Source organism: Nomascus leucogenys, chromosome 2 (assembly GCF_006542625.1).
Source record: "Nomascus leucogenys isolate Asia chromosome 2, Asia_NLE_v1, whole genome shotgun sequence".
NCBI lineage: Eukaryota > Metazoa > Chordata > Mammalia > Primates > Hylobatidae > Nomascus > Nomascus leucogenys.
In genome coordinates this window covers 7,192,546-7,262,666 of record NC_044382.1, presented here as the reverse complement: position 1 = coordinate 7,262,666, position 70,121 = coordinate 7,192,546, and the positions used below count along the sequence as shown (strand labels likewise).

Below are 70,121 nucleotides of genomic sequence, written 5' to 3'. Positions count from 1 at the left end.
GTCTCGGCTTACTGCAACCTTCACTTCCCGGGTTCAAGCGATTCTCCTGCCTCAGCTTCCCAAGTAGCTGGGACTACATGCGCGCCACCAGGCCCAGCTTATTTTTGTATTTTTGAGTAGGGATGGGGTTTCACTACATACGTTGGCCAGGCTGGTCTCAAACCCCTGACTGCAGGTGATCCGCCCTCCTAGGCCTCTCAAAGTGCTGAGATTACAGGTGTGAGCCACCATGCCTGGCCTGAATTTTTTTATTGTGAAGTCAATAGTTGTTTCCCGTAAGGAATCTTTGTTGAAAGGCATGTCTGCATAGAGTAGAGGTTCTCAACCTTGGCTGCATGTTAGATTGAAGTAGAACATTTGGGCCTAGACAGGGTGTGTTGATCTCATTCCCGGCCCTACCCACTTCCCTGCAGAAAATGGAATTTAAAGGAAAAAAAGTTTAAAAGAACCCCAGTACTTGTGCTCTACTTACGGAGATTGTCATAAACATGGTCTGGGGTGGGTCCCAGGCATCAGACTACAGTGACTTTCTTGCTTTATTCTTAGGGATTTTCGATTTCCTTTTTTGACCTTAGTATTGTGCATAAAAGCAAACTCCCAAGTTACTCTTTTTATTTAAAGAGATGGGTGTCCTACTCTTGCCCAGGTTGGAGTACAGTGGTATAATCATAGCCCACTACAGCCTCCAGCTGCTGGGCTTAAGCAATCCTCCTGCCTTAGCCTCCTGAGTAGCTGGGATTACAGGCATGCACCACCATGCCTAGCTAATCATCTTATTCCTTCCTTAAAGGAAAGATTTTATGAAGAAAATTATATGGCGTGAATTTATTGATGATAATTCCAGTTGTATAATTAGCTTTATAAGCGAGTTTTGTGAGAATATTTGAGGAAATCCAGATAGAATGGGTTTTAATTAGGAATTGTATTTGTTCTTATGACCTTTTGGAAATTCATTTCTTTTTCAGGGACAAGAATCCTTCAAAAAACAGGAAAAAACTCCTAAAACACCAAAAGGACCGAGTTCTGTAGAAGACATTAAAGCAAAAATGCAAGCAAGTATAGAAAAAGTGAGTAGTTACCTTAAAAAAAAAAAACTTTGTCTCCTCCCTCAAATTGTATGTGTCTGGTTTGCATAGACTTGAATGTTTCTTGTTTTTTTGTTTGTTTTGGTTTAATATACTTGCCCTGTTCGTGGTGTGAATTTTTTTCAAAAATTTATTATAAAACATTTATAATTGTGTCTGTGGTGGTTTTTGCATATGCAAAATTAAATATGCCTTATTTTCCATTATGAAAGGAATGTAGTGCACTGCTTGCAAGATAACATTCTGACCTTCCATGTTAAAATAGATCAGTGAGAACCCTTTGCTTATTCTGGTTGTAAGATATGCTGGAGAACCAACAGAGGGCGTATGAGACTTCATTAAAATTACAAACAGCTGGAAAAGTAGACGCTGGCTGTTGCTTGGTATTATAGTTAAATATTCATGATTGACCCTAGTCAGAAGTAATTTTCAGCAGATTGAGACATTGCTGTTTGTCCTTTACACCAAGTTGTCACCAGTTAATACATGTAGTAGTAGCTAGATTTTGTGAATGACTAATAGGCTTAAATCTAGTTTCCTTTTGTCTTAAATAATGGAAATGCGGGAAGAGGATTAGGTCTCTTGTCTGCTTGACTGGGGGATTTGAGTAGGTTATGGAATAAATGGTTTAAATGCCCTGGAAGCACATTTGAGAGAAGCTTTAATTCTGTGAATAATACTTTTTAGACTCCAACTATTGAGAGCAAATGTGGGGTGGTGAGGAAAAATTGCCAACTCATTTCCCCATGTTTTTCTTGTGCTCTATAGATTTTTCGTGGCTTCAGTAGATACCTTGTACAGTGATAAGTCCACTGGAAAAAAAATTTTAGAACTGGAACATATTTCTTGTTTTAGTCACACTGTAAACCCTTTAGCCTTCCTGGTTATCACTGATTTTTGTCCCTTGGATACAATGCTAAAATGACATCTTTTAGATGCCCCTCCCCTCCATTTTAATATGGTCCTATCTCCTTGGTTTAATTGCAGGCGCATTGAACAGTCCTGGGCACTACATGTAAATTAAGCCCAAAGATGGGGAGAAAGGAAAAGGAGAGACAAATATAGTCCATACTGAGTGTCATCAACAATCCAGACTGAAGTCTTCTATTTTAATGTCAATCCCCTTTTCTGATTTGCCACCCATGCCTCTTCAGGCTGGAAACAATCTCTTGGTTCCCTAAAGCACTTTCTTCTGACTGCTGTGATTCAGTGAACCTTGCCCTCTGCTTTCTATTACTTGTGCATTTGCCTCACCTGACAATGTTTTAAATCGCCTTTGTATCTCCTTAGCTGCTCAATAAATATTTGAATGAATCAATTAAGAATGTATGTGACAATAATTTTGAAATGAAAATTGTGAGGTTTATTTTACTAGGTTATTGGAGGCAGTTGTTTCTTAATGCTATACCTGATTCTGCCAAAGTCCCTTGGACATTTGAAAACCTTTTCAATCTTTTAAAAATGCATAAAAGATACTTACAGGGAAAGATACGAATTAAATTTAATAAAAAATACATTCATTGCTTTAAAGTAATTCCAAAGTGATAAATAAAAACATTTGAAGATATTTGCAATAGTAAATGTTTTGAAATTTTGGTGACAAAGTCACAGGTCTTGCCAATACTGTTGTAGTTTCTTGCCTATATCCATAATTTGAAGGAAATGGTAAGAGTGATTAGTGAAGTGTAATTACTGTAATTTTTTCCCCTATTGTAGTTTCTTGCCTATATCCATGATTTGAAGGAAATGGTAAGAGTGATTAGTGAAATGTAATTACTGTAATTTTTTTCCCCATTCAACTTTATATGTTTTTAACTGATGACCAGATCATTGTTGTTCTGAACCAGTTTGTGGTCAAAAGTGTTTGGTGGGGTTTTGTTTGTTTTTTTTTTTTTTTGAGATGGGAGTCTCGCTCTGTCACCCAGGCTGGAGTGCAGTGGCGCAATCTCGGCTCACTGCAAGCTCCGCCTCCCGGGTTCACGCCATTCTCCTGCCTCAGCCTCTCCGAGTAGCTGGGACTACAGGCGCCCGCCACCATGCCCGGCTAAATTTTTGTATTTTTTTTTTTTTTTTTTTTTTTTAGTAGAGACGGGGTTCCACCGTGGTCTCGATCTCCTGACCTCGTGATCCGCCCGCCTCGGCCTCCCAAAGTGCTGGGATTACAAGCGTGAGCCACCGCGCCCGGCCTTTGTTTGTTTGTTTTTAAAGAACAGTTTGGGTCACTTGACATGGTTCTCCAAAGGGGTGTTATGGGTTGTATTAGGTTCTGGGTGATAACCGACTTGTTAGATAATACAGATAAGCAACCGAGTTGCCATGTTTGTCTGTATAATCTCAAGTGTAGCTTATATTTATGTTCTTAGAGAGGTTGTCAGGGAAGATTTGACCCTTTGGCAAATCTGTTTGAATAGAGATACTAGCCATGCTGCCCAATAGGGCTTTCTGGCCCTGAAAAAGACATTGAGTGTTCTTGGAAAGTTGAAGGGAAAAAGAATAAACTGATCCATGTAGTAGCATGCAGATTATTGAGGAATTTTCTAAAGGTGTCTCTCTCAGTGTATTTCTCTACTTACCTGTAATAATGCTTTTGTCTCAATAGGGTGGTTCTCTTCCCAAAGTGGAAGCCAAGTTCATCAATTATGTGAAGAATTGCTTCCGGATGACTGACCAAGAGGTAACTGGATTTTCTGGGGACATGATTAAATCCAAGTTTTTTGTGATTTATTATGATTCTGCCTTTACCCTTTTTAAGTGTTGGCTCTTTTTAAAAAGTTCCTAACCACAGATAATATTTCATTTAATGAAATACCTGAAAACTCATGTGTTAATGAAATACATGAAGAATACAGTTGGCAGTCTGAGATGACAACTTCAGTATATTTTTCCCAGATTTCCTATAGTAAATTATTTCTTGGTTATTGAATTCAGTTTTACTTTTTTGGTACTATGTTGGTTAAGGAAATTGCTGTGGTTTTCCTTGCTGCTCCATTTGACTGCTTGGGGCAGTCTGGTCTTTGCTTTTTTGGGAGTTGGTAGAGATCATTTTCTTTTTTTTTTTTTTCATAGATCTTATGGGAAATACATTTTGCCAAAATCATCCTAACATGAAATCTGGAAGCAAGACACTAAATTGTGGCTACTACCAGATACATAAGCTTGAGTTAGCTGTTAGATTTTACAGTTAGTACATGTGAAAGTCTTAGTTAACATAAAGATTATGCATTTATTTTTGCTCTTATTTACACTTGACTCATAAGTGTAAGGAAAATGTAAAAGTGGTTAAATAGGGACGTTAGGGTATTGTGTAGAGAACCGATGCTGCATTTAATGGTCTTTAGGTTTCCTGTGGTCAGCTTTTTAAAAAAAATTAGGAAAATTTGGCAATTAGCTGTTTTTTTTTTTCAGCCATAGTATTTAGCACTTCAATTATTACACTTTAATTTTTAGTTTTCGGGTTCGTAAAACCCTGATAATGGTTAATTTTGAGTTTAGCTTTGTGAAAGTTGTAGTAATGGGCTGTGATGATCAGATTCAGTCTTTTGGTTGCTGTTCTGTCTTTTCTCTACATTTGAATCCCAAAGTTTAAAGTGTGAGTTTTGGGAGTTTATTTGGAATACTAAACATTGATTGAGCATAAGTTATTTTGAAACTCCGCATTATGCAACTGTTTATTTAATATTGAAAGTAGTGGAAAGTCAGACATAAATAACCAGCATGTACTAACAGCTAAGCATAAGAGATGCATTCTTCAACTACTGCCAAGGAAAGTGATGATAAATTTAATGATTAAGTTGCAGTAGTCTTCTGTACATTATAACAAAGGCTTGTAGCTACAAAGTCTTGTAGCTATTAAATTACTGAACCAGCACTTCTACCAGAAGTATTTTCTTTTTAAAAAAAAGTATTTTTGGCCAGGTTGGTCTTGAACTCCTGGCCTCAAGCGGTCCTCCCATCTTTTCCTCCCAAAGTGCTAGGATTACAGGCACGAGCCACCTTGCCCAGCCTACCAGAAGTATTTTCTTGCTCTAGAATTGAAAGTGTTTCAAGTGTCAGAATGATATTTCTGGAATAGTAAATGTTTAATAACTTGAACTTGAATTACTATTACAGAGATTATCAAAACTAAATGCTTCCTGTTTTTGACATAGAGATGCAAAATGCAAGCAATGACAATGTATATTTGTTTGAACCTGATGATAAGAAGATCTCTGCCTGGGCGTGGTAGTTCATGCCTATAATCCCAGCACTTTGGGAGGCAACATGGCAAAACTCCATCTCTACTAAAAATACTAAATTTAGCTGGGCATGGTGGCATGTACCTGTAATCCCACCTACTCAAGAGGCGGAGGCAGGAGGATCGCTTGAACCTGGGAGGCAGAGATTGCAGTGAGCACCACTGCACTCCAGCCTCGGTGGCAGAGTGAGAGTCCATCTCAGAAAAAAATATTTCTATGATATTTAATACTGGCATTCAGTATTCAGTTACCTTGTACTTGAGAACCCATTGGCTGTGAAACAGTGACAGCTGAGAGAATCTTGAGTCATCTTATTTCTAGTTCTTGGTGAACTTCTGGACTTTTCTTCAGAACCACCTTGCCATGTTGGCCAGGCTGGCCTTGAACTCCTGACCTCTCAGGTGATCCAACACCTTGGCCTCTTAAAGTGCTGGGATTACAGGCGTGAGCCACCATGCCTGGCCAGCTGTTTTTTTTGTTTGTTTTTTGTTTTGGTCACCCATCTGTAGTGTGATCTTGGCTTACTGCAACCTCTGCCTCTTGGGCTCAGGCAGTCCTCCCACTGCAGCCTCCTGAGTAGCTGGGCCTCCTGTAGTTGCACACCACCAAGCCTGGCTAATTTTGGAATTTTTAGTAGACAGGGTTTCACCATGTTGCCCAGGCTGGTCTCAAATTCCTGAGCTGAAGTGATCTGCCCGCCTCAGTCTCCCAAAGTGTAGGGATTACAGGCGTGAGCCAGCATGCCTAGCCTCAGCATATAGTTTTTTCTAAATGTACACATGCCCAGGCACACGTGCACAGGCAATTCAGAATCAGTTTTTGGTGTTTATGTAACTTTATTTGCCAAATCTGGCCGACTCTAAAGCTGGTCTCAGGGGAGATGAAGTTGGAAGTAACATTGGCCAAATGGGTCTCTGTTCTTTCTCTTGATTTCCTTAAGTAAATAATGCTAAACTATTAAATAATTATTAGTATATTGTTCACATTTTTATGACTGATCAAAGTGTTTGGAATTAAATTACATCTGAGTATAAGTTTTCTTGGAGTCATTTCTTCAGAGTTAACTTCTCTGGTGGTAGAATGAAAAATAGATGTTGAACTATGCAAAGAGACATTTAATTTATTGATGTCTATGAAGTGTTGTGGTTCCTTAACCACATTTCTTTTTTTTTTCCAGGCTATTCAAGATCTCTGGCAGTGGAGGAAGTCTCTTTAAGAAAATAGTTTAAACAATTTGTTAAAAATTTTCCGTCTTATTTCATTTCTGTAACAGTTGATATCTGGCTGTCCTTTTTATAATGCAGAGTGAGAACTTTCCCTACCGTGTTTGATAAATGTTGTCCAGGTTCTATTGCCAAGAATGTGTTGTCCAAAATGCCTGTTTAGTTTTTAAAGATGGAACTCCACCCTTTGCTTGGTTTTAAGTATGTATGGAATGTTATGATAGGACATAGTAGTAGCGGTGGTCAGACATGGAAATGGTGGGGAGACAAAAATATACATGTGAAATAAAACTCAGTATTTTAATAAAGTAGCACAGTTTCTATTGACTTATTTAACTGCTGTATACTTTGTCAAAGAAATAATTAATGTAGTTAGGAATGGCAAATAGTATTGTAAAATCCGTTAGAATGTCCCTGCCCTCCCCTTCAATAGTTCTCCCTGGAGCTGACCACTTTTTCATTATAAGGATTTAGTGCTGTATTCCCACCTCCTGATGATAGTTAACAATTATAACTATGCAACATGTTTCCAAATGTTCCATTAGACCTCCTGTCCGCCTATTCTAGCCTCACTCACAAAGAAAATCTGGCATGTTAGAACAGCTTAAAAGCAGCCTTTCAACCTGTATTTTTTTTTTTCCCTAGGCTGGAGTGCAGTGGCACAATCTTAGCTACTGCAGCTTCTGCTTCTTGGGTTCAAGCAACTCTCCTGCCTCAGCCTCCCAAGTAGCTGGGATTACAGGTGTGAGCCACCAGCCCGGCTAATTTTTGTATTTTTAGTAGAGATGGGGGTTTCACTATGTTGGCCAGGCTGGTCTCGAATTCCTGACCTCAAGTGATCTGCCCACCTCAGCTTCCTTAAAGTGCTAGGATTGTAGGTGTGAGCAACCGCACCTGACCTCAACCTGGATTCCTTATCTGAATCAAAGCAATTATTTCAGTGACTTATTTGCTCAAGTTGCCTAGTACTTCTTACAGATGTATAGGAGAAAATTTATTACATAGATAACAAGGATATTCAGACTAATTAGCACCTTTATATGTTCTGCCTTAAGCTGATCACATGATCTGAGTCAGATACACTGATTTGATTTCTATTGTTTTGTTGTGCTTTATACTCCAGTAGTTTGAGTAGATGAGGGAATGTTCTCCAGTTCTGTGCCGTTTTCTTTGGGAGATTTTCATCTCCCACTTCTATCCATTCTTAGACTTGTTTGATTGTCTTGGATGGTTTTTCTCATTCCTTTCTGTTTAAACTTGGGAAAGAGACTTTGATTTTGTCTTTAAATTTTTGTGTTGATTTTAATATACCAACTGCTTGCTTCTTTGGGCGTGTATCTGAAATCTAAAAAACATTACTCAACATTTTATTTATTCCAACATTTTGAAGTGATCTTGAATTTTTTTTTCTTTCTTTCTTGTTTTGAGACCTATTCTCATCTGTCGCCTAGGTTGGAGTGCAGTGATGCGATCTGAGCTCACTGCAGTCTCCCGTCTCAGCCTCCCAAGTAGTTGGGATTACAAGTGTGTGCCACCACACCTGGCTAAGTTTGTATATACATATAAATATATATATAGTATATAGATATACTAAAATATATATATATATATTTTAGTAGAGATAGGGTTTCACCATGTTGGCCAGTCTCGAACTCCTGACCTCAAGTGATCTGCCCGCCTTAGCCTCCCAAAGTGCTGGCATTAGGTGTGAGCCAGTGTGCCCAGACAGGTTTTCATCCTGTGTGTTTTTGCCTTTACTTTCTAGCAGCCTGTTTTATTTAGCAGGTTGGCATTTGTTAACTAGGCTGATAGTTGTGAATATTTTGAATCGGATCTGTAGATGTTAACCCTTTTCACTTCTAGGATAGTTCTCCACTTTGGAGAGTGGAGAAAAGTTGGGGCACAGTACTATCTTGTCTCATAATCAGTTTCTGGGTGTCATATATGTGTTCTAATTGTTTACCGTGGGTTGTGGTTTCCTTCATTAATTCAGTATCCTCTATCCATATCTGTCCACATTTCTCTATACCTTTATTTTAATGAAGAGAGGATGGTATGTTGATTGCCACACTGGAAAGCACCTTTTTTTGGTGCCACCATGCCCAACAAACTTTTTTGTCAAGACGTTTTGCCATGTTGCCCAGACTGGTCTTGGACTCTTGGGCTCAAGTGATCTCCCACCTCAGCTTCCCAAAGTGCTAGGATTACAGGTGTGAGCCATCACATCTGGCTGGAAATGATTTTAATGTGATTTCTTTTTCTTTTTGCCAATTTTTAGTGTGATGGATTGATACCTAGCAGCCTGTGAAAAGGAATCAGTGGGTGAATTTATCCTTAATTCAGATTTTCATGTATTTGTATATATATCAACCCCACTGTATTTTTTTGATGCTGATATTTTCTTTTTGACCAAGGGAATCCCCTTCAAGCTTGCTCCTACCATAGCAGGTCTCAGTAATCTGATCACTCTTCGATTTCTTGTGTGACAGGGTGTTTCATCTTGCTCATTTTCTTCCTCAGACCTGGAGGGGCCATTTCCCCCAAAGAACCTTGGCTCCCCCTTAGAAATAATGGTATTTGTAGACCACTGTCTGGGTGGGAACATTGCTTGTTAATACTGGGTTCTAGGTTAGCCGGTTGATTAGATCAGACCAGACCCTTTGGAAAAACAAGGGAATGAACAAATCTAAGTGCTGAGGAGGGCATCCATGCACAGGTTGGCTGACAAGCTTTTCATAAGTCAACAGTCAATGTAACTACAGAGCTGCCCTCAGTTTCAACCAGAGAACAGGTAAAATATAGGTTACAGTAGTAAAAAGGCCATGCAGGGAAAGCCGATGAGCTTAAAAATATGCTAATACAGAATGGTAGGTTTATAGTGGTGTATCAATGCAGAAAATACGTGGTTTTGACTTTAATATGTAGTCACAGATAACTTGATGGGGATACATGCTGAGAAACACCATTAGGCGATTTTGTCATGTGAACATCAGAGTGTACTTCCATGAATTTAGGTGGTATAGCCTACCATACGCTTAAGCTGTAAGGTACAGCCCACGCCTCCAAGGCTGCAAACCTGTACAGTATAGTTGTACTGAATACTATAGGCACTTGTATCTCAATAGTATTTGTGTCTCTAAATAGAAGAGGTACAGTAAAAATAAGATACCAGCGATAAAATGGCATACCTGTGTAGGGCACTGGAATGAATACAGCTTGCAGAAGTGGAAGTTGCTGAGAATGAAAAGCCTGGGACATTACTGTAAACTATAAACAGTATAATTATGTTAAATATAAAAATGTTTCCATCAGTCTTAGCTTACTGAACTTTATAAAACTTTTAAAATTTTGACTCATAATACTTAAACTACACAAATACACTTATTTCTTGAGACAGTCTCACTCTTTCGCTCAGGCTGGAGTGCAATGGTGTGATCTTGGCTCACTGCAACTTCTGCCTCCTGGGTTCAGGCAATTCTCCCGCCTCAGCTTCCCAAGTAGCTGGGATTACAGGCACCCGCCATCATGCCTGGCTAATTTTTTTTTTTTTTTTTTTTTTTTTTGTATTTTTGTAGAGGTTTCACCAGGTTGGCCAGGCTGGTCTTGAACTCCTGACCTCATGTGATCTACCCGCTGGGTAGTGCTGGGATTATAGGCGTGAGCCACTGTTCCCAGCCTCAAAAATACGTTCTTATTCTGTACACTTTTATTAAGTTTTTTCAACTTTTTTGTTAACTAGGCCTAGGCCTACCATAGGGTCAGGATCATCCACGTCACTTATCCACCATATATTGTCCCACTGGAAGGTCTTCAGGGGCAATAAGATGATGCTGTCATCTATAACATTGCCATATAACTGCCTGAGGCTTTTTTTTTTAAAGGATCACACTGATAAAAAGTGCAATAAATATGCAAATTAGTAACATTGATTTTCATAATATCAAGTATGTGCTGTACATAATTGCATGTACAGGTTTCTTTACACCAGCATCATGAACATGAGTAATGCATCGTACTCTGCTGTTAAAATTGCTACAATGGCCAGCTCCCTTATAGTCTGGGCCCATCGTACAGGTGGTCTCTTGTTAACCGAACCATCGTTTTGTAGCTTTTATTTTTGTTCTGTTTTTTGAGACAGTCTCGCTCTGTTGCCCAGGCTGGAGTACAGTGGTACAGTTTTGGCTCACTGTAACCTCCACCTCTCGGGTTACAGTGAGTAACCTTCTGCCTCAGCCTCCCAAGTAGCTGGAATTACAGGCATATGCTACCACGCCTGGCTAATTTTTATATTTTTAGTAGAGATGGGGTCTCACCATGTTGGCCAGGCTGATCTCGAACTCCTGACCTCAGATGATCTGCCCGCCTCAGCCTCCCAAAGTCCTGGGATTACAGGTGTGAGCCACTGTTCCCAGCCAGCGTTTTTTTTTTCCTTGACGGATAAATTTTTTTTTTTTTGAGACAGTCTCACTCTTGCCCAGGCTGGAGTGCAGTGGTGTGATCTTGGCTCACTGCAACCTCCACCTCCCCGGTTCCAGCGATTCTCCCATCTCAGCCTCCCGAGTAGCTGGGACTACAGGTGCACGCCACCTCGCTCGGCCAATTTTTGTATTTTTTATAGAGATAGAGTTTCACCATATTGGCCAGGCTGGTCTCAAACTCCTGAAGTCAAGTGATCCATTTGCCTCAGCTTCCCAAAGGGCTGGGATTATAGGCATGAGCCACCACGACCCGCTATGTAGCTCTTGACAGTACTAACTAGCTTAATGAGCAAGGAGAGATGAGCATTGTATAGGGTGTGGGTCTTTTCTTGGAAATTGTCCAAGAAAAAAGTTGAGGGTTACAAGTATATACTGAGCCTATTAAAGGTGGCCTGGACTCTGGAAATACAGGGTTAAAGTTATTTGAGAAAGTCTGAGGCTACTTTCCAGCCAGTTCCTTAATGAAAAGCCAGTTACTCCCTGACTCATGGACTTGGCAGTAGAGGTCCCAAGTTTTAATGCTGTGCGCATTCTAGGAGCTGGCTTTGAGAAAACTTAGAGCCTCATTTGTGCTAAGGGTCTACTTTTCTTATTATCTGATACTGTTGAAGACAGTGCTACTTGAGGCTGTCTTTTTTTTTTTTTTGAGATGGAGTCTCGCTCTGTCCCCTAAGCTGGAGTGCAGTGACATGATCTCGGCTCATTGCAACCTCTGCCTCCCAGGTTCAAGCGATTCTCCTGTCTCGGCCTCCTGAGTAGCTGGGAATACAGGCACGTGCCACCACACCTAATTTTTGTATCTTTAGTAGAGACAGGGTTTCATTGTGTTGGTTAGGCTTGTCTCGAACTCCTGACCTCGTGATCCGCCCGCCTTGGCCTCCCGAAGCGCTGGGATTACAGACTTGAGCCACCGCCGCCTGGCCTGTCCTGTGTTCTTAGGCTGGATGTTTTCCATCTTTGTCTCCACAATATTTGTATTCCACAGATTCCCTGAATCTTAGGAGTCTTCTCAGTCAAGACTGGGGAGAAGTGGAAAACAAGTGGAAGGATTGCAGTACTCAGTTTACTTGCACACTTGAACAAAGGGACTTAAATATATAATCTGTCTCAGACAAAAGTTCTAGGTGCGTAGGGTTAGTCAGCAGGCAAGGCAGCGAGATGCTCTGCAGGGCTTACATTTCATTGTGTTACCTGTCAACATACATTCTTAACTCCCCTCAGAAAATTGCCTGAGTTTATTAGCTTAGAGCTGGGAATTTAATGCAGGTGTGTCTGATTCCGACCCCAAAATAGCACATGGCTGCGTAGCCCAAACTACAGTACCCTTACCTGGACTGGTAACAGCTAGCTTAGCGTCCTCCTTACTCCAGCTACTAAGAATGAAGTGGAATGGTGTAACAGCATTCCACTTCATTCTTAGCCAGGTAAAGCTTTTTTAACAAACTGAATTTTGACTCGGTTTCAAAGCCCTTAATTGACAAATTGTGGCATATCTATACTATTAAGTACTATCCCACAATGAAAAAGAATTGACTACTGCAAAATGCAACAACGGATCAATCTCAAACATGCTCAGCCAGACAAAAGCACATACTAGGTTGTTCCGTTTATGTGAAATCGAAAATAAACCAGTGCCAGATAAATGATTGCTTGAGACCAGCAATTGGGGGCCGGAAGATTGCCTGAGAAGAGGTGGTGTTTGTACCTAGATACATTTGTCAGAACTGAACTGTACACTTAAAACTGATGCATTGCAAAACTGGTACCCTTAAGCCATTGATGGCTACTTAATTTCCTGTGAAGGCCTGGTTGAGCACATTGCCTGTTTTCACCCTCATCTCTTGCCACACTCTCCCTGGCTAACCCTGCCAGTCACCTAGCCTTTTTCCACTGAAGGCACTTTGCATCTTTACCTGGAATATTCCTTTGCATGGCTATTTACTGTCCTTGGGTCTTGGCCTAAATGTTACCAAGAGGTCTTCTGGCTTCTCTATCTCCTGTACTGTTCATCTCATCCCACTGGTTTCTCTCAAAACAGTGGTAACAAGTCAGCATTTATCTCTTGGTGTATTTGCTTATTGCCCATCTTCCCTAGTGGAAACGAAGTGCTTTTTTAGTGCAGGGACCTTGCCTGTCTTTCAGTGAGGGCTCGACACTGTAGGATCTCAATAAATTGTGATTGAATTAGTAAGAAGTGACTACTAAAATAGTGGTATACATTAAGTGTTGTATGGACATGCCAAATCCAGATATAACCCATTTAAGATTCAGGCATATGGTAAATAGGTCATGTTGGTAAATAGGCGCATGAAACTAGTGGGTGTGAGTGGTGGGGAAAAGAATGTGTAGTATAAAATGGATTTGGAGTCAAAAGACATTCTGACTAGAGATGCCTCTTCAACTGTAAGTTGGAAATGATCCTGCCTCCCTACTTCATGAAATTGTTCAGAAAGAAATGTGAAAATAACCTGAAAACCATAATTAGGATTATTAGTTAACAGTTAAAACGTTTGGAGTTTTCATTGTGTGCCAGACACTCATTGAGTACTCACAACTCTGTGAGAGTTGTTACTGTTCTTAGCCATATTTTGTAGAGGAGGAAGCAGAGTCTCAAACCGTTGCTTGCTGGAATTTATAAGTAAATGTTTGTGGCAGTATTCAAATGCAGTACCTCTGACTCCTGAGTTTATGCTCTTACTCAGAATTGTTCTCTTGGCTGGACTTTTTGGTCAGTCTGATTTGTTTGGTAGGCGAGATTGGCAAATATACTTTGAGCATTGAAAAATACTGCAAGCATTTTAGATAGGATACAAATAATTATATACCCATTCCATTCACAAGTAATAAAAAATAGTAACAATATAGAAAATTGGAAGCATGATTCTTAGCCAGGAGATACTTCAAACTAGCAGATGGTAAGCCAAAAACTCCTCTTAACTGGGTTTGTCAATCTTCCTATAAAGCAAGATCAAAGATGGCGGCAATGACTCAGGTCATCGGTGGGAGCATTTCTGTCCATTTCTATTTATGGTTGGTCATTGCATCCTATCTTGGGATCGATTCATTTTCTGCAGAACTTGGGAAGTTACGAGTAGCTTTGCAAGTCCAACTCTGGCAATCAGAATGTCTAAGTAAATTCAGCTTAAAAGTTTCATGCAGGAATTTTCCCCTCAGCACCTGGTTTTGAAAAGGTTTTCTGCACTGTGTCCGATGTTGAAACAGAGGCTGTTTAAAATAGCCTCAGCTTTGAAAGGGAACTTAAAATAGCTTGCAAGGAGGCCTGATATTTGGAACAATTACTAATGTTTTATATTCGTGGCTTCAGGAAATAGCACCGTTCGACAGTCCTACCTCACTTTATGCTCTAGTGGACCATCAACCATTGCCAACACAAGGAGGCTTTAACCAAATAGTCCAGATTCCTGAGTTTCGCTTGAGCCTGTACTCCAGCGTCTTTCTCACTGTGACCTATTTTCCTTAGCATCAGGCCCAAGCAGTGCTTGGCTGACACCAGCTCTAGACAGTGAGGCAGGTGCGTGACAAGAACACCTACGTTTTGGGGTTGGTGGGAAGGACAGGAGTTATGCCTCTGGAAGGGGCGGAGGCGGTAAGAACCAGTGTCCTAAATGGGGCCCTGGTTAAAGGAACGAAGCTGCCTAGTATGCAAACGGAGGCAAGTCTTGGCCCGGTTTTGGGAGGAGGCCGGAAGAGGGCCTCAGCGTGGTCGCTGACCAGAGTCCTGCTGGCTGCTCCCCGGCGTGCAGCCGTCCGTGCTGGGGTTGCAGTGACGTCTCGGGGCCGCTTGGTGGTAGCCGTGTGTTTCCAAAGCTGGCTCGCCTACGGGAGAGTCCAGCTGGGATCCCGTGAACCGACCCCAGAGCCCCGGAGGGGGCGAGGGGTGGGAAGGAGAGACGCCCCAGAGCCCCCTTCGCAGCGGCAGGGACGTAAGAAGAGGAAGGCGGCTCACTTAAGTGGGTAGCCAGTCAAGAGGGTGGCTGGGAAACTCCACGATCACAGGGCGGGTAAAAGCGACCCCCATTCAGTGGAGCCGCCCCGGGGCTGGGTTTGACCCGCCCCTCTCGGCTCTCCACTAGAGCGCTGGTGAGTGAGTGCGAGTAGCGAATGTGGGCAGGTGAGGACGTTCCGTACCTAACTGCGTTGTTGGGGAGCGTCGCCTGCCCAATTTGGGCAACGTTTGCGCGGAGGAACGGGTCACTGCGCTCGGGCGCAGAGCTCCGACGGCTTCCAGCGCTCACCAGCTTCAGTCTCGCGGGTCCTGCCCCTTCGGAGCTGCCGGTCCCGTCGCCGAGAGTCTGAGCGCCTCCCCTCCAACCCCGAGCCGCCAGGAGAAGGAGGAGGAGGCAGCGAGAGGCCGCGGCAGGCAGGCGAGCAGGCAGGGCCGCCTTTGATGTGGGCTGGGCGCACCCAGGCGAGCTGAACGCCCGTCCGGCCGCGCCCCGAGGGGGGAGCCCCCAGGCCCCGCATCCTCATTGTGCCGGCTCGGGCCCGGGCCCGCCCCCGGCCCCCCGCCCCCTTGCCGCCCGCGCGTAGAAAACGCCCCGGCCGCCGCCAGTGGTGGGAGGCGGCGATGCGCACGGCCGGAGAGACGCGGAGGAGGAGACATGAGCCGGCGGGCGCCCAGACGGAGCGGCCGTGACGCTTTCGCGCTGCAGCCGCGCGCCCCGACCCCGGAGCGCTGACCCCTGGCCCCACGCAGCTCCGCGCCCGGGCCGGAGAGCGCAACTCGGCTTCCAGACCTGCCGCGCATGCTGTCCCCGGACTAAGCCGGGCAGCCAGCCTCCCACGGACGCCCGGACGGCCGGCCGGCCAGCAGTGAGCAAGCTTCCCCGCACCGGCCAGGCGCCTCCTGCACAGCGGCTGCCGCCCCGCAGCCCCTGCGCCAGCCCGGAGGGCGCAGCGCTCGGGAGGAGCCGCGCGGGGCGCTGATGCCGCAGGGCGCGCCGCGGAGCGCCCCGGAGCAGCAGAGTCTGCAGCAGCAGCAGCCGGCGAGGAGGGAGCAGCAGCAGCAGCGGCGGCGGCGGCGGCGGCGGCGGCGGAGGCGCCCGGTCCCGGCCGCGCGGAGCGGACATGTGCAGGCTGGGCTAGGAGCCGCCGCCTCCCTCCCGCCCAGCGATGTATTCAGCGCCCTCCGCCTGCACTTGCCTGTAAGCGTCCGCGCGCGGGGCTGCCCACCTTGCCTGGCTGTCTGTCCGTGTGCCTGTGCCCTGTACCTCTGTCTGCCCGCCCGTCGGTTCGCCTGACTCTTCGACTGCGTGTCTGTCCGTGCGCCCCCTTCCTCAGGTCCCACTGACCGCTTCTCCATCTGTTTCCCGCAGGTGTTTACACTTCCTGCTGCTGTGCTTCCAGGTACAGGTACGTGGGCTCCTGACTTTGACCTCCTCCCGCCCCTGCCTCGCGGTACACGCCGACCCCCCTTCCCCGGCCGCGCCCCCTCCCTGTGCCCCACCCCTCCTGGGCGCCGAGCCCAGTGCACCTGTTCCCAGGGCGCGGAAGGGCGGCTCCGCGTGCGCCCTGCGCCGGCGGGGAACCGGCCAAGGGCAAGGGACTCTGCCGCGGGGTCCGAGGCGGCGCTGGCTGTCGCAGCCCCTGTCGGCCTCGGCTGGGAGGAGATCCCGCAGAGACGGCGGGCTCAGCCACAGCAATACACCCAGCTCTAAGACCCCTGCCCGCAGCCAGCGAGGGGTAGGACCTAGGGGTTCTCTGCCAACCTTCCCTTAACATCGCCGCTTCCAAACAAAAAGACTTTCAGCCGAGTGGATTTCGAGTCCAGGGAGAAAGCTTCAGTTGTAAATTACTCTGTGGTTTTGAAGGCGCTTGCAGCATTGAGACACACACACAGACACACACACATGCTCGGGACGAGGGGAAGCTCGAGGGCGCCTAGGCCGAGTGGCCGTTGCCCGCGAGGCCGCTCCCGGACGGGTCGCGCTGCGCACTCCCTCGCCTAAGGTGGTGCAGCCCTCGTTGGTTCCCCGCCTGCTCCCCGTTCGCTCGCTCTCCGTGAATCAGAAGAGGGCTTGGCGCTCAGCCTGGAAAGCACTTGCTAAAATCTGATCTGTTACTTCAGCAGCTTTCAGACTCGGGAAGGTCTTGGCACGCAGACAGTTGGAACGCTCTGGCTTCCAAAGCTGTAGAAATGAAGGAAAAAGGGTTGGGGGGAGGGAGAGAGAAGAGCGAAAAAGGGAGCCGACTTCAGCCCCGATTAGAACCAGACCAGGGCTGCCTCTGCATGGTGGGGGTGGGGGGTCGGCGGGCAAAGGGAATAGGAAGCGTCAGCTCCCCAAGCCCCCACCCACCTAGTGCTGCAAGGGGCCAGGCCAGGAGGAACTGGACACAGGCCAAAAGAGGGTTGTCTGACCCTTCCCCCTCGGTGGAAGGCAGGTGGCTTTCCGGGATTAGAGAAGATTCTTAGACCTTAGCCTTCTGGATTCTGGAGATCCCCAGAGCGAGCCTTAAGCACAGGAAATTGGTGGTTCTCCCGGTTTTCTGGCTCAAGGAGTGTTGTGTGCCTTGAGCACTGCTGCGACTCAACAGACTCTTGCAGTGTTTGGCGGTGGTGGGCCTGCTATCTTCCTTCCACGCCCAGGAGAGTGTTATTACCCTCCTGATAGGCACTGAGCTGGGGGCATCCAGTGGGGCTTGGGGATGGAAGGGTGGACGGACCTGATGGGTTCTTTCCTCCTGTTGGCCAGGCTGGGGTCCCCAGTGACTCCTTGAATCAATATAACTGGAGTCAGTAACTTAAGACTGGCTGTTTGCCAAAGCAGATGTGACCCTGTGTGGTGATGGGGGTGGGGGTGGGGAACGGCTGGTGTCAAAGAGGGAGGCCAGTGCCAGGCATGGCCTGCGTAGTCTGCAGCTGAGTCCCCAAGCAGAGGGCAGGCCCCGGGGTCACTCCAGGGGGTCTGCTTGTCTGACCTGGGCAAGAGCTCTTTTCCAGGGTGCCGTGCCTGGGGGCAGGAGGGATGAAATGGGCATGGAGTAGCAGGGAGGCCTGCGGATGTGTGGCTCAAGCCTCTGGATGCCTGCTGCTGTTGGTTCTTCTTGAAGTGGGGCCCAGGAGGGGCTGCTGAGTGGTCTTTGTGTTCTCCGGGGGAGCTGGAGGGAGGGAGTGTGGACTCTGCATCCCACCTCCACCTCCTGGCCAGAGCTAGAGCCAGCATCTTGGGAAAGAGCTGGGTGGTCTGCCCTGGTTAGGTCAAGAGGCAGCCTTCAAGCAGGTGAGGGATCCTCCTCTCCCCACCACCTCCACCTTCCCCCTTCCTTCACCCCTTTGTCCCCACCGGCCTTTCTGCATCCAAAGTGCCATAGGACTGATGCTTTTAACCCATGGTCCATGTACCCTTGGAGTGTCAAAGGATGGGATTGTGGGAGGGGGAGGCCCCTGAAACATTGCACAAAAATGGTGCTCAAATGTGCTGTGTCTGGAAGAGGGTTGCCTGCTCCCGACAGAGTTTCAAAACATCTATGACCCCTAAAGATAAAGAAATATTATCCTGGGAGTTATGGGCAAGGTTGTCAGGCTTGTGTCCCCATTCACACTACAGGAACAAAGGTGGGGTTGCCTTAATGGTTGAAATGAGGGGTAGGAGCCACATGATGTTAACTGCCAGGAATCTGAGGCGTGCTCCCTGCTGAGGTTTGGGTAGGCTGCACTTAGCGGGTAGCAGTTCAAGCTCCTTTAGGGTGAGCCTGGGCCAGGGAGGCCTCTCTGCATGGTGGGAAGGGCTCAGTGGCCTAGGCCTGCACCCCTGCTCCAGCTCCATCTTTCCCTCTCTGCATCATTTGTGAAATGGTTGGTCATGGAGTTGAACTGGTATATGATGGGGCGTGGGGTCATTTTGCCAGGTCTCATCCACCCAGGAAGGCACATTGTGGCTGCTGGGAAATGGATGCGCCTACGCCCTTCCCTCCCCCCTCAGTGTTTTCCAGGACTGGTCCAGTCTTAGCAGTGGAGTTTCTGGGCCCCTCCTTTCTTCCTGTCCATGGCTACCAGGCTCAGAATGGGTCCCTGCCCCCAGCTACGTTTCCATGAGCACATTCAATGCCAGACACCGTCCTGCCCACCCCCAAAGTGGTGAGCCCCGCCCTCACCCGCTGGCCACCCTGGGAAGTGGGAAGCTGGGAATTTAATAAAATCCCTTCATCCCTTCTCCACACGACTCGGGACACCGTAGATAGCTCAAATTGGAAGAATTTAAAAAATTTCCGTGGGGAGCAAGCGGCGTGACCAGTAAATTGCTTTTCTGCACTTGGCTGAGCTCTGACAATGACACCGGGCTGGGCCTTTCACGCAGCTCGGCCGGCACCTGCCTGACATTGTTCCTGCCGCCAGGCTCGGCTAGGTCCTGGCCTTCCCCAGACAGACCAGGCATGAGGTGGGCCAGCCTGGGCGGGGTGGGGGGGCATCCCCTGGCCTCTTGTCCCTCCTGCCAGCCCCTTAGCCCCTTGTCCCTCCTGCAGCGCCACTTCCTCTCTCACCACAAGAAGTGTTCAAGTTTGAAAGTTTCCTTCCACGCCCCCTCTCGGCCTGACCACCCCCACACCCAGCCTCCTCAGTGAGGTTTAAACCCTTTCTTTAAGCTGGCTAGGATAGGGAAGCTGGAGACAGTGTCCTTTGGCACAAAAAGAGGATGGGATGCTGTGTTAGTGGATGGCACTTTTTTTTTTTTTTTGTGCTCTGTCACCCAGGCTGGAGTGCAGTGGCGTGATCTTGGCTTACTGCAACCTCTGTCTCCTGGGTTCAAGTCACTCTCCTCAGCCTCCCAAGTAGCTGGGATTACAGGTACACACCACCATGCTGGGCTAATTTTTGTATTTTTAGTAGAGACAGGGTTTCACCGTGTTGGACGGGCTGGTCTCGAACTCCTGACCTCAGGTGATCTGCCTGCCTTGGCCTCCCAAAGTGCTGGGATTATAGGCGTGAGCCACTCACCTGGCCTTTTAATTTCCTACAGCAACATCATCCGTCCATCCACAGTCAGGTATTCATTCAGCACATTCTTGCTGGGAGCCTGCTTCTTGCTGCCTTGGGAATAAGGTCTGGTAAGTCCCTGGCCTCCAAGAGCTCCTGGTTTAAAGGGAGAAAGTGCCAGATGAACAGAGGCTTGTCTATTCTGCCTCCTCCTCTCCCAGCACTGTGAAGTGGAGTGAGGCAGGCACATACATCTTCCTCCTGTTTAGCAGGGGAAGAAACAGTCCCAGGAGCAGTGATTTGCGTGAAGGAAAAAGATGGTGCTTGTAGAAATTCTAAAGTGTCCCTTACATTGGGAAGCTGGTTCACTTCTTTCAACCATTCTACAGGGAGGCCAAGAGAGGGTAATAATTCTGTTTCACAGATGGAGAAACCGAGGCACAGAATGAGGAAGGGATTTGTTCAGGGTCATAGCTAAGACCCAAGACGCTGGATTCAAGATCTTGTATTCTTTGTACCATAGCAGATGGAGAAACCGAGGCACAGAATGAGGAAGGGATTTGTTCAGGGTCATAGCTAAGACCCAAGACGCTGGATTCAAGATCTTGTATTCTTTCTACCATAGCAGATGGACCTTCTTCTCAAAGAATCCTGAAATTATTCAGAAAGAATATTGCTGGGCCCATGGAGTCCTTAGGGATATGCTAGGGATCTGCAGTGAGATTCTCTTTGGATTCTGGTGTAGGGGGGATGTTGAGAGCCCAGGTAGGCGTCTCTGGGCTTGAGGGTGTCTGACTTGGAGTCTGCAGGTCCTGATCCTCCTGGAATGTGTTGATCTGAGAGGGTCCCAGAGTTAGAGGGGGGTACTTGGGGGCTGGGGCCTGGAGGATTCAGCACTCCTCTTCCAGCCTTTCCCCAGCAGAGGAGGAGGGGAATGGGGAGGGGTTGGGGAGGGGGCGGGGCTCCCCACCAGCATTCCTGAAGCTCAGGAGTGTCACCCGCTCTGAGATAAGGAGGTGGATTTTTAGAATTTCTTGTGGTTGGCACGGCCAGTGTCAGCAGGCTTGGGGCAGCCCATCAGTCACAGATGCAGCCTCCACCCTGCCCTAGGTAGCTCCAAGGACACACTGGACCCCCAAAGGGAGACTAGAGGGGTACTGGGAAGAGACTAACATTTTCTGCAGGGCCTTTTGGTTCTGACCTAGTCCTCTAGCAGGAGACTTGTGGGTGTGGAAAATTGGGGTGCAGTCTCACATCAAGCCATTAAAAACAACAACAATATTCATAGTGGCCACCAGGTATAGTGCACTCACTACATGCCAAGTGCTTTTTTTGTTACTGTTGTTGAGATGGAGTCTCGCTCTGTTGCCCAGGCTGGAGTGCAACGGTGCGATCTTGGCTAACTGCAACCTCTGCCTCCCAGGTTCAAGCAGTCCTCCTGCCTCAGCCTGCATGCCACCACGTCTGGGTAATTTTTGTGTTTTTAGTAGAGATGGAGTTTCACCGTGTTGGCCAGGCTGGTCTTGAACTCCTGACCTCAGGTGATCCACCCGCCTCGGCCTCCCAAAGTGCTGGGATTGCAGGCATGAGCCGCTGCACCCAGCTGCCATGTGCTTTTTTCTTTTTTTGAGACGGAGTCTCGCCCTGTTGCCCAGGCTGCAGTGCAGTGGCGCGATCTCAGCTCACTGTAAGCTCTGCCTCCCGGGTTCACACCATTCTCCTGCCTCAGCCTCCCGAGTAGCTGGGACTACAGGCGCGAGCCACCACGCCTGGGTAATTTTTTGTATTTTTAGTAGAGACGGGGTTTCACTGTGTTAGCTAGGATGGTCTCGGTCTCCCGACCTCGTGATCTGCTTGCCTTGGCCTCCCAAAGTGCTGGGATTACTGGCGTGAGCCACCGTGCCTGGCCAGCCATATGCTTTTGCACATTATCCAGGTCAAGCCTAACAACCAGCCTGGAACTAGGGAATTCTACAGAGGAAGAAAAAGAGAGGCACCGGTGCATAAAGTAACCTGCTTTTGGTCACATAGCAAGAGAGAGGCAGAGCTGGATTCAGCTCTGGGTCTGTCCAGCTCTAGGACTCAAGCTTACTTGTATGAGGGCTCTGGAGTGTGGCTCTGCCTTCTCTTTGCTGTGTGACCTTGGGCAAGTTACTTAACTTCCCTGAGTCTCAGCTTCTGCGTGTGTACAATGGGAAAAAACAACCAAGGAAATCGTCCCTACTGCCTCAGGTAGTAGTTGTGGAGGGACAGTGCATGACCCAAACTCTTGTTTGTAGTCCAGACCCTGCTCCTATGCCTCTTACTCTAGGAGGGTTCCCTTGCCCCCTGCCCACCCCCATCAGCTATAGTGAGTCCTTCCCCAGGGCTGCTGCCTTGTCACTTGGGAGGGGAGGTGTTGATTTCTCCTTTCTGTGGGTAAGGGCTGCTCTGAGGAACCTCTGTATGCTCCTAGATTTTGCTGTGTTGGCTCTTCTCTAACTCATAAGACCCCATGGCAGTGCATGGAGGGGAGGGCTGCCCTTAGAAGGGGCTTGGGCCTGCTGTCAGCACTGTGGGCCTCAGCGTGGGGATTTGTTCTGAAACCGCAGCAGGTCAGTAGGCCCCGTGGGCTTTGGTCTGGCTTGCTAGCAGTGTGTTTGCTCTGACATCTCAGTGGCAAAAGGCCTCAGGCCATTCAAAACGCTGTTGTGCCAAGGATGGGGCCAAAGGCAAGCCCCCTGTGGGCCATAGAGTGGAATCCCTGAACACCTGGGTTCCAATCCTGGCTCTGTCCTGGGCTCACTGACCTCTCTCTCTAAGCTTTGATTTACCCACCTGGGTATCAGTGAGGTGAGGTCAGTGGCTTCTGTGATGCTTGAATGCATAGGCTTTGGTGTAGGGGAAACCTAGGTTGAATTCTGGCTGTGCTTCTTGGCAGCTGCTCAGCAAATATTCCTTAACCTTCAATTTTCTGCATCTCAGTTTCCCCATCTGTAAAATGGGATCATGAGAAATACCTACTTCTGGCCGAGCGCGGTGGCTCATGCCTATAATCCCAGCACTTTGGGAGGCCGAGACAGGCAGATCACTTGAGGTCAGGAGTTCGAGACCAACCTGGCCAACATGGTGAAACCCCGTCCCTACTAAAAATACGAAAAATTAGCCGGGCGTAGTGGGCGCCTGTGATCCCAGCTACTCAGGAGGCTGAGACAGGAGAATCGCTTGAACCTGGGAGACGGAGGTTGTGGTGAGCCGAGATCACGCCACTGCACTTCATCCTGGGCAAGAGCGAAACTCCATCTGAAAAAAAAAAAAAAAAGAGAGAAATACCTACTTCTTAAGGGTTATTGTGAGAACTAAGTGGGATATTGCACACAGAGTAGCTAGCACAATGGCAAAACATTCAATGAATAATTTAGTAAAAGTAATTGTTCAATCAATTATGTTGTCTGTGTTAGGTACATAACATGCTGTGGGGTGCTAGAGAAAGCTAGAAAGGACGTGTTCCTTGGATCAGTGACATCAGGCCTCCTCCAGTCTGAGTTGGGAGCACAGGCTTTGGACTTAGGTCTGGATCTAATTGCCACTCTACCATTCAAGACTGTGTGGCCTTGGGCGAGGCCCTTAACCTCTCTTAGTCTCCACTTCCTCCCCATGGGCAAAATAAGGATACTAATCCCACTCCCCTGGCCTGTTGGTAGGAGTAATTGATGACCAGATATGTAGTAGGCACTCAAATATAGTGTTGCTCGTCATCAACAATCCGCAAACATTTATGGGACACTTGCTGCATACCTGGCCCTGGACTGGTTTTGAGAGGGAATGAAGAAGGTATCCAAGACTTTTCCTTGCAAGTGTTCCCCATGAAGAGATGGCACGTACTTCGAGCAGCTCTGTTTCCCCCGAGCCCCATCCCACCTTCTGCCTTGGAATCGCATAGTGCTTGGCCACTGTCTTTGATCCAGGGCACTCTGCGGGGCTCACAGGGATGGGTGGGTTCTGGGCCCAGCATGCTTCAGTTGGCCGTGTGATTGAGTGATTGACTGGCCTCTCTGTGGCTTATCATTCCTGTAGGCATCAGGACAGAACCTCCCTCCCGGGGTTGCTGGAAGGGTGAGTTCCCCCTGCCCGGGGGAGGCACTTGGCATAGCGCCTGGCTCATGATAAGTGTTAAGTAAATGTGAGCTGCGTATCTGCATTCAACTCTGGGGTGTCTCAAGGCCGGCTTGTCCACCAGCCCACGGGTTCCTGGAAGTCAAAGAGAGGTCTGACCCCTGCTGCAGGCACCACAGCAGCTGGCACAGACCGGGCATGCTGGAGGAATGTTGGGTCAGTGAGTGGAGGTTTGAGGGAGAGGTTCTCTGGGGGCTGGGATCCAGACTGAATCCCCCCACCCACTCGTCTGTGCCAGGGGCTGGGGCACAGAGAGGGCCAGCACCTATCCCAGCCCTTGGAGACTTGAGAGAAACTGGGAGTATGTGCTGGGGAGCAAGAGCTCAAGGGTGCAGCAGGTACTCTGATGACAGGCCTTGAACCAGACTCTGGGGCAAGAGGGTCTGGCCTGGGTAGATGCCTCATGTAGACCTTGAAATAAGGGCAAACCGGGTGAAGAGGACACTGTGAGCCTCTGCATGCGTGCATGTGTCTATGCGCATTATGGAAAAGCCTTGCGGGCATGTGGAACGGGGCTACTGGAAGCAGGGATCAGCCTGGCGGACTCACAGAGCTCCAAGCTGACTGCGGTGGCTGGCGCATCCGTTCCCAGGAATGGGGGTGATGGAAAAGACTGTGGTGGGCTTTGAATGCTGGAATAAAGGGCTTGTTATCTCATGGGCATGGATGGCTATTCTCCCTACCCAGGGGCTTTAGGGAGCTGGAATTGAAACAGGGATCAGCGGGAAGAGGAAAGGGAGGGAGAGAACAGGGCATGGGTCTTTACGGCTCCAGGGTTGGCTGCCTGCAGCAGCGGCGCCCATATTGATGATCTGTACCATGAAGGCTGATGTATGGGGAGAGGGAGGCCGACCCTCGGGCCCAACCCCCCATCCTGCAGTGCCCCCTCCCCTGCTGATGGCTCAGCCCTGCCAATCAATACATTGATAGCCCTGGGAGCATAATGGACAGGCTGGGGGGCGGGGAAGGGCCCTTTGCAGCGTCGCTGTCTGTCCTGGCTGAGTTGGTATGCGGAGTGTGACAGGAAAGAGGCCAGAAGCCCGGGGTTGAGGAGGTGGGGGCACCCATCAGAGCCACACTCAGATTCAGGGTGGGCCCGGCCTTCCTCCTCCCCTTTCCATCTGTGGGAAACTCATGGGCTTCAGATCCAGAGATGGGTTCAGATCGTGGCTCTGTCAGTTTCTGTTCAATTTGGGCCAGTCCCGTGGCCTCTCTGTGTCTTCCTTTGTCACCTGGAACACAGGGATAGTAATAGTTTCGGCTGCTCAGGTTGTGTGAAGAGCGGACATGGGCCCTGGCATGGGGCAAGTGCCCAGCCAGTGGGAGCCAACGTGAGCTTCACTCTCGATGACAGTAATCCAGAGAGTGCCCCTTGGGCCAGAGTCCAGGAAGAGTTAGGGGAGCTGCGTTTTCAGGTGGAGAGAGTGGCTGACTTTACTGGGAAACCTCACTGGAGAGGAGTGAAGGTCTCCAGTTTGAATCCAGAGTTTGGAGAAGCTCTGAAAGCCTTGGCTGGCCTGATGCTGCTGCTGCTGCTGCTGGAGGAGCCAGGTGGTGTGGAATGTGGCTGGAAGTCTGGGGGCTGCCCCTCCTGGGACCAGAGAGACCCTCCCTTTCTGGGCAGGTTGCCTGGAGACAGGAGCATGGGTTTCATAAAGCCTCAAGGATCAGAGGATGGGGCCTGGGCGGGAGAGGCCGTGGGGCCCATCCCTCTCCCTTGGGTGGGGGCAGAAAGCCCAAGGGCCCCAGCTTTTTGTGGACAATATTCCAACCTCCTTACCCCCAAACTATGGCCTGTGGCCTGAACCAGTTGTCGTCCTGCAAAAGTAGAAAGGAGGTGGGTGAGGAAGAGGAGGGAGAACAGTGGCAGGCGAGGGCGAAGCAGGAGAGAGCCTGGACTGGATTTGAATCTTGATTTCTCACCAATTCTGTGACATAGAACAAGTGATGTAACCTCTCTGAGCCTCAGTTTCCCTCTCTGTAAAACGGGAATAATAATCGTACCAGGTTGGGCACGGTGGCTCACGCCTGTAATCCCAGCACTTTGGGAGGCCGAGGCGGGTGGATCATGAGGTCAGGAGTTCAAGACCAGCCTGGCCAAGATGGTGAAACCCCGTCTCTACTAAAAACTACAAAAATTCACTGGGCGCAGTGGCAGGCGCCTGTAATCCCAGCTACTCCAGAGGCTGAGGCGGGAGAGTCGCATGAACCCAGGTGGCAGAGATTGCGGTGAGCCAAGATCAGCCATTGCACTCCAGCCTGGGCAACAGAGTAAGACTGTGTCTCAAAAAAACAAAAAAATCGTACCAACTCATAGGGTTGTTCTGGGCATTACATAGGAAGACGTCTCTCAAGAGATTCTTAGCACAGAGGAAGTGCTCAACACACAGTGGCTGATTAAGAAACAAAACTCAACTAAAGAAAAAAGAGTAATGATTGTTACTAATATAATCTTTTTCCGAGATAAATATTATAAACAGTCCCCATTTTGCTGATGGGAAAACTGAGAGCTAAAGAAGTCAAATAAGTTGGTTGACTGGGGGTGAAGCCAGGTGACAGCTAAGGTCAGTCAGTGCTGGTTACCCTGTTAGTGTTGCGTGTGTGGTGTGTGTACATAGGTGATGTGTGATGTGATGCACATTTGTGGAAGGTGGAAATGGGGGCCAGGAAGAAAGAGGAAAATCCCAAACGTGCTTTTCAGCCATGAGTGGGCTGGAGAGGCTGAAATCTTCAAGCCAGAGGGAGTGATGGAGGCTGCTAGATGCCCTGGTGTAAGGTGGTACCTTGGTTGATCTCTGGAAGCTGGTACTAGGCTGGGGGCTCACCTCAACCTCTTTTCACCCCATGGAAGGTTCTTACCAAGATGCCTAGGAGGGGAGGCTTGCAAGGTAGACAGGGCTCGATTGCAAGGATGACACTTGGCTGTTGTCCTGGGTAATAGGGAGCCTGGGCAGGGACATGGCATCACATTTTGTGTTAAGAGCTGCACCGGGAGAGGATGAGACCAAAGGCAGAAGGTGGGTGGGCTCTGTGCCACTGAGCCCCGTGATTGTTCCCAGGGCCGGGGGACCTTGGCGGGCTTGGGGGAGGGATTTGAGCCTCTTGGGGCCTTGTTGCCTCTGTGCAGTTGCTGCATTGGAAGGGTGAAGATTTCTACCAGAGCTGAAGCCCTCAAGGCAGGGGAAGCAGGGGCTGGGGGACAGTTGGGATCTTAGGCTGAAGGGGACCCTCGGCCACCATGCTCTGAGAAAAGCTGCTTCCACCCAAAAGATAATCCATGTGCGTGGCATGGCAGGAAAGGTGGAGTGACAAAAGGCACCTTGTTTCCGTAGAAGACTTCCTTTATGCACCAACCCTTCTCTCCTTTCGAGAGTTGCAGCAGGCTAGGCGCAGTGGCTCACGCCTGTAATCCCAGCATTTTGGGAAGCCGAGGTGGGCAGATCACCTGAGGTCAGGAGTTCAAGACCAGCCTGGCCAACATGGTGAAACCCCATCTCTACCAAAAATACAAAAATTAGCCGGTGTGGTGGTGGGCATCTGTAATCCCAGCTACTCGGGGAGGCTGAGGCACGAGAATCACTTGAACCCAGGAGGTGGAGGTTGCAGTGAGCCGAGATCACGCCACTGCACTCCTGTCTGGGTGACAGAGTGAGACTCAGTCTCAAAACAGAAAAAAGAGTTGCAGCAATTTGATTTTGTTCAAACCGCAGCTTTTCTTTTTTTTTTTTTTTTTTTTTTTTTTTTGAGACGGAGTCTCGCTCTGTCGCCCAGGCTGGAGTGCAGTGGCGCAATCTCGGCTCACTGCAAGCTCCGCCTCCCGGGTTCGTGCCATTCTCCTGTCTCAGCCTCCCGAGTAGCTGGGACTACAGGTGCCCGCCACCACACCCGGCTAATTTTTTGTATTTTTAGTAGAGACAGGGTTTCACCGCGGTCTCGATCTCCTGATCTCGTGATCCGCCCGCCTCGGCCTCCCAAAGTGCTGGGATTACAAGCGTGAGCCACCGCGCCCGGCGCAAACCGCAGCTTTTCAACACCCCGATCATTGTATGCCTGGAGGGGTGTTAGCCAGGCCGACAGCAACATTGACTGTTCTGGGAAGACCTTGAAGATAGGCACCCCTTGCAGGGCACCGAGCCAAGTGACCTGCCACCCAGCTAGTAGGACAGGAGAAGTAGATGTTCCCAAGGCAGCCCCGCTATGCATGTGCTCTGGCGGCAGACCTTGAAATGGGCTTTAACAGGTGCTCACCTCCACGGGTCGTTGAGGTGCCATGTCTAGGGGTCATTTTCTTCTTCTTCTTCTTCTTTTTTTTTGATAAAAATTCTATTTATTTATTTATTTATTTCAGACAGATTCTCACTCTGTCACCCAGGCTGGAGTGCAGTGGTGTGATCTTGGCTCACAGCAACCTCTGCCTCCCGGTTTCAAGTGGTTCTCCGGCCTCAGCCTCCTGAGTAGCTGGGATTACAGGCGTGCACCACCACACCTGGCTAATTTTTGTATTTTCAGTAGAAACAGGGTTTCAGTATGTTAAGATGGTCTTGAACTCCTGGCCTCAAGCTGGTCTTGAACTCCTGGCCTCAAGCGATCCGTCCACCTCAGCCTTCCAAAGTGCTGAGCCACTGCGACGGGCCTAGGGGTCTTCTTAGCAGAGTGTCTGGAACAGGGGTATGCTGAGCAGTCAGTTGCCTTAACACATCCCTCTGTGGGGCATTCTGGCTGGTAAGTGGCAGGGCTGATGTTGGCCTCCAGGTTTCCCTCACTTTTGCCCGCAGCCTTTTGGCCTGCGTTTGCTGGTTGCCTTCTGAGGGCAGAGGTGAGATTCAGGGATGAACCAGTCACACTGGACTTGGGACGATAAGCCATTGCAGTAGAGTGTTCGGGGGCCCTCACCCAGCCTGGGAGGTGAGGCTAGGAAAGGCTTCAGGGTAGGGGGTGTCACACCCTCCAGAGGTCTTGCCTGGGAAGCCTGGGGTGCTTCCTGCCTTTCCAGGAGAACAGACCTTGTTTCCGAGCCAGAGGCCACCCCCGCCACCTCCCTGGGGGTTGATCTGGCCACAGAGTGGGGCTTCAATGGTGGGAGCTGGGCAAGATGGATTGTTCCCTCCCACATCCTGGGGAAGTGCCACCCGACAGCCCCTGCTGACCCTGGGTCACCCACGCTGCCTCTGTCCAGTGGGCCAGGGAGAAAATCATTAATGGGAGGCAGGCTTCTGGGGCAGGGCAGCTCCCCTCGGGGACCTGGGGGAAGGAGATTGGTTTGACCTCTGGTCGATAAGGTCTCCTGTGAGCAGGAGGAGGGTTGGAGGACAGGGAGGGGACGCCAGAGGCCTGCCCTTGGGGGAGGGGACAGGGCCAGCCACCTCCGGAAGTCATTCCAGGAAGGTCAAAGGCCACGGGTGGGGAGGTTTCCGGACAAATGCCCACCAGGTGTGGGCCTCAGGAGCACTGGAGTTCTTCTGTCCCTGAGCAGCAGGATGTGGAAGGAGGCGGGCCCAGGTATCAGACCCAGGCTGCGAGTGGTGACGTGTGTGGCTGCTGAGGGGTGGGGGAAGCGAAGAGGAGGCGCACGTGGTGGGCCAGCAGGCCAGGCCCTGCCTCACTGGGCTGTGTGGTTTGGAGCAATGGACTTAACTTTTCTGGGCCTTAGTGTCTCCATCCGTTCAATGAGGATGATAAGCGTTCTCATGGTGCAAGGTTGTCAGGACTATCAAAAGCAATAGCATCTTCCCAAATAATCTGGTTTGCAGGGCTTCACCGAGGGCCCCATAAAGGGTTCCCTTGTGTTCTATCACTAGTTACCCCTACTGAGCCAGGCACTGCTCTGAGCACTCACTATATTGCTTTATATGTTTAATCTTTACAGCCACTCATGAGGAGGGTGCTGTTACCATCACCCTATTTTACAGGCGAGGAAACAGGCACTAGGGTTTAATAACTTGCATAAGGTCCCTTAGCTAGAGAGTGGCACATCCTGGGTTTTGAAACCAGGGCCAGCTCCTGACAGCACTGGTGGGGCAGGCAGGGCCCCGCAAGGCAGTGGCCTGGGGCTGCCTGCAGGGGTGGGGCACAGGAAACACAGTTTTTAGGGTCACAAGGCCTGGGGTTAATTCTGCATTACTGCTCTGGGGCCCTGTCAGTGGAGCTGACAGTTTCCTCATCCATAATGTGGGATGATGCTTCCACCCTGAGGACAATCATGAAGGTTCAACAATGTGGTCATACCTGTGGGCCCAGTCCAGGAGCGGGAGATCCATGCAGGTCAGCTTGGGGACAGAGATCCTGCTGTAGCAAATGAAGGAAGCACATCCCTGCCCTTGGGAGCTCACAGCTGAGAGGTGAGACAGATGTTTGGGCAGCCAGGGTCCCAAGAGCTCTGCCGCGGGCTGAGTGGGGCCGTGCCAGTGTGGGAATGGGGGTCCCTTGTGCCTAGCATTGTGATAGACTTTGTGGGCACACAGGGAACAAACCCAGAATGCTGTCTGGGCTTCAGGAATGGCTCAGCATTGTGGTTGACATGGGACAGGACATGCATACAACCAGCAGGGTGTAGGGGACCCTGCTCCAATGCTAAATGGCACAACAGCACTCCAGGTCTTTTCAACATTTGTTCATGCATCCATTCAAGAAGAGTTTGAGTTTCTACCATGTTAGGTGCTGCGGATATAGTGGCAAATGAGAGACACTGCTCCAGCTTTCTTTCCCTTTTTTTTTTTTTTTTTTTTTTGATGGTGCTGCCAGTCTACTGGGGCCAAAAGACAAAACCCAGATAAGTGCTGGAAAGAAGCACAAAGCAAGTTGGGGGCGGGGAGGGAGAGTGTCAGAGCTGGAGGTGGCTTCAGAAAGGGGTCCACGAAGGCCTGTGTGAGGAGGTGACATTTGAGCAGAGACCCGAGTGAGCTCAAGGGGTTAGAATGTAGAGATCTGAGAAAGAGCATCAAAGCAGAGGGAAGAAGAAGTGCAAAGGCCCTGGGGCAGGAGTGTGTTTTGATTTTGGAATGCCCAGAACCATGCCAAGGTGGCCGGTGGCCAGTGTGGCTGGTCGGTCGGGAGGGAGTGGTGGGAGAGGAAGGTGGCAAAGCAGTCAGGGGCTCGCCTTGCAGGGCCTTGAGGCCTTGGAGGAGTCCTTCACAGAAGTGTGATGGGAAGCCCCAGAGAGTGTGGAGAGGGGATTGGGTTTGGTAGAAGAGAGACTACACGGGGGCGAGAGTGGAAGCAGAAGGCCAGTGAGGAGGCAGGTGCAAGTCGTTCCAATGAGAAGGGAAGGAAGATGAGCGCGATACATGTTGGTGTAACCAGGGAAGGCTTCCTGGAGGATGTGGACAGGCGCAAGCTAAGCCTCAAGGGAGCTGAAATTTTGGGGGCAGATGCAAAACAAAGGCTTCTCCTAGAGGAGCTCAGGATGTGGGCAAATGCTTGGTGTGGGAGCGAGCATGAGGACCCTTGGGGTGTGGGGAGGAGACCCCAGCATCACTGCAGGGGAAGAAGTCACAGCGGACTTGGACTGTTGGTTCCCCGGGTGAGGCTCTCCAGGCCTCCCTCTTTCCCCATGGACCCAGCGTTCCATCCCCTCTCGTTCCTCACCCATCTCCACATGGATTGGAGTACTTTCCTTCCCGTTTGCTCACTTAGTCCTCACAGCTACCCCGGGATGGAATCAGGGTAGGAGCTCTGCCCCACCATTTTACTGAGAATCGTTCTTGCTTTCATTTGTGGCTGTGGTGGAAAGAGAAGCTTTGTTGTCACATAGACCTAGGCCTGATTCTTAGCTTTGCCACTTTCTGTCTGGGCCACCTTGGGCAACTTGCCTCACCTCTTAGAGCCCTGGTTGCCTTGTCTTTGAATGGGGGTAGTGAAGGGGTGGTTATCAGTGTGTGCCATGGCCTGGCTCAGAGCCAGTGTAGAGAAGCCGTTGGTCTTTGTGGTGGATGTGGCTGGCTCCCGCATGCAGTGGGCCTAGGACATCCGGGGTGGCTCATTGTGTCCCCTTCCCTGCTCAGGTGCTGGTTGCCGAGGAGAACGTGGACTTCCGCATCCACGTGGAGAACCAGACGCGGGCTCGGGACGATGTGAGCCGTAAGCAGCTGCGGCTGTACCAGCTCTACAGCCGGACCAGTGGGAAACACATCCAGGTCCTGGGCCGCAGGATCAGTGCCCGCGGCGAGGATGGGGACAAGTATGGTATGTGCCAACCCTCTCCTCCTACCCCGTGTACCCGTGTACATGTCCTTCCTGGCCTCAGAGACCTCAGGTTCAAATGCCAGCTCTGCTGCTCCTGGCTGTGTGATCTTGGACCTGGCACTGACCCTTTCCGGGTCTGTTTCCTGATCTATAAAATGGGGATGCAATAGTGAATCCTTGAGAGCATTGTCAGGAGTACTAACTGAAGATGTGAATGAAAAGTTATTTGGCTGGTAAATGCCCCATAAGTGGCATTTGCTGTGGTATCGGTGGCTTGCCTGGGATGGCCTAAAGCAGGTGGCTGTTCCCATGCCACCACTCAACAGCCCCAGGTTCAGCCACTTCAAGGGGCAGGAGCCTCGAGGTGATGCTTTTTGGAAGCTGCTGGTGGTGGAAATCGGCCTAGTGTGTGTGTTATGTGCACGTGTGCATATGGGCGCTTTGAGCTTGAACCTGTGCACCTGTGATACGTGGCACTCATTAACACCTTGGGCCATGGTCCTGTTGACCTGCCCTTGACCCTGGAACTGCCCACCCATCCTGGAGTACTTGGGAACTCTCCCCGCTCCCCTGCCTACGCTGCTTCTGCAATGGCTGGGAGGAGTGAGACATCTCAAGCCCCTGGTCCACAAAGGTGTTCAGCAGCTAGCGAAAGAGGCAGCACTCCACCTTCCCAGAGCTTGGAGGGCCTCTGGCCTAGACAGACACTGAGCAAATACCATGCAGATTATTTATTTAAAATTGCCAGGCAGGAAAAGCGGAGACTGCTGCAAGGCCTCCTGGTGCTTGCCACTCACCGGGAAAGCACCTGCCCCCACCCATTCCTGCCGTCTCAGGCCCAGGTTCTGGGAGATGGCCCAGGCCCCAGCCTTGGGCCTGGGGATCTGGGGCCGTGGTCCTGTGTGTGGGGCCAAACCTGCCAGCCTGAGCGTTTTTGGGACGATGCCCCACCTGCCTGCCAGCCCTGCCCGTTGCAGTCAGGACGTGACAACAAGACAAATAATTTCTTGGACCTTTTATCTTGGACACCATTTATTTTCCCTCAGCCCCGGGGCAGGACTGACCTCATGGTAGGGCCCAAGCGTGGCAGCTGCACCGTCACTGGGGGCTGGGCCAGGCCAGGCCAGGCTGGGCAGGGCTGGGCCACGCTGGGCTTGTGCACCTCCGGGCCAGCTGCCTCCCTTCTCCCCGGCATCACTCTTTACCGCCTCTGTTCCCCTCCCACTCTCTTTCCCCTTCTTCCTTTCCCGGCTCTTCCCCCTTCCCCGTTTTGTTTCTGTCCACCTCTCTGTCCCCCTCCCCACCAGCTCTGCCTCCCTCCTTCGGACCACAGCTTCCCTCCTCCCCACCTCTCCCAGGCCCTCTGCTGGCCGCCTCTATGGGGCCTCCCATCCCTCGTGCCCCCCTCCACAGACGCCTGGCTGTGCTGGGCTGACCCAGGTGGTGGTTTTCCCTCGGATCTGCTGTCCAGTGGCTGCCAGAAGGGGCAGCTGGCTGGCCGTGGCGGGAGGAGGTGCCCTTCTGGGGAGTCCCCGGAGCTCTCATTGGCCCCTCCAGGCTGGGAGAGTACAGGGGGGTCAGACTCTGGTCTGAACCATCTGTCCACACCCTGAGACAGGAGGCGGGAGCTCGAGAGGGAGGGGAGCCCGGAAATGGCCAGCCCCTCGCCCCAGAAGCCACTCGCCCTCTCGTTCCCTCTGTCTGAACTGGGAACTCAGGGAATCTTTCCTGCTGTGTGACCTCAGACAAGCACTTTGCCGTCTCTGGGCCTTGGTTTTTCCTCTGCACAATGGTTGGGCTAACGCAGTGCTTCTTCTTCTTTTTCTTTTTTTTTTTTTTTTTTTGAGACAGAGTCTTGCTGTGTTGCCCAGGCTGGAGTGCAGTGGCATGATCTCGGCTCACTGCAACCTCTGCCTCCTGGGTTCAAGCGATTCTCCTGCCTCAGCCTCCCTAGAAGCTGGGATTACAGGCGCCCGCCACCACGCCTGGCTAATTTTTGTATTTTTAGTAGAGACAGGGTTTCGCCATATTGGCCAGGGTGGTCTTGAACTCTTAACCTCAGGTGATCCACCCGCCTTGGCCTCCCAAAGTCCTGGGATTACAGGCGTGAGCATGGCTGTGCCTGGCCATGCTTCTTAAGTGTAACATGGGTGTGACCACAGAGGGATCCTGTCCAAATGCCCATGTTGGTTCAGTGGGTCTTAGGGGCGGGGCCTGAGCTGCTGCATCTGACAAGTGCCTGGGCAGGGCCAGTGGGCAGCACTTCCAGTACCTGGAGACTAGGCCTTCTTGGCTTCTCTGCCAGCACCATGCTTTCTAAGATTTTATGATCCTCTCTCAAGGAATATGTTTCTGTACTCCTCCGAACCCCCCAACACCCAGGGCAGTGCAGGGCCTTGCTGGCTGCTGCTGCTCCATTTAAATGCCACATTAGAAATGCAGATGAGGCCAAGGGACCCCATCTGTGAGCCCTGGGAGAGGAAGTGAGACAATGGAGCCAATTGAGGCTTCCAATCTAGATAATCAATACAAATATTATTGGGAGGGTGATTTATGTGGCCAAGCCAGGGCAGGAGGGTGGGCCTGCTCTGCCGATCTGCATTAGGGGCCTGCCTTGTCTCAGGGTGAGGGGTGGCCAGAATGCCCAGGACAGTTCAGGAACCTGCTCCCACTGAGAATGATGCAATCTGAGATGTACCACATGCTTTGTCAGAATCGTATGATTTTATAACATGCAGTCTCGGAGTCTCAGCAAATACCACGGATACATCCCTGTAAACACCTGGAATCTGGAATCCCCACAGACACTCAGAACCTCAGATTTGCCTCTGTAAAGGCCAGAATCCTGAGGTGCTGGCTCTGTGGGCGGGCATGAGGGGCTGGGTGCCCGTCCAGGGCTCTTGGCCTGCTGCACAGTAGTGGGTGGTCCCTTAGTGAAATCTGCTTGGATGTCAGTGGGGCTTCCGCAGCTTGGTATTCTGCAAGAGGGTCTCCCTGTGGTCCCCTAAAGCTCTCCCAGTGCCGAAAACCTTTAAGGGCTCTGAGAATGGGCCGCTCCAGGAATAAGGGACTTTCTTAGCCTTGCCTTGGGTTCTGGAGGGAGAGCACAGATGGCCAGAAGGCTGGAGGCTTAGGTAGTTGAATACCTGGCAGGTGCGAGGTTGTGGGGGAGGGGCACCCTGCCCACCTGGGATAATATCAGCCTCCCCTCTTCTTGCTGTTGGTGCTGGACACTCTGTCCTGCAGGCAGTTGCCATGTCAAAGAACAGCACTGGAACAGGAAGCAGGACACTGAGTTCCAGCTGCAGCTCTGCCACTGAGCATCCTGCAGAGCTGGGGAAGAGCCTCCATGTCTGGGCTTAGCTTCTTTATCTGCCAAGCGGGGAGGAGAAGGCCTCGTGCACCTGCCCTGGAGGTAGATGTCCCTAAGCCTGGGATGTGACAAGAGGGGGAGGCACCAGCTCCTCAGAAGGAGGGGGCCAGCTGAGCCCACGTGCAGGGAGACTCCAGCATCGGGGGGTTTCCGGGGCAACTCTGCTTTTAAAGTTTATGAAACCTTATGATTGGATATTCCTGCCTGATTTTATTTGAAAAAAGATTTCTCTGTTTGAGAAAAAAAAATAATTAAAAAACCCCATTTTGCAGTGGGCCAGCCTCCAGACTGACAGTGCCCAGAATAACCCTGGGCAGGCCAGCTAGAGCGGCCCTGCTAGCCAGGGAGATGGTATTTGGAGGATTGAGCTTGTCAGCTCGGGAATCTAATGGGATTTGAATCTCGGCTCCAGCACTTTCGAGTGGGAGACCGTGGATCTGAGTTAGCCTTTCTGATCCTGTTTCCTCTTTTACAAACAGGGAAATTGAAATGAGAGAATCTTATGCCCAAAGATTATATGATCATTAAACCAGTATTAATAATCACCACTTGACCTCCTTACTATGGGTGTGGGGGGGGGTGGTGCCATCGTGGGCTCAGGTGAGGAACTGCCATCAGGTACTGGCTCCAGAGGCTTCTAGAAAGGACCTGAGGGAAGAAGCGGGACTCCTGTCTGCTGTCAGTGGGACCTGGCAGGTTAGATGCAGGTAGAAGAGGCGTCCACCCATGATTCCCAGCAGCAAGGTCTCTGCCCCAATGAGGGAGGAGGGCCCTTGGCTCCCCTGATTGCGTGTGTCTCCCCTCAGTCCCTTATTCATTCAACATAAATTACCAAGCCCAAGCACCAGGGGAGGGGGGCTGCTGTGGTGAGTGAGATGCCTCGTCCCAGCCATCAAGGAGCCTTCGGTCTAGGGCCCCCTGTTCCTTACTAGAGGCTGACTTTGAGTAGGAAGAACCTAGGCTATGAACTTTCCACGTGACCGTGAGCCCACTCGTTCTCTCCCTGAGCCTCGGTTTTCCCACCTGTAATGTGGGTGGGGTAAAGGGTGTGCAGCTGGTACTCTGCAGCTGCCTCCAGCTCAGGCATGGGGCGAGTCTGTGATTCCAGCTTTACAGGGAGTCAGCGCGCCCCAGTGCAGATGCTTCTCTGAGCCCCCAGGCTGGGTACAGAGCACCAGAGCTCCTGTGCTTGCCCTTATCCCAACAAGGGTCCTGCTGCGGTGGAACCATCTGTTGACGTGGCTGGTGCCCCTGTGAGGGTGTGAGCTCCTTGGAGGGAGTGACCTTGTCTTGCTCTTTGCCATGTCTCCATGTCCAGCACAAGGCCTGGCAGAGAGCAGGGCCCCTTTAAATGTGGCCAGAAGGATGCATAAAATATGTATGGGGCAACTCAAAGTGTAACTGGGGGCTGCCGTCAGTGGCTCACACAGGGAGGAAGGTCAGGGGGCTTCAGGGCTATTGCTGAGTTGGTGGTGGGGCTGGGAGGGAGTCTTCTCATCCCCATTTCCCTCATTCTGGTAGTTGCCAGAGGTCCTTTGGGCTGGTTGAGTGGCTGACGTAGCAGGGACCCCTGGTCTCAGAGTTGAGCCCCCATGGCCCATTTTCCACACGCATCCCAAAGTGTGAGCGTGGGCCTCCGCAGCTCAGAGGTGCTCATCTCACTTAGAGTAAAACCCATGTCCTTGAATCAGCCTGCAGGCCTGGTGTGCCTGGCTTCTGATCCTGCTGTGGCCTCAGGCTCTGCCTCTGCTCCTTGCTTACATGGCTGTAGCCACAGCAGCCTTCTGGGCATCCCGTGAACACCCAAGCACTGTCCGTCTGCGGGCCTTTGCATTTGCTGTCCTGAGAATGCTCTTTTCCCAGATATCCCCATGGCCCACTCTCTCACCCACTCAGGCTTCTGTACGATTGTCCCCTTATCAGAGAGTCCCCAGCTCTGTCCCCCCTTCCTAGCACTTGTCACTATGCGACCTTCTGTTATATATTTAGTTACCCACTATCTGTCTCCTGTGTTAGAGTTTGAACTCCTGGAGGGTGGAGGTTTTGTCTGTTTTGCTCACTGCTGCATCTCCGGTACACAGGGCCAACCACGAAGACGCTGTCAGTATATGCTTGAGCAAGTGGATGTATGAGTGATGCCCTGCGTGTGTCGGGGTGTGTGGCAGGTGTCCTTTCCCCTGGCACATTGAGGCAAAGAGGCTTCCTTCTGTTTGGCAGAGATCTCAGTGCATAGTAGGTACTTGGCAAATCAGTGCTTCTTCCCTCCTTTCCCACCACCCTTCCTTTCTATCCGGCCAGCCTTGCACTGTGCAGTGGGGATAGGGTGATCGTCAGACCCAGCTTCCGCCCGGAGGTCTCCCAGCTGGGAATGGAACTTCCTATCTCCACCTAAACCCCTGCCCCTCTGAGCTCATGTCCCACAACTTCTGTCCCCAGGGAGGAGTGACCACCCACGCCTCACCAACCCCTTGACTGACATGGGTACGCTAGAGCTACAGCTAGGGTTAAACAGAGCTCCCGATGAACCCTATTGATTTTTCCCCCCGACTTTCTGGTGTGTCCCTATGGAGAAAGGGAACTGTGGGCACCTTTGAGAAAAGACCGTATACAGCAGAGTGTGTGTATGTGCATGGGTGTGTGTGTTACAGTGACAACTCCTCCATCCCCGCCTCTCTCTCCCTCTCTCAAGATCTGGTCCGCCTTCGGTGGGGAAGGAGGGAGGGCTGACTCGGTGTGACCTCTCAGTGCTGTCTGTAGTGAGGATGGTTCTTCACTGGGGGAAGATGCCTGGAGAGCAGCCAGCAGGTCTGTCAGCACTGGGATCTTTGCAGCTGGCCAGCTACCGTCCAGCCCTCGCAGGGCCCCAGACCGGGGGCCCAGTCCCTCCCTGGCTCCCAGCTCCCTTGCTGCTCTTGCGGGTCTTGGGGACTTTACCCCAGGCTTGGGGAAAACAAACCCACCCTCCAGCTGTGTTCTCTTGGGTTCCGTCTCTTTGGGTCTTGTCCCCTGCGTCTGTGGGATTCAACTCTGTATCTGTGCTGTGTCTCTCTCCAGGCCTCTGGCTGCCTCTCTGAGTCTTTTCCTGCTGTTTCCCACCCAAAGTCTTCACAGCGAGGCCCCAGATCACTCTCTGGGAAACCCAGCTGGGGAAGCACACTGGGATTAGTCAACCAATCAATCATTCAATGCCACTTCCCTTTTCTGTCATCACCAGGCTGTGTAATGTCTGTCCCCTCTCTGCCTGCATACCTCAGTCTGAATCTCCATCTGTTTCAAACTGGCTCTGGCCTTGCTCTGCCTGTGTTCAAATCCTGGTCCTACTGTGAGACTCTGGTCAAGCAATTTAACTGCTCTGTTAACTTAACACTGATTTAGTTTCTTCATCTGTAAAATGGCATAATAGTTCTTATCTCATAGGGCTGTTGTGATGATCAAATGAGATATTCCACATTCATACTCTTTTTTTTTTTTTTTTTTTTTAAATGGAGTCTCGCCCTATAGCTCAGGCTGGAGTGCAGTGGTGCAATCTCGGCTCATTGCAGCCTCCGCCTCCAAGATTCAAGTGATTCTCCACCTTAGCCTCCCAAGTAGCTGGGATTACAGGCACATGCCACCATGCCCAGCTAATTTTTTTATTTTTATTACAGACAGGGTTTCATCATGTTGGTCAGGCTGGTCTCGAACTCCTGACCTCAGGTGATGTGCCCACCTTGGCCTCCCAAAGTGCTGGGGTTACAGGCATGAGTGCCTGGCCCCCCATTCACACTCTTAACATCTTAACATTGCTTGACACATGGTATATGCTCAGATAAGTGTTCACTGTTATCATCATTCTTTTTTTTTTTTTTTTTTTTTTTTTAGCAGAGACGGGGTTTCACTGTGTTAGCCAGGATGGTCTCGATCTCCTGACTTCGTGATCCACCCGCCTCAGCCTCCCAAAGTGCTGGGATTACAGGCGTGAGCCACCGCGCCCGGCCTGTTATCATCATTCTTTAGTCATTTTTGCTGCAGGCATTAAAGTGGGGAGAGACAACATGAGTTTTTTGTAGAAAGAGTTTTCTCTCCAGCTCCCTTCGTGCACTCTTTCCCCCTTTGCTGCTCTCCTCTCTGGATGCTGGAGAAGGGAGCAGATCCTTTGAGCCCTTTTTCTTTCTGCCACTCTCCTTGGCCCCAGCCCTGTGTGGCCTCTGGGCTCCTGCTCTGTGCGGAGCCCTGGGGAAAGAGGCTCTGTGGGGCCTTCCTTCCGGGGCAGCTGCGGCCTGGAGCTTCCCATTTTGTATTCCTCCTTTTGTTTCATGCAGCCTTTTCTCCTCTTCATCAGATCTGAAACCTTCCTTGCCTCTCTCTGGCTGTGGTCGCAGCCCAGCCCTGGGTAGTCCTAAGGGTTTCCTCATCTCCCAATATCAAAGGTATCTTTCTCAGGGTGACCCTGGGGACTCCCTCCTTCCTCAAAGTCATTTGGAAGTGGAGCTGAGGGAAGGTGGACATCCCCATCCACTAACTTCTGCCCAAAGAAAATGGGGCCAAAGAGAAGACCTCCCCTGCCTCCTTCGCTGTTCACTCACTCGCTCCCCAGGAAAGGGACTGGGGCCTCTGAGAAGTGAGGGGTTGGGTAGACGGGCAAAGCCCAAGACTTCTGGGTCAGACTGCCTGGGCTTGGATCTCAGCTGCATCACTGTGTGACTGTGGGACTTGGGTTTCTCACCCGTAAATTGGGGATAATAATAGTTCTAACCACCTGGGATGGTGGTAAGAATTAAATGAGATAATGCATGTAAGGTAGTTAGGACAATGCCCAGCACATCATAAGCTCTAAAGAAATGTCAGTTACTGATACTTTCCAGAGGGGCAGAACTGAAAGAGGCCTCAGAGGTTACCTAGATCTGGCCCAGAGAGGGAAAAGGTTTTTCGCTGTGTCACTGAGGCTGGGGAATGGGTGGGTGGGAGCCCATGGTTCTTGCAAGTGGCACTGAGAGTCGCACCAGGAAGGTGCACAGTGGTGAAGGGCATTGCCCGTGGAATCAGACACTGGACTCAGACCTTACCCTGCTCTTCCCAGCCATGTGACTCAGGCAAGCCACTTCACCTCCCTGAATTTCGTTGTCATTAGCCAATGAATGGTGTTAGTCATCCCCACACCACGAGGCTGTTGATGAGCTTATTAAAACTGGCTTACTGGTCACTCACTCTGAGCCAGGCGTGGGATAGGCGCTGGAAGTCAGAGTGGTGATAAGACAGATAGCTTCTTGTCCTCGTGGAGCTTACTTTCTGCTGGGTGGAGACCAGCAATAAAAATAAGAGTTTCAGAGAAGAACTCTCAGGAAAATGGAGCAGGGGAATGGGGTAGGGCTGGACTGGGGAGGGTGCTGCCAGCGTTAGACATCATGGTCTGTGAAGGCCCCTCTGAGGGGCAATATTTGCGCCACAACCTAGGAGATGAGGAGCCACTCTGGAAGCTCTGGGCAAAGCAGCCTCCAGGCAGAGGAACAACATTTGCAAAAGCCCTGTGGCAGGAGCATACTTGGCGTGCTAGAGGGGAGAGGCAAGGAAGGGAGGCAGGGCTGGTCCACAGGGGCCAGGCTGTGTGCCCTTTGCGGGTCCCAGTGAAGAGTTTACATGTTCTTTTATGTGGGTTGGGGATCCCTAGGAGGTCTTTAGCAGAGAAGGGACACAATTAAATTTATATATTTTTTATTTTATGTTTCGAGATGGAGTCTCACTCTGTCGCCCAGGCTGGAGTGCAGTGGCATGATCTCGGCTCACTGCAACCTCTGCCTCCCGGGTTCAAGTGATTCTCCTGCCTCAGCCTCCCGAGTAGCTGGGACTACAGGTGTGCGCCACCATGCCTGGCTAATTTTTGTATTTTTTAAAGTAGAGATGGGGTTTCATCACATTGGCCAGGCTGGTGTGGAACTCCTGACCTCAGGTGATCCACCTGCCTCGGCCTCCCAAAGTGCTAGGATTACAGGCATGAGCCATAGCACCTGACAAATTTATATTTTTAAAGGATTCCTCTGGCTGTGGTGTGGAGGAGAGATGGATTGGGGTGAGAGTGGCAAGGGGAGGGGGCTGTTGAGTTGTGCAGGCTGGAGGGGACAGTGGCCTGGCCGGGGCAGTGAGGAAGTCCAATGAGCAGGGTGAGATAATGTCATCAACTCCTCTGCCTGGCCTGGTGCAGGCCCCGCGAATGGAGCTGTGCCTCAGCCGGGATGAGGTTTCCAGCTCTTGAGAGCAGCATCTTGGGGGCTTGGGTCATGGGAATGGATGCTTGACGCTGAGGATCTGGCCTGGGTGGTGTCTCTCTCTTCTCGTTCTCCTGTCTCTCTCTGTCTCATTTTCTCTCTCCCTCCCTCTCTCTGTCTCTGAGAACTGCTGCTGCTATTACTCCCCAAAGACTTTACATAATTCTGGCCCGGCTCCCTCCTCATGATGTCATGTGCTGAGTGGAGTCTAGGTCACTCCATCGCATGCTGCGGTCGGGGAGAGAACAGACTTCTGGCTCCCCTGGCGTGACGGCCAGGCGCAGACCCTCCCCATGCTGGGGTGGGGGTGGCTAGGCTTGTGGTGGGTGGAGGTGCAACCTCTGCCCCAGGCCATTTGGACAGCTCAGGCAAAGGCCAGGGCTTCCTGCGGTGGCCCTGGCTGGTGAGGGGTGGGGGTTGTGCTGGGAGGCCTGTCCCTCCAGACCTGGGGGCCTCTCCCCTGAGCCCAGGCCCCAGTAGAAAGAGGCAGGCAGTCCTGAGGTCAGCCCCTGTTTACTGGGTGCTGCTCTGAACCTGTTTCCTACACTGTAAAATGGGGACAGAGACACCCAATCTCGGGATGGATGGCTTCAGTGCACTGTAAGGGGAGCATAGCAGGAACTGTTCCGAGGACAGAGGTCCAGGCATGTGCTGGGAAGGGCCGAGAGGGAGTCTCTCCCTGGGGCCTACTTGGGGTTGTCTGGGCCCCAGCTCAGTGGCTTTACCTACTTCCTGCATCTCCCATCCCTGCCCCTCTGCTAGACCCCACTTCCTAATCCCAAGGAGAAAGAGAATAGGGTCGAGCCCCTCCCCCTTGCACAGGTAGGGAAACTGAGGCTTAGAGTGGGGTATGGCTTCCTCAAGGTCACAAAGCCTAGGATGGCAATGCCAGAACGAAACTAGACCCGGTGAGCCCCAGCCCCAGGCATTTTCTGATGCATTTTGCAGTGTGGGATGCCTGCAGCCCTGAAGGATGCTGGGAAGTTCAGGTCATAGCTCAAGACCTGGGGAGGGAAGCTCCTCTACCCTTGCAGACACATCCGATTTCCTTCCACTATATTTTTGTTTTTCTTTTCTTTTGGGAAAACAGTTTGGTTTTTGCAGTTTGTGGGAAACTTAAACAGCATTTATTGAGTTTTCCCTCCCTGACCTCTGAGAAGAGAGTGCTAAGCTCTTCACAACATCATTTTGTATAATCCTCACAATAACTATTGAAGATTATACCCCCATTTTACAGGAGAAGAAACTGAGGCCCACGGTCATACAGTTGGGGCCAGGGATTCATATCCAGATTTGTGCACCCCAAAGCTCTCATCTTTTCTCCTCATCAGAAGCGCCTGAAATTGTCCTGATGCCCCCATAACTCCTCACCCGCTGTGGGGCCTGAGCTTTACAAAGAGATGGAGAAAGCAAGTTTCAGAGCTGCTGTGATGTTTGGCCCTGGGGAGGGAGCTCACAGAGGAAATGACAGGGAATTTGACTTAAGGGGAACAGGGAAGATCAAGGGCTTGCACCCACCCCCATCTCAGGGTTGGTTAATATCCCTGAGTCAGTGTTGACTAGGGCTGGGGGGAGGTGGAGAGAAGAATGTGCCTCCCCTTGTTTCTAGAGTTACTAAATTCTTTTTAGATCTTTAAATTTTATGTAAATTCTTCTTTTTTTCCCTCTTGGAAAGGTGGGTATCGTATTTTAATTAGTAGTGGTGTCAAAGGAGGGCTAGATTAATTATTGGAAATCTCAAGTTCCAGATGGTTTTAATTTTCACAGCAGGGCACCAGGGTCTATATTTGTAAATTTTTTTATTAAAATCATACCTAGTGTATTTTAGGGGCACTGAGGTATACTCTTTGTGGCTCCAAGGATACTGTACTCAGGAATTTGGGGCTATGATTTTTGTTATGGAGAAGCAAGTCCCTTGTCACTGAAATTAAACTTTTGTGGGTGAGGGAGGGGCAGGGGCTAGGAAGCAAGGGGTCAGGGAAAAGAGCACAACGAATTGGGAGTGGGGTGGTCACAGGCAGAGAAAGCAGTTGGTATTGGGGAGTCAGGCACAGGGGTTTAAGACCAGAGAGGAGAGAGAGCTAAGAGAGGGCACGTGGCCTACCCAAAGTCACACAGCAGCCTACTGGGGAGAAAAATGTGGGCTGCTGGAGTGAGAGGAAAAGATTTGGACACAGCACACGTAATCAAGGGACAGTCACTCTTTGCCTGCTTGATGTCCTTGTTCAGGCAGGGCTTCGGGGGATCAGCTCTGGACCCCTCATCCTGAGGGAGGCTTTGTGGAGCATGGATGGTGTAGCATGGGGTCTCCCACCCTGGGGGATTCCAGGGGGGATCTGGTCCTGATTGGGATTTCTGGGCTCCTGGGAGTTAGTTACCCTTCAGCTTTGGTGGCCTCCATGGAGGGCAGTGGAATATCCTGCATACCCTTTCCCAGGGAGCTCGCACCTCACTCCCTGTGCCCTTCCTGCTATGAATAGCCAGGGTAAAGGTGCCAGGGGACAGTAGCAGGGGCTCCAGATGTTTGTCCTGCAGGAAGGGGCCACAGACCTAACTTTTGTAGGAAATAGCTTGATGTCCTGAAAGGCAGGGGAGGTGTGCGTGCACGTGCCTGCATCTGTGTCTATCTGTCCCCTTAGCTACTTCTCTGTGGTTATTTGTATGGCATCTGTCCTGATTTGGGGAATGGGGTTATTTTTATGATTGTCTGTCTTGCTTTGGGTTTGGGGGATGGGGTTATTTGCATGGCCACCTGTCCTACTTGGGAGAATGGCCTTTTTGTATGGCTGTCTGTCCTGCTTTGGGAAATGGTTTTTTTGCACGGCTCTTTTTGCTGTTTGGTGGAGTAGCGTTGAGGGGCTAGGGAAGGTGGGTGACGATGGGGAGAAGGGCACACTGGTGTTTAGCCACAGGGGGCAGAACTCCCTTCTGGCTGGAGCCATCTGGATCCCAAGTGGAGCCAAGAGAGCCTGGAGGGAAGGGAACAGGTGATAGGCAGCTTCCATCTCCCTGCCTGAGGGACCAGGGACTGCTACTTCTCTGACTTCTCTGTAGTTATTTAGGCATCTGTCCTGTGGGACTTGTTAGGCCTCCCCATGCCTGATTTTGGCGGAGTGAGGGACCAAAGATAGGACCAGGGACCATGTCACTGAGCCTTTAGAGCAAGCCATTGCCCCTGGTAATAAAATGTGTCTTGTTCTCCTTCTGCCTTTCGAAGCCCAGCTCCTAGTGGAGACAGACACCTTCGGTAGTCAAGTCCGGATCAAGGGCAAGGAGACGGAATTCTACCTGTGCATGAACCGCAAAGGCAAGCTCGTGGGGAAGGTGAGTGATGGTTTGGTATTCCTGGGAACTTGGGGTTCCCCTCTGGCAGCTCTGGGAGCTGGAACAATGTGTCCAGGGCACTGTCAGTCCCAAATGGAAAACAGGCCGTGTGTGTGTGTGTGTGTGTGTGTGTGTGTGTGTGGTGTGAGAGAGAGAGAGAGACAGGAGAGAGAGAGAGACAGGAGAGAGAGAGAGAGAGACTGTAATCTCTTCCTTTCACCCCACCCCATCCCCCACTTCTCTTCCCCGGGCACTTGAGCTCACCAGGCTGAGGTATCCATGGCTGTGACTTATGGGGCACACAGGGCCCTGGTCTCTCCTGCTGGGTGTGGAGCTCTGGCTTGCTTGGTAGTGGGAGAATCCCTGAGGGACTCTGGGGCACCCCGGCTATGTGTCCCTGACGTCTGGGAGCAAGGAACCAGCAGGCCAAGGGCTGTGGCTTCAGCGATCGTTTTAACAATCGCCAGGGGCTTACCGTCCTGCAGCAGTGGCCTCTGGAACCTGGCCGCCTTGTCAGCGCTGGGCCTCATGGTTCTAGCATTTCAGGAAGATTTTATTACTTTGAAACTGGCAAGAGAGCTGCATGTAACAAATTAGGGCGGGGGCAGGGGTGGGGGTGCAGGTTTGGGGGACCCTCGGGTTGGGGAGACCCACGTGTGTGGGGATCTGAGTCTCCAATGATGCTGCTTCTCAGCACCCCTGTTAGTTTCCTGGGTGCACTTGTTTGCAAAAGTGATGAACTGTTTCCTCTGGGTGTTGGAATGGAAGGTGTTATCCACAGGAGCTCTATGGTAGGGTCAGGTTCTCTGTCCCCTTCTCTCTGCAGGGACTGACTCCCATATGCAGCTTGTATAACCAGGGTTGAGGGGGTTTTGCCTGGACAGGTGGAGTGGGGTGGAGGGTAGGCCTGGATTCCAAGGGGATGGGCTTGTGCTTGGGGGCAATGCCCTGGCTGATTATTTGTGGTTCATTCCATCTTGTTGGGGATAGGGGAGATGACTTCAGTCTTGCTGAAGCCATGTTTTTGATTTTTTGAATCCCCCAAGTCTTATCCCTCTCCCTCTCCCCCATACCCAAGAGGCTGGGGAGGATGTAACAGGCCAGGGATCCCAGCCAGGGCATTGTGGCATTCTTTTGTTAATAATTACTGTCATAAAGCTTCCGCTAATTGAGCACTGACTTTCTGCCTGGCACTGAACTGAAACGCCCCCAATGAATCCCAGGAGGCTGCCACCGCTACCATCCCCGTTCCACAGATGAGGAAGCCGAGGCTCGGCCACGCCCGGGCACTTGTCCCAGGTCCCACACTAGAGCTCGGCGGGATGCAAAGCCCGGTTTGGAAGGAAAAGATTCCAGCCGCACTGCCCACACCAACTGAGGCTTCTCAAAGAGCAAAATAATAGTAATCCGCAGAGCGCAGCTCCGGGATGCCGAGGAGTGGTTTTAATTAGTGATTCACTTTCCGCCGTTGCGAGGCCGGCCGGCCGGCCGGCGAGGGGGGTCGGGGCCGGGGCCGCGGACTGGGGCGCGGGCGCCGGGTCCCCCTGGCCTGGCCGGTCCCCCTGGCCTGGCCGGTCGTTTCCTGTGGCGGCGCGGCCCAGCCCCGCGTCAGGCGCTTTGTTCTCCTGCCCGCCTGGGCCGCCTCCCAGGCCCAACCTGCTTTGAGTTTTCGGCTCGTTTTTCTTTCTCCCCCAGCAGGGGCCAGCGGCACCCGCCAGTGCCCGTGCCCACGCCGCGGCCCGCCCTCGCCGTCTGCGCGCTGTTCCCGGCATCTTGACCCCAGGAGGGCCGCGCGGGGGTCAAAAGAGCAGCCCCGTCCCCTCGGGCCGCCCCCCCCACCCCGCCGCCGGCCGCCTCCCGCCCGCGGGCTAGCCGCTGAGTCACCGCTTCCACAGGAGCCGGCTCCGATTTCCTGCCCCCTCGCCCTCTCTCCCGTCATTAATATTGGTGACGGTTCAGCTGGCGCGGCGCGCCCTGGCGCAGCGGAGGGAGGCCCGGCCCTGGCCCCCGACGCCTCCCCTGCTCCCGCCGGGGTCTCCATGCCCGCCCCCATCCCTTGCCAGCCTCCTGTCTTCTGGGCCCACCCGGGGGACTCGAGGACGCCCCCAAATCCACCTGTCCAGGCTTGACCTCTGCCCCGCCCAGCGCCCCCTCGCTCTCTGGCCCCCGAGGCGGGAATCTGGCTCCTGGGCTGCGGTCTTCGCTACAGCCTCCCTGCCCAGTCGGGCCTCAGGTCCTGGGAGTCCCCTCCTGTCCTAACCCCTGCCACCGCCTCTGTTCTGGCCTCCTACCATCCCGGAAATCGTTGCCCCAGCCGCCTGGTGTGTGGCTTCTGCACCTCCAGGCCTTTCCCTGCTGCCCACCTTCGGCTTTCTACAGCACATACAGCATTGGAGGGCAGCACATGACCTGCCCTCCACCCCCACCCAGCTCCAAACCCATTCATGGGTCCTCCCACCTTGCTATGGGACACCAAAGGCCCTGAGGAGCCTCCCCGGGCACATGGATTCCTTATGCTCCAGATGCGTGGCACTGAGCACCGCTGTTCCATGGACGGGGCCTTCGGGCACTGTCCATGCTGTGCCCTCTGCCAGGACTGCCCTTCCCTCTGTCCACTTGCCCTGAGTCCTGGCTGGTCATTCGCTGACCCCTCTGTCAGCCCACCCACCCCGGAGCCCCACAGTCCCTCACACAGCCCTCTGTTGCCTGTCTGCTGACCTGGGTTGTCACTGTTTGTCTTTGTGCCTGCATCCTCTGTCACACTGGGAGCTCCCTGAGGGCCGATTCTGCATCCGTTCATTTGAGTTCTGTGTACCTGGCCAAAGGGCTCCGGGGGCACCAAAGAAATAGAAACATGGTTCCTGCTGTCTGTGGATTGACTCTTAAGCTACAGCCTGAATTATCCACATCAACCCAACGGAATCTAAGCGCCCTGGCCTTGCTGAGCCTCAGCGTCCTCATCTGTAAAATGGGAATGATAATCTGGGCACTTAGTAGGCAGGTAGGCACTTGGTAAGTGTTAGTCCCTTTCCCCTTTGGAGCCAGGTCACGAGGTCACTTCTTCACGTGTGGGAACGCCTGGTCTCAGCTCCAGTGCCGACTCCTTTGGAGTGGCTCAATGGGGCAGCTTCCTTGGGCCATCTGTGTGCCAACCCTGCACATCTCTGGCCACAGCAAGGGTACCTGCATCGAGCCCTTGACAGAGCTTTCCAGAGGTTGCAGGCCCTTGCTGGAGTTACTCTTTCTGCTGCATTGTACCAATCAGATGCCAAAGCTCTGTCCCCAGCCCCTGCATGCTCAGATGGCCCCCCTTCTCCTGGCTACCCCTCTGGAACCCATGTCACCTGGCCCAGGAGGTGGTGCTTCCTTTCATTTTGTAAACAGTTGTTGAGTGTCTACCATGATGTGCTGGGCATTTTTTTTCCCATCTCTGGAGATGCAACCCAGATTGTATTTTTCTCATCTGCCGCCACCTGTTGTGATCACTGATGAGTCCTTTTTGGGGCAACATAGAGCCACAGACCTTTTCAGGGCAGGGGAGCGCTCTGCCCACCAGCACATCTTTGTTAAGATGGCTTTGGTTGCAAATGGCTGAAACTTAACCTAAAATGCCTTAAGCAAAAAGGGAATATGGGGCTTATATAGCAAACAACAACAACAACAACAAAAACCAACAGTCCAGGGGGTAATTCTAGTTTCAGGTAAGACTGGATCTAGGGACCAGATGAGGTCATCAGGATTCCATCTTCACAGATCAAATAGAAGGACTAGGGCTCCAGTTTGGGAAGCAAGAGGTTGGAGGTGGTAGTAGGAAAGAGATCAAATTCTGCTACATCATCAGGGTTCTGGGATGGAATATTCACTTACTCTCTACATACTGATGCTTCTGCCTTGCCTGAACCAATTAAGTCAGACTTTCCGGGGGTCGGGCCCAAGCACAGGTGTTTTTGTTTTTGGAATCTCTGCTGTGGTGAGCAGGGTCATAGAGGTAGCCAGGAGCAGAGCAAGTGTCAAGCCGGGGTGTAGCCTGCTGTTAGCTTCTTATCCATTTTTGCCTGAGGTCATGGAGGGGAACTTGTGATCATCATAGCCCCAGGGCTGGTTCCCAAGATTCGTGAATTTCAGCCCAAAGCTCAGCTCTTCAACCCTTTTAAGTAAACCCAGACGTGCATTGAGCCCGTGTGCCTGGCACTGGGTAGCTCCTTGTACATCCAAAACCTTGCTTCGTGCCAGTGGTGGCTATGTGGGCCTGAGGGACGTGAGATGTTTTGATGGGCAGCACCTGCTCCTCCTCACCTTTTTCCCTTGCGGACCTCTCTGGAACTGGGCAGAGGGGAAGTGAGCTGCAGTGGCTAGGGCAAGTTCAAATCCCAGCTCTGCCACTTACAAGCTCCATGACCTCAGGCAAGCCGATTTGCTTCTGAGCTCTGCTTTCTTCTACCAAGCAGAGTCGAAGAAGAGGGTGAAATGCAGTAATGGAAGTAGCAATGTTTGGTCTGTAGTTGGCAATCAATAAATGGTTAATGAATGAGTAGGGAGTCCAAGTGGGCTAGACAATTTCTAGGGCTCAGCTTGCTTTGTCTCCCTAATCAGTGTGTCTCAGGAGGGAACTCTCATAGCTTATGATTGTCTCTGGGACATTTATAACAGATCCAGGAGGGAGAGTCTATTTTCTTCAGGAGGAAACCGCTTTAATGTGTCTTCCCACCGTTTCCATCCTGATGAAAATGCATTCAACCCCAAATGCTCGGGGCACCCCTGTCTTGAGCTAAGGCCTGTGCTCAGCAACAAGAGAACTGAGAAGCAGCCCTGACCTCAGCAGGCACTTGGGCTAATGCGGAGGCAGGCAGATATGGAATTTCTCTGTTGGGGCATGGGGAGGAGGAATGGGGTTCAGAAGATGGAGTATGTGAGCCCAGTAAGGCTTGATACTTGGAGTCTTGAATGAGGAAGAAGAATTGTCCAGGGAGATAAAGGGCAGTCCTGGAAGGCTTCCCAGAGGAGGCAGTTTTTGAGCTGAGCCTGGAGGGATGAAAGCCATTTTCCAGGCAGTGGCAGGTATTCTGGGATGGGGGAGCATCATGGTGTAGCCTTTGTTCTGTTTGCTCCGACTGTTTGGTTAAGACCCGGCAAAGAACCTGGATTCAGGTTGGACACGCAGCTTCCAGAATTTTCCATGGGGTACCCAGAGCCCAGGGACCACTCCTCTCCACCTGCCTTGCACACTTACCCTGGCTTTCCTTACAGTAGACCTTCGCTGCTCACGCCACCCATACTGTCCTCTGGGTCCCACATGTGTGTCCCAGGTCTGCCCATGCCTGTTCTGCAGCCTCCTCGAAAGATCTCATCTTCCAGAGAGTGTTTTCTTACCCTGCCTGTCCCTTTCTGCAAAGTTCAGCACTTTGTCTGGAGGGCCCAAGCTTGCCCTCCGCTCAAAGGTGAACGTTCCTGGAAGCTCCAGCCTGTTTTCCACTTCAAACAAAAGGCTGGAACTCGCACCTCAGTCTCCACACACAGCCAGACCGCTGGGCTTCCAGCTTGGCTGGGCATCCGTCCGTAACGAGGAGTGGGCCCGGCCTAAATTTGGAGATGTTACTTGGAAACTCGAGTGCTGCTAATTCAGGCCTTCCAACTTTGTGTGTTTCCCACTCTTCCCCATCGAGCAATTCGGCTGTCTCAGAGAGGAGACTAACACCCTGCCTCCTCACCACCCCCTGTCCAGACCAGATCCAAGGGAGGCACGCCAGCCCTATCGGGAACAGCTGCCGTTCAGGAATAATCTAGCAAGCTCCTACTGTGTGTCAGATTCATTTATAAACATCACTCCCACAGTGTCTCTATGATGCAGAAGTCATTGTTCCCATTAGGTAGGTGAGGAATTTGAGGTTTACAGAGTGGGACTGACTGGCCTGAGGTTACACAGGAGAAGTGTTAGAGGTCATTTGTTTTCTGACTCCAAATCTAGTGCTCCTTGCCCAGCATATTCAGGCTCCCAAGGGAGTTCACACGTCGGCCCAGGAGCCTGAGATCCCACAACCGACGGCACAGTTTGGAGTTTGGCCATGCAAAATCTCTTATTTTTGGAGGCCCCCACCTTACTTCATACCAAGTATTAAAATGCACCACATCCCACATGACATGTAATTTATATTTAACTAGATCACAGTGGAGTTGAGTTACAGCTGAGTAGCTGATTTAATGTCAGGTTTTATGCAAATCTATCAGGACTCATTTCTGTTGTAAGCGATAGAACACAGTATCACCTGTTTTAAAGGAAACGAGCCATTATTGGCCCACATAACCGTGAGGTGACTTGAGCTTCAGATATGGCTGGATCTAGAGCCCAAATGATGTGACCAAGACGTAGTTTCTCTCCTTCTCTCCTCCTTGGCTTTGCTTCATCTATGCTGGCTTCACTGTCAGACAGGATCTCCCCTCATGGTGATAAAGTGGCTGCCTCTGCTTCAGCCTTGCAAACTCCTCCAGTTTAAATCCACCTATGTTTGGGGTTGCCTAGAAAAGGTCTCAAGGAACACTCTGATTGGATGGCTTGGGTCACTTGCTCACCTGTGAGCCAATCACTGAGGCCAAAGGGAAAATATTGTCTGAATGTCTTGCTCTGGTAGGGATGAGGTGGAGCCCCTGGGCTATGAGGGTGGAGAGTGGGGAAGGAATAGATTTCTGAATGACGTTGGGAGTCTGTTACCTAATTGGAGGGTGGGGGAAAGATGCAGGGGCCGGTAACAAAAGTTTACTCCACAGATCCAGGAAGTGAAGCCTCTCTCTCCTGTGCTGCCCCAGCCACAGCCTCCTGCGCATGCCCCTTGTACCTGCTGTCCCCTTTCTTTCCTCCTAACAAAGAGTCTCCGCTTGGCCAAACTAGAGTCAGGCTCCTGAACCTTCTGTTATGCCCCATCTGTGCACTTCTTTGTAAAATCCAGTTTTAGCAAGAGCCCTGCTAAGTCAGGTTAGTAAGAACCCCCCACTCTTGATATATGATCAGGGTCCTCATCCTCCTCCATCCCCCAGGTGATGTCTGGTCACCCTGGCCTGTCCTCAGCAAAATCTCTGTTAGGTGGCTTTAGCCAGAATCCCCCACACCCTTGATGTTTCCTCTTAGTCATTTTCCACTCTGCTCCTTGGCTATAAACCCCCACCTGCCTGTGCTGTATTCAGAGTTTAGCTCAATCTCTCTCCCCCACTGCAAAACCTCATTACAGCTGTCCCTACAACAATCGCAATGGTCCTGAATAAAACCTTCCTCACTGTGCTTTAGCAAGCATCACTGAGTCATTATTTTCTTGAACACTCCCCCTCTCTCCCCTGCAGCCCGATGGCACCAGCAAGGAGTGTGTGTTCATCGAGAAGGTTCTGGAGAACAACTACACGGCCCTGATGTCGGCTAAGTACTCCGGCTGGTACGTGGGCTTCACCAAGAAGGGGCGGCCGCGGAAGGGCCCCAAGACCCGGGAGAACCAGCAGGACGTGCATTTCATGAAGCGCTACCCCAAGGGGCAGCCGGAGCTTCAGAAGCCCTTCAAGTACACGACGGTGACCAAGAGGTCCCGTCGGATCCGGCCCACACACCCCGCCTAGGCCACTCCGCCGCGGCCCCTCAGGTCGCCCTGGCCACACTCACCCTCCCAGAGAACTGCATCAGAGGAATATTTTTACATGAAAAATAAGGAAGAAGCTCTATTTTTGTACATTGTGTTTAAAAGAAGACAAAAACTGAACCAAAACTCTTGGGGGGAGGGGTGATAAGGATTTTATTGTTGACTTGAAACCCCCGATGACAAAAGACTCACGCAAAGGGACTGTAGTCAACCCACAGGTGCTTGTCTCTCTAGGAACAGACAACTCTAAACTCGTCCCCAGAGGAGGACTTGAATGAGGAAACCAACACTTCGAGAAACCAAAGTCCTTTTTCCCAAAGGTTCTGAAAGGAAAAAAAAAAAAAAAAAAAAAAGAAAAACAAAGAGAAAGTAGTACTCCGCCCACCAACAAACTCCCCCTAACTTTCCCAATCCTCTATCCCTGCCCCAAACTCCAACAAAAATCGCTCTCTGGTTTGCAGTCATTTATTTATTGTCCGCTGCAAGCTGCCCCGAGACACCGCGCAGGGAAGGCGTGCCCCTGGGAATTCTCCGCGCCTCGACCTCCCGACGACAGACGCCTCGTCCAATCATGGTGACCCTGCCTTGCTCGCAGTTCTGGAGGATGCTGCTATCGACCTTCCGTGACTCACGTGGCCTAGTACACCAATGATAAGGGAATATTTTAAAACCAGCTATATTATATATATTATATATATATATAAGCTATTTATTTCACCTCTCTGTATATTGCAGTTTCATGAACCAAGTATTACTGCCTCAACAATTAAAAACAACAGACAAATTATTTAAAAAACCATGAGGCGAGTGGTGGCTGGTGGCAGGGCGGGGGCCGGGTGGCCTCTGTGTCTTATGCTTTCTGGTTGGTCTGTGGTCTTTGCACTGAGAGCTAGGGCCTTGCACATTCATTCATTCATTCTTTGAATTCAACATTACTATGCACCAGGCGCTGAGAAGGCAGCCTTAGAACCGATGGAAATCCTTGCTTTCAGGGCGATTCCATTCTAATGGGTCATTGGTTCAGTGGCCTCTTCAGTCATTTGTTCATATGCATTTACTCATACCTCTTGTGCCAAGGCTCGATTCTAGACCCTGGGGATTTATCAAAGAACATGGAAGAAAATCCCAGCCCTCAGGGAACTTCACTTCTAGTAATTCATTGATTCATTGCTTCATTTGCTCATTTATTGATGGATTTATCCATTCAATAAATATTTCTTAGGCACTTCCTAAGCGCCATGCACTCTTCTAGGTACTGGAAATTCATCAAAGAATAAAACAGACAAGAAATCATGCCTCTCAGAGCTTGCAGTCTAGGGATTAATTGAGTCACTTGTGTCTTCCACGTCAGTGTTTTGCCAGGCACAGGTTGAACAAGGGAATATGGTGGGAGGATCTAGATCCGTTTGGGACCTGGTGTGTCTGTCCTCAAACTCCCATGGGCTGGAGCTTGAGGAATCTGGTGATGTTACCTTCCAAGAACCCATCCTTCAAGGTCTTATTTCCCAGGGCCTGTCCCAGGATGTCAGGGAGAGGCCAGGTTAGTCTCGGGCTTGAGGCAGATTGAAGGTTAATGAGTCCTCTGCCCTGAGATTTGGGCTGTGTGAGCAGTCAGGCTTAGAGTGGGGTACTGTTTCTGTTTTTTCCCCTCCCCATGGCCTCCAACCTAAGTGTCTTCGTGGGGCAAACCATATATTCCTGGTGGGGCAGGAGGTAGCCTGAGGCAGAAGGCACCTCTGCTGCTGGGGTCCTGTGGCTGTCACCTGCCTCCCTTGAAAACTCCCCCCACCGCCAGGGCTGGTCAGGAGAGGTCCCCATGAGACCCTAAGGAGAGGTGGGGGCAGAGGCAGTGGGGAGGGATAGGAGTGCCTTCTCTGCAGGTTCCTGGCTGGAGTTGGCATTCCACTTCTTCCGAGCACAGCTCTTGGTCTTGCCCTCGCTCTCTGCGTCATGAAGCCTTATCCCTTCATCCCTGGGCCCTGTCCCGCATGTCTGTGGCTCATCCTTCTGTCCATCACAGCACACTTCTGTAGAGTTTTGTGAAGCTCTTTAGCTGCACATCTCATGGTGTTCTCAGGATGCCTTTATTACCCCCATTTTATAGATGAGGAGGCTGAGTCTCAATAACATTACGCCACTTCTCCAAGATCACAGAATAAGAAAGTGGTTGAGCCTGTGTCCATATCTCAGCCTCTCCAGGATGGCGACGGCTGCCACTTGGAGAGTGCCTACCATTGTCGGAACCCCTGCTGGGGGCTTCAGTAGGTGCACTGCCTGGGTATCCATCAGACAACTCTGCGTGGGAGGTGGGCATCCCTGCATGGGAGGTGGGCACCCCTGCTTCCACACTGGACAGAGACTCCAAGAGAGTATCAGCTTGCCCCAGGCCTCACAGTGAACAGGTGACAGCCTGAGACTCTGGCTGATAATTACAGTGATTCAGGTTGTCATCGATGGAGCACCTGTTCCGTGTCAGCTGCGTTCACTCTTCTATGTTATTTTATTTAATGGAAACAGTAACCCTAAGAGATGGGTGTTTGCTAGAAAATTGTGGAGTCAGAATGCAATCAGTCATCTGCTCATTCATCCAAAAAATATTTATTGACTTTACTCTGTGCCTGACACTGTCCCAGGGGCTGGAGATACAGCAGTGAACTGCACAGAGCCCTGGTCCTCATGGGGCTTCCATTCTATTAGGGAAGGTCAGTAGTAAAACAGATACAAAATATAACACCAGGGAGTGGCAAATCATAAGAAAAAAATAAAACGTGGTGAGGGGATAGAGGATGCTATTTTAGACGGAGTAGTCAGGGGAGGCTTCGGACGGGGGATTTTTGAGCAGGAAGGAAGCAAGGGAAGGGTGTTCCACAGAGAGTACCACAGCCTGGAGGGCTGTCGTGGGATGAAGGGGGCCAGAACATCTGGAACAGAGTGGGTAGGGTTGGGGGGAGAATTGGAGGGAGCAGATCATGACCTGAGCTTTTACTTGCAGTGAGGTGAGGAGCCGCATGTGATGTGCCTTACACCTAAAGGGATTGCTCTGGCTACCGTGTGGAGGAGGATGGGCAGCACCTAGCCCAGCTGCCCAGCACCATAGCCTGGGCTCTCCCTCTGACCCAGTGCTGCCTCCTGCCGCTGGCTTTGATGCACCCCGGCCCCCAGCACAGCCCAGGCCTCTGTCCTGGGTCTGCAGGCTGCTTGCACATCCTGTACCAAAGACCTTGCCTTTCCTCCATCCCTGGGGGCAGTGGGACCAGCGTTCTTTCCTTGTCCTGGCTTTTAGCGTCCCTGATATTGGAAGATGTGGGCCCAGCTTTTGTTTACTCTAGACAGAACTTTCTGGACATTTCCTGAGCTATGAGTATGTTGATGATAAGCACAGTGGGCTGGGGGGGCACGTTTCCCAGCCACGGATGCTGCTCCTTAGGCACGCTTGCTTGAGGCAGGAGGCTAGCGAGGGTTGCCATAGTCCAGCTGGGTAGGAACCCCAGGGATAACAGCTATGACTTTTGGAACACCTACTGTGTACCAAGCACAATCCTACTGGGCCCACTCCACCAGCATTTGAGTTGGGCAGTTTTAACCCTACTTTATAGAGCAGGCTCAGAGAGGTAGAGTCACTTGCTCTACCTAGTCCTCTAATAAATAGAGGAGCTGGGGTTTGAACCCAGGCCCTTCTGTCTCTAGAGCTATAACGTGACCCAAGTCCAGATGCTTGGAGCTCTTGGCATCTGTCCAGGTTCCAGTCTTTTTCCCTTGACCCCCTGATTCTGCCTTGGCATCCATCATTTCCCAACCCACCAGAGGGCGGAGGCAGGCGTAGACCACATTCCCAGGTGCCGATGGCAGCCCTTCTCCCACCCTCCACACCCTCCCCAGGATGTTTCTGTCATGGGGACCACAGAGACATGGGACCTGGAGCGCTTCAGTTTGCCTTTGACGTGGCCACTCTGCCAGCCGCGTGACCTTGGGTAAGGCACGTCTTTTCTGTGAGTGGCGTCTCTCATCATCGCAGTCGATTCTACCTTGTGGGGCTAATGTAATGCTCCAGAGAGAGCACAGCAAACACCTGGGGACGATTCCTGCCCCAGAGAGGGGAGAGGATCCAGGCATGGGACTTTATCCTCTCATGCTTCTCTCTCCATCTCATTGCTTTAGAGAGGAGGGTGCCGAGACCCAGAGAGGGGAAGTGACTTCCTCCAGGTCCCCCAGTGAGTTAATGACAGAGCCCGTTAGATGACCAATTCATGGCAATGATAGTGGGTGGGGTGAGTCGGGGGCCCCTTCAGCAGCCAGCCAGGCCCTTCTTCTCATCCTTCCCAAATTTGCAGCAGAGGGCAGTGGGGAGGGGGCCCTCACCATCCGCCCCGCCAGCCCTATAATGGTGCAGAAGGTGAGTGAAGATCGAGCCTTGCCCTAGCATTTCAAGGGGAAGGCAGGCAAGTATGGTGGGAAGGGCCCCTGAATCTGGGACAGAAGTGGATTTGGGGACAAGGGAGCTCTCCCCACCTCCCCGACCCTGTGCATTGTTTGCAAGGGTGCTCTGCCCACCTCCCCCACCCTGTGCATTGTTTGGACCCAGTGTCTTCTCTCCCTATGATCACCCCTTGCCCTCCTGCTCTATGCCCCCCTTTATGTGCACACCTCCAGCTTCTAGTGCACGGTTCCTGGGGCAGAGTAAGCTCTTGGTCTCTTTTCTTTTCTTTCTTTCTTTTTCTTTTTTTGAGACGGGGTCTCACTCTGTTGCCAAGCTGGAGTGCAGTGGCACGATCTCGGCTCACTGCAACCTCCACCTCCCGGGTTCAAGCGATTCTCCTGCCTCAGCCTCCCAAGTAGCTGGGACTACAGGCGCCTGCCACCACGCCCGGCTAGTTTTTGTATTTTTAGTAGAGACGGGGTTTCACCATGTTGGCCAGGATGGTCTCCATGTCTTGACCTCATGATCTGCGCTCCTCAGCCTCCCAAAGTGCTGGGATTCCAGGCACGAGCCACTGCACCTGGCCAGCACTTGCTCTCTTAGCTGTTACTCTGATCTCATTTGATTGACACAATAACCTGGCAAAATAGATGTTAGGATGTACATTTTGTAGATGGGAAATCTGAGGCCCGTAGAGGAATGTAATTGGCCCAAGTTCCACGGTAGAAAGTGACTGAGCTGAGATTTGAACCCAGATCTCCCTGTTTCCACTCTTCACCTTCCCAGCATTCCTCTCCATCCCTGCCTTTGCTGGGGTGAAGTGGGGAATAAAGCTCCAAAGCTGAGGGCCAGAGAAGCAAGTGGCCCTACCAGGGTGGGTGGGGAGGGCCTTTCCCATGACAAGTGGGAGAGGCTGTGTTTTGGGAGTGTACCACCGATGCCAGCCAGGTGAGCTGCAGGTGTGGGGAGGCGCAGCCCCAGGCTGTCTGAAGGACACTGAGGGGATGCCCTCCTGCCTGCCTGCCCAGCTGGAGCCTAACAAGGCCAGGCTGGGATGGCCCGGGGCTTGAAAGCCCCATAAATGGGGCAGAACCCTCCCTCCCCAGCAGCAGGATTGGGGCTTCCAAAGAACAATAGTGAATTAGGTGCTAAAGATGTGAAGGCTGCTCCCCAACCATGCAATTAGCTTGCAGGTCTGTTACAAACATTAGGCAGCCGAATTGGGGACCAGATGGCGGCAAGGCTCACCCTTGCTGTCCCAAGACGGCCTGGCTTCCTGGCTGAGGTTTCCAGCTCTGGCAAGGAGGGAAGGCGGCAGGTAGCCCCGGTGTGTGACCCCCTGCAGAGCAAGCAGCCATTAATCAGGCATTCCCTCCCCTCCCTGGGGCAGCTTCACGACCCAATTAGCACTTGCTAGAATTTCTGCCCTGCTCTTCCAGTCTCCCAGGCTGACCATGCTGCAGCTGCAGGCCCCGTGTCACCCACCCTCTGGGGTGGGTTGGAGGTGCAGCTGATTTAAAAAGACTGTCACAGACCTCAGTCTCTTTCCAGTACCAGCTTGATGGGAGCCTTCCCCCAATTCTCTCACTTAATTCCCACCACAATCCTCCTGGATACTTATTTTTAATCTGCTTCCTACTGATGAGGAAACTGGGAAACAGAAAGGAGGTCACTTGCTCAAGGCCATCTGTGTGACTCCCCAAATCCTGCGCATGACTATTATGACACAGAACAGCGCCCCCACTCCCCCAACCCTCATGCCCAGGAGTTGGTGTGACTCCTGTCTTACATAAGGACGGAAGATCAGAGTGGCAAGGTGACTTTCTCAAAGTTACAGTTATTAAGTGGTGAAGCCAGGATTTGAAACCATGTCTGTCAGGTTCTAGAACCTACTTCTCCTCCCCTTCTGCACCTTCACTCCTGTTCCTGTGCTATTCAGGATTCTTTTGGCTGCAAGTGACAGAAACGCACGAAAACCGACTTAAACCAATAAGGACATTTATTGGCTTATGTAACAGAAAAGTGCACAGCCCTCTGGTTTCAGGCAAAACTGGATCCAGGTGCTCACTCTCCTCTCCCTGCTTTCTGCTGTGTTGGCTTTATCCTCAGGAAGGCTTTCCCTGCTGTTCTAGGCTTACTAATAACTTCAGCAGAAAGAGAACTAGTAACTTAACATATCTTTCCCAGAGGCTCCAGTAAAAGTCCCTGGGTGGACTCTGATTGGTTTAACCCTCTCTCTTGAGTACTCTTACATCAGTCACTGTGATCAGGGAGACAGAATAGTTTAATTGTCCAGGCTTAGGACAGGGGCCAGTCCCTGGAGCTGGGCTGGGGAAGGGATAAGCCAATTCTACCCAACGATAAGGTCTGAAAGTGGGAGGGGGTGGCTTCCCCAAGAATATGGAAGTGTTGTTACCAGAAGAAGAGGTGATCACAAAAGCAAGAGAGGTCTATTTTATTTTTATCTTGTTTTATTATTTTTTTTTTGGAGACGGAATCTCGCTCTGTCGCCCAGGCTGGAGTGCAGTGGCGCGATCTCGGCTCACTGCAAGCTCCGCCTCCCAGGTTCACGCCATTCTCCTGCCTCAGCCTCTGCAAGTAGCTGGGACTACAGGCGCCCGCCACCACGCCCGGCTAATTTTTTTGTATTTTTAGTAGAGACAGGGTTTCACTGTGGTCTCGATCTCCTGACCTCGTGATCCGCCCGCCTCGGCCTCCCAAAGTGCTGGAATTACAAGCGTGAGCCACCGCGCCCGGCCGCAAGAGAGGTCTATACCAGAGGTTCTCACTCAACTGTGCCTCAGTCCCCGGGAGAGCTCGTGAACACACAGATTGCTGGGGCCCACCCCTACAGCTTCTGCTTAAGTATCTAGGGTAGACCCGAGAATTTGCATTTCTAGCAAGTTCTCAAGAGATACTGATGTTGCTGGTCTGGGGCCACATTTTGAGAACCACTGTTCTGCCCCCTTCTTTTACACTCACGCTCCTGCCTTCTTTGTACAGTATCGCCATACAAGGATGTGTTCTAGTCCCAGGCCAAGAGGCACATGGATACTGTCATCTTACGGAATCCATGTACGTATTCCAAGAGCTCTTTCCTAATCCGTCTGCTGCAGAACGCCCCTCTGACTGCCTGTGTTTGCTCTTCCCACCCACTTCGCACAATACTCTTCTGCATTTTACAATGGAAAGGTACACCTCTTACTGGCCCCACATTTCATTGTGTGTGTTCCCTGGTGTGTAGAAAACTCCAGACTATGGAATATAGGGCCCATCTCCGTGTGGGGAACTCCCTTGAATCCTGGTGCCATGCATTCGTGGTAAGGGCTCAGGGCAAAATGCGGCCCCTGTTTTGGCCCATGTTGAGCTACTCTGAATTCTGTTGTACAGTCAGGTGGGGGGAATATTGACAGTTTTTCTTGAGTTACCGCGTGTCTTTCATTCCCCAAATATTGTCCTGGAATGCATTCAGTATTCACTACTAAGGGAGGGTCTTATGATAGCAAGAGAAACATTGGCAGTAGAAGTAACTCATGGTTACTTCAGGGACACAAACTCATGGCTACGTTCCATGCTGTCTCTCTCTCTCTGACTCTCTCATCCATCCATTTGTCAATCTCTCTGTCCATCCACCTACCTACCTACCTACCTACCTGCTGACCAACAAAATCATCTCAGAATCACAATGTTTAAGATTTGGAGACAGCATGCTGGGAACGAGGAATGCCCGGAGCATTTTCTTATCCATCCCTTCCTTGCTTTATAGCTCTGTATTTTGCCCAGTTCTAAAGAGAAGGAGGTAAAAATGTTCCAAACTTGCTCTCTACTGATTATTTTTTAGTAAATGATCCTGTCTTGGAGGGAAGTTTGTGGTTTTTTTTTTTTTTTTTTTTTTTTTTTGAGACGGAGTTGCTCTTGCCAGCTGGAGTGCAGTGGCAATCCCCCCCCCCCCCCCCCCCCCCCCCCCCCCCCCCCCCCCCCCCCCCCCCCCCCCCCCCCCCCCCCCCCCCCCCCCCCCGTGTTTTTTTTTTTGAATGGAGCTTTGCTCTATCGCCCAGGCTGGAGTGCAGTGGTGCAATCTCTGCCTCTGGGGTTCAAGCGATTCCCCCTCCTCAGCTTCTCAAGTAGCTGGGTTTACAGGCGTGCATCAGCACACTCGGCTAATTTTTGTATTTTTAGTACAGGCAGGGTTTTGCTATGTTGGTCAGGCTGGTCTCAAACTCCTGACCTCAGGTGACCTGCTGCCTCGACCTCCCAAAGTGCTGGGATTACAGACGTGAACCACCGCACCCAGCCGAAGTTTGTGTTTTATATTATCTTGAACATTTATTCTGACTTGTGGGGGGAATATTTTCACTTAACTTGTGCTAAAAGATTACTGGCTACTATGAATCCACATTCACTTTTTTAAAACTTGGGTGTAAATCTTATTTTCTCTCACTCATCACTGCTCATGTATTCATTCTCAGTGAATATTTATTTGATTTAGATGAAGTTAATTGAGTATGAGATGGATTCTACTAAAAATATACAATTTTCAAAATTATTTAAGGGAGTTCATGAGTAAACAATTGTGAAGAACCCAGTCTAGTGTAATCCATGCTTCGATGGTCTACATGCACACATAGGTGCACACCATCAACCTAGAAAATATTCTCCCGGGCCCTGGGAGCACAGAGGTGCCTCAGCACAGTCCCTTGTGGGTATGTCAAGAGGTAGCCCTTGGGGAGCTCACAGCCGAGTGCTGGAAACAGGTGGACTTTGAGGCAGCAAGAGAGGAAGGTGGAGAGGCAGAACCTAAAGCTTTGGATGCACAGAGGAGGTGATGACTAGCTGGGAAGGGGGAGAGAGCTGGGGGTCAGGAGACTTGGGGAGGCTGAATAGAGCTTTAACTGCAAAGAGAAAGAGGGAAGAGCAGCCCAGGCCAAAGGAACAGCACATGTAAAGGTGGAGAGAAGTAAAGTTGTATGAAGGTTTACAGAAATGTGGCATGACAGGAGCTTGGAGGCACAAGTGGAGCATGGCGGCTGGAGGCAGGAAGGGAAGGAGATCAGATGGTCAAGGCTGTTGTGTTCCTAGTTCTCATTTGTGCACTCACACTCTGACACTCATCCAGATGCTTACACTAACTCAGGCCTCCCCTCTTCCCTCCTTCCTTCCTACTTGCAACATTTTTTTTTGTTTTTTGAGTCAGAGTTTCACTCTTGTTGCCCAGGCTGGAGTGCAATGGCGTGACCTCGGCTCACCACAACCTCTGCCTCCTGGGTTCATGCGATTCTCCTGCCTCAGCCTCCCGAGTAGCTGGGATTACAGGCATGCGCCACCACACCCAGCTAATTTTATATTTTTAGTAGAGACGGGGTTTCTCCATGTTGGTCAGGCTGGTCTCGAACTCCCGACCTCAGGTGATTCACCCGCCTTGGCCTCCCAAAGTGCTGGGATTACAGGCATGAGCCACTGCGCCTGGCTACAACATTTTCTTTCTTTTCTTTTTTCTTTTTTCTTTTTTGAGATGGAGTCTTCCTCTGTCACCCAGGCTGGAGTGCAGTGGCACCATCTTGGCTCACTGCAACCTCCGTCTCCTGGGTTCAAGCGATTCTCCTGCCTCAGCCTCCCAAGTAGCTGGGATTACAGGCGCATGCCACCATATCCAGCTAATTTTTGTATTTTTAGTAGAGATGGGGTTTCACCATGTTGGTGAGGCTGGTCTCGAACTCCTGACCTCAGGTAATCCGCCCATCTCGGCCTGCCAAAGTGTTGGGATTACAGGCGTGAGCCACCGAGCCTGGCCTACTTGAACATTTTCTAAGTGCCTATTCTATACTGGGTTCCTTGGAGATAAAAAAATCTGGTACAGTCTCTGCTCCTACAAGTCTTGTTGAGGAGACAGTTAACAATGACCATAACTTGGGACAAGTGCAACAATGAGCAAGGATGGTACAAAGGGAGAGTCAGAGAAGCCTTCCTGGAGGAAGAGACATCGAAGACCTGAAGAATGAGGAGGCATTGGCAGGAATAAAACGGGGATGAGACTTTCTAGGGTGCGGCAGCAATGTGTGCAAATACGTGGTTAAGAGAGAACATAGCCTGTGGGAAATAAACAGAAAAGGAACTGGGGAGGACTTATCATTTCGATATAGGAGTGGCAACTTTGTTAGAAAAAAATGAAGGGTTGGGGAAATGTTACCGGGGGAATTGCTTTGGGTTTCTGGTCTACTGGGGATGCTCGGGCCAGGGCTGATGGAGATGTGTGGTGGTGGGTACCACAGCTTCCTTGAGCATCTCATGGGCTGCCTCAGACTCAGGTGTGGCTCTGTTCCACAGCACCTTGGTTCCGATGATCTATGCAGCCACTGAGGACCATGGCCCGGGTCAGTGGTTCTCACCTGGGGTGATTTTGTTCCCCTGGGCCATTTCGGCAGTGCGTGGAGACAACGTTGGTTGTCTCCAACTCCCCAGTTGTCACAACTGGGGGCCGGGGGACTGCCACTGGCATCTAGTGGAGAGAGTCCAGGGATGCTGCCGAACATCCTGCAGGGCACAGCACAGCCTCAACCACAAGGAATTGTCTGGCCCCAGATACCAATTGTGCCAAAGCTGAAAAACCTTGGCCTAAATCCATTATTACAAGAGGATGGCAAAATGGCAATTTTCAAATTCTATTATCTCTTCACTGTCTATTGACTGGGATTTTCCTAAAAACAAGAACTTTCTGCCAGGCGCAGTGGCTCACGCCTGTAATCCCAGCACTTTGGGAGGCCGAGGAGGGCGGATCACGAGGTCAGGAGATCGAGCCCATCCTGGCCCACATGGTGAAACCCCGTCTCTACTAAAAATACAAAAAATTAGCTGGGCGTGGTGGCAGGCACCTGTAGTCCCAGCTACTTGCGAGGTTGAGGCAGGAGAATGGCTTGAGCCCGGAAGGCAGAGCTTGCAGTGAGCCGAGATCGTGCCACTGCACTCCAGCCTGGGCGACAGAGCGAGACTCCATCTCAAAAAAAAAAAAAAAAAAAAAACAAAAAAAAACCAAGAACTTTCTTTCCATCAACTATTCGGTTACCCCAAGATACGAAGATACAATTCATACAGGAAAGACAGGACAAGTGCCTGATTCTTTCTCTTTATTTACCAGTTTCAGAACATTAGTTAATTAGCACTCTCCAAAGATGAGGAGTGCATTGTTTAAGTCTCACTACGAACTTTTGGATTTTAAACTTATTTTTATTTTTTTGAGACTCAATCTTGCTCTGTCGCCCAGGCTGGAGTGCAGTGGCATGATCTCTGCTCACTGAAACTTCCACCTCCCAGGTTCAAGCGATTTTTGTGCCTCAGCCTCCCGAGTAGCTGGGATACAGGTGCCTGCCACCATAGCCAGCTAATTTTTGTATTTTTAGTAGAGATGGGGTTTCATCATGTTGGCCAGGCTGGTCTTGAACTCCTGACCTCAAGTGATCCACCTGTCTTGGCCTTCCAAAGTGCTGGGATTACAGGCATAAGCGAACGTGCCCGGCCAGATTTTTTAACTTATTTAATGGGTTTCAATCCATAGTAGTCACTGTTCTTTTTGAAGGTCAGATTTTTCAATTTTTGGCCAGTGAGGACTCCTGCCAGTGGCTCTTGTGTCTTTTTGACATCATTGCCTTTGTGCTTTGATGGCTTCTTTGCATTCTGGTGTGAAAATATGTCCCACGTTGTCTCAATGTGTTGTACATCTCCCAACCCTGACCTGGGATCGGCTTTCTTCTAGGGCCCTGGTTTAATTTAGTGGAGAGTGTCAAGACAGTGAGGGTTAAAAAGAGACTCAAGGAAACCCACAAAGCTGCAACCTAGCTTTGCACAGTGCCTAGAACACAGTGCTCACGTAGGCCGGGCGTGGTGGCTCACGCCTGTAATCCCAGCACTTTGGGAGGCCGAGGTGGGCAGTTCATGAGGTCAGGGGTTTGAGATCAGCCTGGCCAACACAGTGAAACTCCGTCTCTACTAAAAATACAAAAATTAGCTGGGTGTGATGGTAGCCGCCTGTAATTCCAGCCACTTGGGAGGTTGAGGCAGGATAATTGCTTGAACCCGGGAGGTGGAGGTTGCAGTGAGTGGAGATTGCAATGAGCCGGGGTTGCAGTGAGCCAAGATTGTGCCACTGCACTCCAGCCCAGGCGACAGTGCGAGACTCCGTCTCAAAAAAAAAAAAGAAAGAAAGAACGTAGTGCTCCTGTAATATTGTGATTATTTCAAGGACAGAAGTCAACTCATCCAAGTTGCTTCAACTCCCTTCTTGTCGCCAATCTCTAATGCATTAGGACACTTGCTTTCTGAACCTCCAGACAGTCTGAGGAGGGGCCCAAGTGTAATGAGGGTTCAGATTAGCAAGGAGAGAGGTGGAAATAGTGGTTTTGTTGGGCAGAGGGACCTGCCAGCCCACAGAGCACGTCTATTAGAAATGAAGCCAGGGCAAAGCCAGCAGAGGAGAGGAGCAATTAGCTAATTCAGGAGTCGAGGCCCTGCTTTTATTTTCACTGACAATTTTAATCCTGTCATAACCTTTGACCTAAGCCCCGGGGCAATTAGTGCCTGCAAGTGAAGTGGTGGTGGGTTTGAACTTCTGCCTTCCTCCCCAGGCTGAGTCAATACCTCTGTATTCTATTACATGTAATCGAGGTAAAAGGGTTTATTTAAGCTAACAAATGATTATTTCCCACAATAGAATCTCCATCCCGGTTAGTGAATTGGCTCTTCCAGGCATCCCCTATTTTGTCTGCAGCCAAAGCCTGTATTTTATTGACTGCTTTGTCCTCTTCTGTCTTTCCTCCTGGCTTCTCTCTCCCTCCTCCTCCTCCTCCCCCTCTCCCTTGCCCTCACAATTCATTTCAGCAAATTCAATGGAACTAGCATTCCTTGCCCCCCCTGCCCCTCCCCACCCCCGGCACCTACCTTGGGCCAGGTTCTTAGATCTGAGTACAGTTCTGGCCTATCTGGAAGGATCTCACAGCCTAGCGACAAAGACAGACTCGTAAGCAGATCAATTATAAATTATACTGGGCTATGATAAGTGCAAAGTAACTCAACAAGTCTAGAAAAAGGAGATAGATGGCGTGGAGTGGTCTTTGTGCAGAGGAGTCTAGAAAGGGAGACAAGACTGGAGACATTTTAATCTATTAGACATGAGGCTCCCATGGACCAAAGAGGGATTTTATCCAAGTGGCCTGAGGGATAGGTTTTTAGAGAGGAAGTATTGAAAAAAGAATGCGGTCGGCTTCTCACTGCAGCACTGGACCTGGCTCAGGTTCTGTGCTCCCCTATGGGGTCATGTACTTCAGAGAAACTTTGCCCTCCCACCCCCGTCATCCTCAAAGGGTGAGTCTTTTTTTGTTTTTAATTTTTTTTCTCTTTTGAAACAGGGTCTCTCTCTGTCACCTAGGCTGGGGTGCAGTGGCGCCATCATGGCTCACTGCAACCTTGAACTCCTAGGCTCGACGGATCCTCTTGCCTCAGCCTCCCGAGTAACTGGGACTACAGGTGTGTATCGCCATGCTCGACTAATTTTTAAACAAATTTTTGTAGATACGGCGTCTTGCTTTGTCGCCCAGGCTGGTCTCGAACCCTGGGCTCATATGATCCTCCTGTCTTGGCCTCCCAAACAAGGGGTGAGTCTTGATTCATTATAGCCCATCACGCTAACTGCATCACCTGTGCCAATAACTGGCTTCAGACGCCGCATGTGATCATGTTCTGGCCAATGAACTATTAGGGTCTGTGGGGTGGTGGTGGAGGTGGAGCATGTTTCTGGAGGAGTTTTATGATTCTTTTTTTTTTTTTTTGAGAAGGGTCTCACTTTGTCAGCCAGGCTGGAGTGCAGTGGCGTGATTTCAGCTCACTGCATCCTCGACCTCCTGGGCTCAGCACACCATGCTCGGCTAATTTTTTTGTATTTATTGTAGAGATGGGGTTTTGCCATGTTACCCAGGCTGGTCTTTAACTACTGAGCTCAAGCGATCCACCTGCCTCAGCCTCTCAAAGTGCTGGGATTACAGGCGCAAGCCACCATACGTGGCTTCATGATTCTTAAAAACAGACACAAGGAAGACATGATTCCTTTTTTGAGTCTGCATTTTGCTGAGGATGTGAGGGCTGGAGCTGTTGTAGCTATCTTGAGACCATGAGGAAAGTTAGCTGCTGCACTGAGGATGGCAGAGCAAAGTGATGGAATGAGCTTGAGTTCTTGATGATATTGTTCCACTGCCGAATTAAGCCATATGGGGTCTTCTCATTGTCTCAGATAACAAAACTTTTTTGTAGTTAAGTCTCTTGCAGCTGGGTTTTTTGTTATGTGTTGCTAAAAGCTTCCCAACTGATACAGAAGAGGAGGTAGTATTTGAAGAATGAGTCTTGAAGAGAAAACAGAGAGCTTTTTAGGAAGGGGATACAGTCCAGACAAAGATGTTGAGGAAACAGGAAAAGTACACGGGAGGGCAGTAGGTCCGTGGCAGGTGTAGTTCTAAGAAGAGGCCAGATAGGGCTCAGCCAATTAGGCACACCCCCTTTCCATTCCCTCTTTGCCTCTCTCTATCCCTTCGTTCCTCCTTTTTTTGGAGGAGGGTCTCTGTTGCCCAGGCTGGAGTGCAATGGCGCAATCATGGCTCATTTCAGCCTCAACCTCCTGGGCTCAAGTAATCCTTCCACCTCAGCTTCCCAAGTAGGTGGGACTACAGGTGAACACCACCAGCTCGGCTAATTCTTAATTTTTATTTTTGTAGAAATGGGGTCTCACTATGTTGCCCAAGCCGGTCTCAAACTTCTGGACTCAAGCGATCCTCCCACCTAGGCCTCCCAAAGTGCTGGGAATACAGGCATCAGCTACCTCACCCGGCCCCTTCATTTCTCTTGAGGGACTCCTCTTCTTCAACCAGTGTCCTCTCCAATGTACCTAAGAGGAAGATGCAGGTGGCAGAAGCCTGAGCTTAGACGTAAAATGTTTATTGAGTGCTCATATGTGCCAGTCCTGCGCTGAGCTGCAGTGAATGAGAGATGGTTCTTTGGAACAGAGCTCCCAGTTCAGAGACAGAGACTAAAACATAAACCTATGTTTCTAAACATATGGTCAATTTCAGGCGAAAGGATTTCAGATGACTTCTGGACTAACATTTGCTTTTTATTTTAACGTTACAAGTTTATTTTGATGATCAATTTCTATATATGATAGAAATATAAATTTTCTTTTTAAATACATTTAAGCAAATAAATAAAGAGTTAATTTAAGAAAAACTAGGTGGTAATGTTACAGGTGGTATGTGGATATAGTAAAACTTGTGCAATGAGAATTAAATAAATATGTGCATGTGTGTGCACGTGTGTGTGTATGTGTGAATGAGTGACATGTTTGTCTGCTCAGTCTTTTTTCCAGGCATATGAGAGCAGTCTTCTGTTCTTTTAGGAACTGGTGCTCCTGAATTTTATATAGTTTCACTGGGAGACACCCTGTATATGTACAAACTTCCTCACTCCCACTATAGTTGATTGGTCCTGGATTTTTCAAACATGAAAAGCCCCTCTCTGGTGGCAGAGGCTATGAGGCACAGCTGTGGGCAGCCTGTTCCTTGCCCTACTGCAGACACTGAGGTGGAGAAAGGGACGCAGGCCAAGAGAAGGAGAAACAGGAGATACAGTTGATTCTCATTTCTGGTGGTAGTTATGTTCTGTAAAGTTGCCACAAATGAAACTAGTGAACACCAACCTATTGCTCCCAGAGGAACCACAGGGTTAGGTTCCTGTGAGCTTCTGGTCACAGCATTTTCATCCATGGATCAACACATACCTTGTTGTATGTGTGTTTCTGTTTAAACACTTTATTTAATATTTATTGTTGATTCATTGACACTGAACGCATAGTCAGCAGCACTGTAACTCCTGGACGAAGCTTCTCCAGGTAAAAATGTGGCACTAAATGGACCTTGAAAAGGATGCTTGTTTATAAAATGAGAGCTGAACAAGAAGGGCATTGCCTTGTTTGACCTTAGCTGGAAACATGTGCATCATATGACTCAAAAAATTATCACAGCCAGGTATAGTGGCTCACCCCTGTAATCCCACTGTTTTGAGGTCAGGAGTTCAAGACCAGCCTGGCCAACATGGTGAACCCCGTCTCTACTAAAAAGACAAAAATTAGCTGGGTGTGGTGGTGGGCACCTGTAGTCCCAGCTACTTGGGAGGCTGAGGCAGGACAATTGCTTGAACCCAGGAGGCAGAGGTTGCAGTGAGCCAAGATTACACCACTGTACTCCAGCCTGGGCAACAGAGTGAGACTCTGTCTCAAAAACAACAACAACAACAACAAAATTATCACCACTCCCTGCATGCCCATGAACAACCATGAAAGTACCATGAATATTTACTTGGGGGTTGCAAATACATTTTGGTAAGTAAGTGAATTCACAAATAGAGAATCTGTGATTAGTGAGAATCAAATGCAGATAGATGATGATAGATAGATAGATAGATAGATAGATAGATAGATAGATAGATAGATAGATAGATAGATGATAGATAGATAGATAGATAGATACGTTAAGGTGGAGAGGCCCTCAGCTCTGGTGGGGATTGAGTCACTGGCTCTAGCTATCTCCCAGTCCTTTTTATAGTTTGACTATTCAGTTTTTGTTTGATTATATGAAATATTTCAGAGGCCTTCTCACATCCACCTTTTTTCGTTTTCTCCTAAGCTAATTCAGTTGGAGTTCTGTTGCTTACAACCAAAAGAGTTCTGACTTAGCATACAAAGCCCTGGCACATAGTAGGTCCGCAGTGAATGTGAGTCCCTTCCTTTCATCACTGAATGCAGGGTTGGCTAAAGGTAACCGTAGACT

The 70,121-nt window shown here is 50.6% G+C and overlaps 2 protein-coding genes across 4 annotated transcripts in view; both read left to right on the top strand.

The window, feature by feature from the left end:
* Window positions 1-6,854, top strand: part of NPM1 (nucleophosmin 1) — a 20,324-nt gene extending 13,470 nt beyond the window's left edge. For 2 of the 3 annotated variants that reach the window (XM_003273233.2, XM_030825162.1), the window contains 3 exons: window positions 966-1,067; window positions 3,685-3,759; window positions 6,498-6,854. In XM_003273233.2, coding sequence (XP_003273281.1) covers window positions 966-1,067; window positions 3,685-3,759; window positions 6,498-6,536 — 216 coding nt within the window. In that variant the 3' untranslated portion in view covers window positions 6,537-6,854. Of the gene's footprint in view, window positions 1-965; window positions 1,068-2,072; window positions 2,411-3,684; window positions 3,760-6,497 lie in introns of those variants that run through there. The other variant, XM_003273234.3, reaches the window with a different exon arrangement.
* An 8,744-nt stretch (window positions 6,855-15,598) lies between these two features.
* FGF18 (fibroblast growth factor 18) lies at window positions 15,599-53,646 on the top strand. Its single transcript, XM_030822370.1, has 5 exons — window positions 15,599-16,186; window positions 16,358-16,394; window positions 32,112-32,292; window positions 45,125-45,231; window positions 52,561-53,646. The coding sequence occupies exons 1-5, from the start codon at window positions 16,155-16,157 to the stop codon at window positions 52,825-52,827; spliced, it is 624 nt and encodes a 207-aa protein (XP_030678230.1). The 5' UTR covers window positions 15,599-16,154; the 3' UTR covers window positions 52,828-53,646.
* The last annotated feature ends 16,475 nt before the right edge of the window (window positions 53,647-70,121 follow it).

Coding starts and splice junctions, on each gene's coding strand:
- FGF18 (XM_030822370.1), top strand. CDS start 16,155: ATGTATTCAGCGCCCTCCGCCTGCACTTGCCT. Junction 16,187..16,357: donor CCCTCCGCCTGCACTTGCCT/GTAAGCGTCCGC, acceptor TGTTTCCCGCAG/GTGTTTACACTTCCTGCTGC. Junction 45,232..52,560: donor AAGGCAAGCTCGTGGGGAAG/GTGAGTGATGGT, acceptor TCTCCCCTGCAG/CCCGATGGCACCAGCAAGGA.